Source organism: Phasianus colchicus, chromosome 37 (genome assembly GCF_987193195.1).
Source record: "Phasianus colchicus chromosome 37, bPhaCol1.hap1.1, whole genome shotgun sequence".
NCBI classification, from domain to species: domain Eukaryota; kingdom Metazoa; phylum Chordata; class Aves; order Galliformes; family Phasianidae; genus Phasianus; species Phasianus colchicus.
This window is the reverse complement of record NC_143472.1, coordinates 401,154-471,872: the sequence shown is the minus strand read 5'-3', so window position 1 is coordinate 471,872 and position 70,719 is coordinate 401,154. Positions and strand designations below refer to the sequence as shown.

General features: G+C 44.7%; 2 protein-coding genes, 1 long non-coding RNA gene and 1 pseudogene across 9 annotated transcripts in view; 2 read left to right on the top strand and 2 right to left on the bottom strand.

Annotated features, from left to right (window-relative positions):
• Nucleotides 1–3,056, bottom strand: part of LOC149913422 (E3 SUMO-protein ligase RanBP2-like) — a 16,732-nt gene extending 13,676 nt beyond the window's left edge. Inside the window, 4 exon segments of the mRNA XM_090129635.1 lie at nucleotides 239–391; nucleotides 1,158–1,269; nucleotides 1,753–1,820; nucleotides 2,890–3,056. Coding sequence (XP_089985761.1) covers nucleotides 239–391; nucleotides 1,158–1,269; nucleotides 1,753–1,820; nucleotides 2,890–2,964 — 408 coding nt within the window. The 5' untranslated portion in view covers nucleotides 2,965–3,056.
• A 23,929-nt stretch (nucleotides 3,057–26,985) lies between these two features.
• LOC149913421 (uncharacterized) lies at nucleotides 26,986–30,647 on the top strand. Of its 4 annotated transcripts, none has more exons than XM_090129647.1 (2): nucleotides 26,986–27,160; nucleotides 27,728–30,647. In XM_090129647.1, the coding sequence occupies exon 2, from the start codon at nucleotides 28,915–28,917 to the stop codon at nucleotides 29,758–29,760; it is 846 nt and encodes a 281-aa protein (XP_089985773.1). In that variant the 5' UTR covers nucleotides 26,986–27,160; nucleotides 27,728–28,914; the 3' UTR covers nucleotides 29,761–30,647. The 4 variants fall into 4 exon arrangements, with proteins under 4 accessions (XP_089985773.1, XP_089985771.1, XP_089985772.1 ...); XM_090129645.1 differs by having other exon boundaries at nucleotides 26,986–27,165; XM_090129646.1 differs by having other exon boundaries at nucleotides 26,986–27,194.
• A 3,859-nt stretch (nucleotides 30,648–34,506) lies between these two features.
• Nucleotides 34,507–51,289, top strand: LOC149913420 (RANBP2-like and GRIP domain-containing protein 8; annotated as a pseudogene).
• A 14,178-nt stretch (nucleotides 51,290–65,467) lies between these two features.
• On the bottom strand, nucleotides 65,468–70,258 carry LOC149913419 (uncharacterized). 4 transcript variants are annotated; one of them, XR_016461219.1, is made up of 4 exons: nucleotides 69,226–70,258; nucleotides 68,287–68,669; nucleotides 67,833–67,990; nucleotides 65,468–65,687 (listed from the first exon to the last, which is right to left on the bottom strand). It is a non-coding gene; the product is annotated as an uncharacterized LOC149913419 (long non-coding RNA). The 4 variants fall into 4 exon arrangements; XR_016461220.1 differs by lacking the exon at nucleotides 65,468–65,687 and adding an exon at nucleotides 66,577–67,522; XR_016461217.1 differs by lacking the exon at nucleotides 65,468–65,687 and having other exon boundaries at nucleotides 66,577–67,990.
• Nucleotides 70,259–70,719: the final 461 nt, after the last annotated feature.

The following is a 70,719-nucleotide window of genomic DNA, read 5'->3' as shown; positions in this document are numbered from 1 at the left end:
GAGATTGTATGACTGAAAGCATTTACACAGTATTAGGGAATAACAGCATCTCATACACTTGACAGTTTTCAACTCAAATTAAAAAAAACTAGAAAGCAGTGTAGTCATGTAATAGAGACAATACATAACCTATCTAATCTTGACCTCTTGGATAATATTACTACCATGGTTTTCCCATCGCTTGACGCAACTAAAGTTTCTTCTAGGCACAGAACAGAGATCAGAAGCAGGAATTTACCTTCAATCTGTAAGCAGCAGGATTCCCAGGGAAGAGCCTGGCAGCTTTCTCAACCCAGTACTCTGCTCTTCCATCAGTGATGTCGTTACTGCATAGTAACTCTGCAATCTTCAGTACAAGATCTTTCTGCATTGGATTCAGCTCCACAGAACGCTGGTTTTCCCCATGCATGCACATAAGAAAAAAGGTTACTAGTAACTTGATCTTGCAGTCCACGTAGAACAAGAAAGAAAACATGTCAAACATGTCCCCCATTAAACAGACCCAGCAAGTCAAATTAGAACTATCAATAAATACTTTCTCACTACTTTAAGAAAAGCCTTTTTCCCTTTCAAGAAGGCCACCATTGGTTTGTAACACCCAGACAACTGCTGGAATTCAGAACACCATAAGAGAAACAATGTCAAAACCAGCTCCTCTACCACCCGCTGCTGCTCTACTCAGACAGACAGACCAGGGGTATCTCTAGCCTAACCTAATACGGAGGCTTCCGGAAAACAGAATTAAGTCACAAAGACTGATGGCACTCAGTCACTGTGCTGGCAACAAGACTTTTGTGTGTATCCTCTCCCTCCCCGGTGCCCGAATAATGAAACACAGACTGTGAAGTTCACATTTATATGCTTACCTAATCGGAACTGTATTTGCCCCATTCCCTCTACTTCTGAGGAAACAAACAAACAAACAGCCCACCGCTAACAAGAAAACAAACAATGCAACTGAAAAACACTCTCAGTCCAGTCTTTCAGTAGCAGCCAGATTACTGCTGTCACCATAATCCCTACTGCAGAATTCTACAGGGCTCACATATTCTTAGTCCAAAGGGCAGCGGGAAGAAGACTATCAGAGCAGGAAGCACAAAGATCAAGTCCATTTACAAAGGAATAAAGCAGGACAGGGAGGTGAGTGAGGTGCTTACCTTGTAACACCCAAAAGCTTCTTCCGTGTTATCCTGAGCCTCGTAGATCTGTCCCAGAAACCTGTGCGCTTTGGGATCTCTCTCTCGGACACTGAGATAAATAGATGTATATCTACAGAGTAAATAAAGAAAGAAAGAAAAACCAGAAGGATCAGTATTCCTCAGTATTACAAGTCCCCCCACACCTTGCAGCTAACGTGGGACTTTAATCTGTCATACAGGACAGTTAGCTGTATTTAGTTCAAGGGGCTTGATCTAGATCTTCAAGTAAGGCACAACATTATTGCTACACGTACAGATGTTGCATATTTGCCTGCAAGCACTGGCCTTCATTAAATAAAGCAGTAGCTCACAGGAACTGTAAGAAGGACGTAACACGATGGCATAAAAGACATTTCTACCGGATGGGTTTTTACAGCACCATGTAACTACCCATGCTTTAAGTTGCCGTTTTAGGAAGATTTAAATGGCACCACATTTCCCATTTGCTGCTACCTTAAAACAGCATGACAACGGTCTTCATTTCTCCACTCTACTTCATTTAGCTTTCCCATCACACTTTAAAGAACAGAACAACATACGTAACGTTTATTACCTCTTAGCAAGTTCGTATTCTTTTATCTCAAAGTACAGCTTAGCAAAAAAGAATCCTTTTAACGATCTCTGAAGAAAAAAAAACAAAGGGTACATTTTAAATATACAGTACTTTTGAAGTAATTGAGTAGGGAGACCCTTCTTTCCAGGGGTGCATAATACTTCTGAAAGTGTCTTCACAGTTATCAGCTCCAGTTCACTCCTTGTACTCTGGGCTTTGTTTTTGAAAGACACAGGAGTAAGAACATAACATTTCTTCCCAGTAACTGGCAAAGGCTACCAAAGCGAAACTGAGGTTAGTAGCAAAGCAAGTCCTCACACTTGTTACTTTTCACAAGCACACTTCCGACTAAAGAGAGGAGAATGGGGTCAGCTACATACAAGCTGTTTCTCTTGCAACCTATCTACGTTGCAGAAGAAAACAAATGCCACAAATCAAGCTCCTCCTGTCCATGCTTCTGTCACCTTCCTCTCTCGCCTGCCCCACCTCCTCGTAAACGGGGCTGGAAAGGAATTTCAAAAGAAACGCCGGCAGCCTCGCACAACCCTCCTCTCCAAAATCAACGCAACAGGAAGACCAGCAGCTACTTCCATCACCGACCGCGCTCCACAGCCAGTCGTTCCAGAGAGCAGGGGATCACCCGGCTGCCCAGCCACCAACGCAGGCAGCAGAGCTATTTCCCCCCGCCTCTCCCTCTCTTCCTGCCGGCGTTTCACAACGCCGTCGCACCCACGGCAACAGCAGCCGCACAGCGGCCAAACGAGCCCAAAGCCGAACGGCACGCGTTCCCTATTCCGGCTCCTCGAGAGAGGGAAGGCCGGAAGCCCGGGGACCGTGCCCACGGAACGGGAGGGAGCCGAACTCCGCCCCGCCGCCGGGCTCCTTCCGAAGCCGCCGAGGGCTCAGCGGCTTTCCGAGGCGCGCAGCTGCGGCGAACCGCGTTTCCGAGGAGGCGACTCCGCGCCCGCCCGCCGGCAGCCTCCCTCGGCTTCGACTCCCCGCCGGAGGAGCCCGCCCTCGGGCCCGGCACCCGCGGGAGGGGCGGAGGGACGGGGCGGGCGGGGAGCGGCCCCCACCGCGGCCCGGGGAAGGCCGAGGGAGCGCCGCCGGCGGCGCCGGCCGGGCCGCAGCACTCACCGCTCTGGGAGAGGAGGCGGCGGCCTGCACGGAGGCGACGTACCGCTCCACCTCGGGCTTCGTGCGCCGTGCCATGGCCGGGAGAGGGAGCGAGCGAGAGGGAGCGGCGGAAGGCCGGCACTCGCGCGCCGCTAAGGGAGCTCCCTGCCGCACGCGGCGGAACGCCCTCCCTGCCGACCGCGGCGACGCGCGACGTCACAGCGCGGGGCGGGGCGGCGCATGCGCGGCGCCGAGCGGCCGGTTCGCGCTTGGGGCGGCGCATGCGCGGCGCCGAGCGGCCGGTTCGCGCTTCGCGCGGCGGCGCTTTGAGCCGCGGGACGTCGGGCCGCTCGGCGCGGGCTGCCGGGCGCCGCGAGGGGCTGCGCGCGCCGCCGGTCCCGTCCTCGGCCGGCCTGCCCTCGCGCGTCTTACGGAGCTCGGCGCGGTGAGGCGTACCGAGCCGCTCTCCTCACCCGTAGCGACGCGCCGCGGAGAGCGGAAGCGTCGTTTCTGCGTCGGGTATTGGAAAGGGTGGTTGATCTGAAGAAGCGCGCTGTGGCGCATCCTTAGAAACAGCTGATGTGAAAAGTAGAAGTTCCGTGCGCACCTTAGTAACGTGCTTTAGAAACGCAGTTACCGAGTTACGTGAGAAATCCTTTCTCACAAAGCTGCGGTAGGCTCTAGATGTCCTAAGCGATGTGGGTGTAGTGTTCTGAGCTGGGAAACCCGCTGTGAGGTGGTTCGTTAGGCCAGCAGAAGTGAAACACATTGAACACGCTTTCAAGGAGCCAGGGCCTTTGCACGAAGCAGAGCTGTCCCACTCTGTGGGAACCTCAGGGTGCCGCAGGCGGGCTCCAAGACACTCCCCTCTGTCCTCCTTCCCAGCTTATCTCTGTGCGAGGACAGAGGGATGACCAGAACAGTGACCAGTGTAAAGGGCACAAATGCTAGGGGTAATTAAACAACTAAGAGCTTATGTTTCTGTGCTATCTTGGCGCCTGCCTGTCACATCCCAACTTCTCACAGAGTGAGACAGTCCGGCCTTGTGTAGAGGCCCTGGCTTCTCTGATGTTTGCTACATCTGTTTTTCTCTTGCTGGCAGTTTCTTATCTAACAGAACAACTCTACAGTATGTTTTCTAATCCCTAACACACTATACTCGCATTGTTTGGACCATTTAACAACTATTCAGTTTTGCAAGAAAGAATTAATCACATAATTCAGTAATAATGTTTTAAAACATACCGCTAACATATACGGTATTTTACTTCTTAGATCAACTATTTCTAAGGATAAGTTCCAAGGGACCTGTTGTCAACTGGAAGGGTCTGGAGATGACTGCTGTCACCGTCATTGGGTGTCATTGGGTGTGGGCATCACTTGGGTGTCACCGTTATCACCATCTTTGAATGTCACCGTCATTGGGTGCCTCCAGGTGTCATTGGGTCTCACCGTCAACAGCTGTCACCATCACTGGGTGTCACCATTGTGACTGTCTTCAGGTGTCGCTATCATTGGGTGTCACTGCTTTTGGGTGTCTCTGTTGTCACCATCGCTGGGTACCACTGAGTGTCACTGTCCTTGGGGTGTCACCATCATTGGGTGTCACTGTTGTCTCTGTCATTGGGTGTTACCATCACTCTGGTGACACTGTTAAAAAGGTGACTGCATGTGACCTCAGTGTGGAACAGCTGTGGCACAGTGTCCCCATCACTGGCTGTCACTTTTGTCACCATCACTTTTGTATCACCATCACTTGTGTGTCACCATCTCTCGGGTGACAGCATTCCCTGTGCTCTGACCACCACATGGGGGCAGGCACAGGCGGCCCCACACAGTCACCGTGCTGTCACTGAGCCTCACACTGTCCTTTGTCACCCCTCCAGGCCTGCCTACAGCCAGACCCAGTGACACCGGCGCCCTCTGGTGCTGTCACCATCGTCTGTCATGGGGACATTCTGTCAAAGTTGGGGACACCGTGAGCAGCTTGAAGACTTTCCAGGGGAAGTGGGGACACCGCATCATGGTGTCACATCCCCAAAGTTGGGGATGCCTCCAGAGTGTGATGCCCTGAAGTTGGGGACTCCCCTATGTCATCCCCACAGTGTCACACCCCAAAGCTGCGAACAAATCTGTGTCACCCCAATGGTGTCACACCCCAAAGTTGAGGACACCCCCACAGTGTCACACCATGTAGTTGGGGACACCTCTCCGTCACTCCAATGGTGTCATACCCCAGCATTGGGGACACTGCCACAGTGTTGAACCCCAAAGTTGGGCACACTTTTATGTCACCTTGACAGTGTCACACCCCAAAGTTGGGGACAGTCCCACAGCTGGGGGCGCCCCCACATCCCCCCATGGTGTCACATTCCAAAGCTGGGAGGCCCCTTCTGTGTGTCCCCCACCACAGACCACACTGTTCCCATGGGGTGGGGGCAATATATATATATATATGTTTTATACATATACATATGTATAACACATATACAGACCCTCATCTCCATCCCATACCCATATCCCAAATCCATCCCATATCTACAGCCCATCCCATAACCATCTCCCCTTTTCCCATCCCGTATCTCGTCCTCTATCCATATCCCAGACCATATTCATTCCATGTGCACATCTAATCCCAAGTCGATACCCCCGTATCCTATCCCAAATTGATCCCATATCCATATCCCAAAATATAAAGAAACACAACCAACAGAACACCAAAGAAACAGGATTTAATGTCATGGCAAAGCAGAGATGACAACTGACAAAAAAAAAAAAAGAATAAGAAAAAACAAAAAGCAAACAGAAAATAACACACAAGAAACACTAAGACACCATGAAACTACAAGCTGGAGGCATTGGGTCCAGGCCAGGCAGAGCACCAGCACAGAGCACGTCACAGCACAGATGACATCAGCCGGGCCCCTGGAGCCTTTATGCTGTCACAGTGCGTTTCCATGAGGACGGAGGGCCCTGCCCAAGGCAGCTGGGTGCAGGCACCTCCTCTGTGAGCTGCGCTGCCCGCAGCCGCTCGCCGTGCCCTGTGCCTCAGAGCAGCCCCGGCAGCAGAGAAGCTCAGCCTCATCCCGCTCTGGGTTGTGGCGAAGTGTTACCGTTTGTGTGATTGGTGAGTGCTGAGTTACCCTCTTGGGTTCGGCTTTCGGCTTAGGGCTTCCCAGATGGGGTTCTGCTTCAGGGTTACGTGTCAAGCGTTCTGCATTTGGGTCAGGTTTAAAGGTCACCCTTTTGGCTGAGGGCGAAGCGTTAAGGCAAACGGTTTGGGGTTTGTGTTACCGGTTTCTCTCTGGGGTTAGGCTTGTTATCAGTTTGGGTTAGGGGTTGTGCCGTTACGGAAGGGTAAAGGGTTACCGTGTTGGAGAAGCGGTAAGAGTGATGGGTACCCATTTTTGGTTTGGTTTAATGGTTGCCCTTCGAGGTTTGGATTGGGGTTTAGGATTCAGGGATACCCTTTTGCATTAGGCGCAAGATCTACCTTTTTTGGATATGGCTAGTGCTTGCCATTTTGTGTTAGTGATAAGTGTTAAGGGTGACACATTTCTGGCATGTGTAAGAGTTACCAGATCCACAGAAATTCGTAGGAATATTCATAGGAAAAAAACCGATGGAAAGAAAGAAACTGCAAGGAAGAAATCAACAAAAGTAGAGAAAACATTGGAAAGCAGTAGGAAAAACTGAGGGAAAAAAAAAGCAAACAAAACCTATGACATCCAAGGGAACAAAATACCCAACAGAAAATAAATAATAACTAATAAAACGAAAGAAAAACAGGCAGGAGAAAAAAAGACTAAGAAAAATCAAAGCAAAATTACGAAAGGGAACGGAAAGAAAAGGCAAAGACATACAGTGCTGTATCATGGCAAAGCAAAGGATTCAAACAAAAAAAAAAATAAGCAAACTAATGCAAGAGGAAGTAAACGGAAAAAGAAACAGAAAAGAAAAAGAAAGGGAATAAAAGAGAACTAAGTAAAGCAAGCAGAATGAAAGGCCATGCAAAGGAAAGGTAGGAAGGAAAACCAAGAGCAAAGGAGAGCAAAGCAATGGAAAAAAAGAATAAAATGAAAAGGAATATTCAGGAAAAAGAGAAAAGAAATGGAAAGAAAGAAACTGCCATGAAAATCCAACCCAAGTGAAGAGAACAGTGGAAAGCAAAGGAAAAAAAACAACAGGTAAGAAAACTAAGCAACAACAAAAGAAAGCAAACCAAAACAGAAAAGTAAAAACTAAATAAAAAGGCAAAGAAAAAAGAAAAAGGGAAGAAAACAGAAAACCTAAAAAAAAAAGAACAAACAACGGTTCAAAAAAAAACCCCAGAATACAAAAAGAGACAAAACAGGCAAAACATGTAAAAGAACAAAAAGACAAAAAATGAAAACACACACACACACACACAATGAAATATTAAAAAAAAAAAAAACAAAAAAAAAGCACAAAAAGAAAAACACACACAAAAACAAAAAAACCCAAGAAAATAAAAAGCAAAACCAACATAAATTAAAAAACCCCCAAACTAAACACCAAACATACAAAAATTGCAACAAAAACACACAAGCATAAAACAAAAACCGCAAATAAACAGAAAAAAGTTAAAAAGAAAAGCAAAAATTAATCATAAAAAACAGAAAAGCAAAAAACAAAAGCAGAAAAAACACACAAGCACAAAAAACCAAAAAGATGTAAAAACAAAAAAAGAAAAAAGCAAAAAATAAACAAGCATAAAATAGAAACAAAAAAGCAAAAAGGAACGAAACAAAAACCACAAATACAGAAAATAAGAAACCAGAATGAGCACAAATCACAAATCAAAAACCAAAAACAAACAAAAAAAAAACAGAATACAAATACCAACAATGCACACCACAAATACAAAAGTTACAATAAAACACACAATACAAAAATTACCATAGAACACACACACAAAATGAAGAAAAAAAAATAAATAAATAAAAAAGAAAAAACAAACAGGAAAAAAAAGAACTACGCATAAAAAAAAGAAAAGCAAAAAGAAATGGGCAAAAATGACACAGTAAAGAGAAAAAAAGATAAAAAGGAAAAACAATAATAAAAAAGAAAAATCCAACAACTAAAAAAGAAACAAAAATATTCAAAGCAAACCCAAAAAGGGAAAAACAAAAAAAAAGCAAAGACAACAATATACAATGGCGAATGAAAGGATTTATACAGACAAAGACGGGGGAAAAAAAATGCCAGCAAACAACAGCTAAATGAGAACGCAAAAAAAAAAAAAAAAAAAAAAAAGCCAAATACATTAAAAAGGGGAGCAAAGAGAACAAAAGGGAAGAAGCAAAGTAGAAAGTAGGAAAAGCAAAGCAAAACAAGAAAACCAAAAAGCCAAGGAAAAGAAAGAGCAACAAAACGGAAAGCATACCAAAGGAAAAAATAAAAATAATAATAAAAATAAAAATAAAAACAATAAAAATGAAAATGAAAATAAAAATAAAAATAAAAATAAAAATAAAAATAAAAATAAAAATAAAAATAAAAATAAAAATGAAAAAAACTTTGGAAACCTAAGCAAAGAAGCAGTAAAGAAAACGAAATCAAGTGAACAAACGAGAGCAAACCAATGCGACCCAGCGGAAAAAGAGACAAGAAACGGAAACAAAAAGAACCCACACCAACCAACAGAAGAGCAAAGAAATCTGCTCCTCAATTGGATGGCTCAGCAAAGATGACAAGAGACTGTGGTGCAGCCAGAAGCAAACCATCCGTGCCTGGGAGGAGGAAAGGGTAGCTACTGGGCATGCTGCGACCTCCACCAGAGATGCACTTTCTCAGCTAGCGCCCGTGCAGGAGTCCGCGGCTGCTAATGAGGACAAACCATCTCTCTGGAGGAAGGGAAAGCGCTCGTGGTCATGCCGAGGAGGAGGTAAGGGTAGCTACCGGGCACGGATGTGCCGGCCATCTGATGAAAGCCTCCAGTCCATGTCGAGGCATGAGGCAAGGACACCCAGGAGGCGGGAAGGCAGCTGAGCCATTGAGGAAGCACCAAGCAGAGGAGGAAAGCAGAGGGAGCTGGCTTGAGTTAAACAAGTCAGCAAAGGAAAGATAAAAATGAAGAATCCAGAGGACTAATGTCAGGTAAGTAAAGGCAATGTAAGAGGAAGCAGGCAGGCATGGGGACAAGGAAGGAGGAAGAATGTAATGAGAAAAAAAAAAAAAAAAAAGAGGAGCTCATGGAATGCAAAAAAAACTACATTGAAAAGGAGAAAAGAAAAGCAATACTTCTAGAACAGAAAAAAATAATGCAAAGGCATGGTCTGGAAAGAAAAAGAACCAACAACAAAGGAAAAGAAACAGCAGAAAGCAAAGCCAAAGGAGCAGTAAACAAATGTGAAAATGAAAAGAAAAGTAGCAAAGTAAACCAAGGGAAAAAAGGACAAACAAAAAGCTAAGGCATAGACTGCAAGAATATGGCAAAGCAAAGAATTCAAGGAAACACCTGAGACAATAAAAAAGCTAACAAATTTAAGGAGAGTACATGGAAAAAAAAAGGAAAAAGAAAAAAGAAAACAAACAGGAATAAAAGAGAAGCAGCAAAGTAGAAAGCAGTAGGAAAACTAAGTGGAAAAAAAAGCAAACAAAGCCTATGACATCCAAGGGAACAAAATACCCAACAGAAAATAAATAATAACTAACAAAACGAAAGAAAAACAGGCAGGAGAAAAAAAAGACTAAGAAAAATCAAAGCAAAACTACGAAAGGGAATGGAAAGAAAAGGCAAAGACATACAATGCTGTATCATGGCAAAGCAAAGGATTCAAACAAAAAAAAATAAGCAAACTAATGCAAGAGGAAGTAAACGGAAAAAGAAACAGAAAAGAAAAAGAAAGGGAATAAAAGAGAACTAAGTAAAGCAAGCAGAATGAAAGGCCATGCAAAGGAAAGGTAGAAAGGAAAACCAAGAGCAAAGGAGAGCAAAGCAATGGAAAAAAAGAATAAAATGAAAAGGAATATTCAGGAAAAAGAGAAAAGAAATGGAAAGAAAGAAACTGCCATGAAAATCCAACCCAAGTGAAGAGAACAGTGGAAAGCAAAGGAAAAAAAACAACAGGTAAGAAAACTAAGCAACAACAAAAGAAAGCAAACCAAAACAGAAAAGTAAAAACTAAATAAAAAGGCAAAGAAAAAAGAAAAAGGGAAGAAAACAGAAAACCTAAAAAAAAAAGAACAAACAACGGTTCAAAAAAAAAACCCAGAATACAAAAAGAGACAAAACAGGCAAAACATGTAAAAGAACAAAAGGACAAAAAATGAAAACACACACACACACAATGATATATTAAAAAAAACCCAACAACAACAAAAAAGCACAAAAAGAAAAACACACACAAAAACAAAACCCAAGAAAATAAAAAGCAAAACCAACATAAATTAAAAAACCCCCAAACTAAACACCAAACATACAAAAATTGCAACAAAAACACACAAGCATAAAACAAAAACCACAAATAAACAGAAAAAAATTAAAAAGAAAAGCAAAAATTAATCATAAAAAACAGAAAAGCAAAAAACAAAAGCAGAAAAAACACACAAGCACAAAAAAAACAAACATGTAAAAACGAAAAAAGAAAAAAGCAAAAAATAAACAAGCATAAAATAGAAACAAAAAAGCAAAAAGGAACGAAACAAAAACCACAAATACAGAAAATAAGAAACCAAACGAGCACAAATCACAAATCAAAAACCAAAAACAAACAAAAAAAACAGAATACAAATACCAACAATGCACACCACAAATACAAAAGTTACAATAAAACACACAATACAAAAATTACCATAGAACACACACACAAAATGAAGAAAAAAAAAAAAAAAAAAAAAAGAAAAAACAAACAGGAAAAAAAAGAACTACGCATAAAAAAAAGAAAAGCAAAAAGAAATGGGCAAAAATGACACAGTAAAGAGAAAAAAAGATAAAAAGGAAAAACAATAATAAAAAAGAAAAATCCAACAACTAAAAAAGAAACAAAAATATTCAAAGCAAACCCAAAAAGGGAAAATCAAAAAAAAAGCAAAGACAACAATATACAATGGCGAATGAAAGGATTTATACAGACAAAGACGGGGGAAAAAAAATGCCAGCAAACAACAGCTAAATGAGAACGCAAAAAAAAAAAAAAAAAAAAAAAGCCAAATACATTAAAAAGGGGAGCAAAGAGAACAAAAGGGAAGAAGCAAAGTAGAAAGTAGGAAAAGCAAAGCAAAACAAGAAAACCAAAAAGCCAAGGAAAAGAAAGAACAACAAAACGGAAAGCAAACCAAAGGAAAAAATAAAAATAAAAATAAAAATAAAAATAAAAATAAAAATAAAAATAAAAATAAAAATAAAAATAAAAATAAAAATAAAAATAAAAATAAAAATAAAAATAAAAATAAAAATGAAATAAACTTTGGAAACCTAAGCAAAGAAGCAGTAAAGAAAACGAAATCAAGTGAACAAACGAGAGCAAACCAATGCGACCCAGCGGAAAAAGAGACAAGAAACGGAAACAAAAAGAACCCACACCAACCAACAGAAGAGCAAAGAAATCTGCTCCTCAATTGGATGGCTCAGCAAAGATGACAAGAGACTGTGGTGCAGCCAGAAGCAAACCATCCGTGCCTGGGAGGAGGAAAGGGTAGCTACTGGGCATGCTGCGACCTCCACCAGAGATGCACTTTCTCAGCTAGCGCCCGTGCAGGAGTCCGCGGCTGCTAATGAGGACAAACCATCTCTCTGGAGGAAGGGAAAGCGCTCGTGGTCATGCCGAGGAGGAGGTAAGGGTAGCTACCGGGCACGGATGTGCCGGCCATCTGATGAAAGCCTCCAGTCCATGTCGAGGCATGAGGCAAGGACACCCAGGAGGCGGGAAGGCAGCTGAGCCATTGAGGAAGCACCAAGCAGAGGAGGAAAGCAGAGGGAGCTGGCTTGAGTTAAACAAGTCAGCAAAGGAAAGATAAAAATGAAGAATCCAGAGGACTAATGTCAGGTAAGTAAAGGCAATGTAAGAGGAAGCAGGCAGGCATGGGGACAAGGAAGGAGGAAGAATGTAATGAGAAAAAAAAAAAAAAAAAAAAGAGGAGCTCATGGAATGCAAAAAAAACTACATTGAAAAGGAGAAAAGAAAAGCAATACTTCTAGAACAGAAAAAAATAATGCAAAGGCATGGTCTGGAAAGAAAAAGAACCAACAACAAAGGAAAAGAAACAGCAGAAAGCAAAGCCAAAGGAGCAGTAAACAAATGTGAAAAGGAAAAGAAAAGTAGCAAAGTAAACCAAGGGAAAAAAGGACAAACAAAAAGCTAAGGCATAGACTGCAAGAATATGGCAAAGCAAAGAATTCAAGGAAACACCTGAGACAATAAAAAAGCTAACAAATTTAAGGAGAGTACATGGAAAAAAAAAGGAAAAAGAAAAAAGAAAACAAACAGGAATAAAAGAGAAGCAGCAAAGTAGAAAGCAGTAGGAAAACTAAGTGGAAAAAAAAGCAAACAAAGCCTATGACATCCAAGGGAACAAAATACCCAACAGAAAATAAATAATAACTAACAAAACGAAAGAAAAACAGGCAGGAGAAAAAAAAGACTAAGAAAAATCAAAGCAAAACTACGAAAGGGAATGGAAAGAAAAGGCAAAGACATACAATGCTGTATCATGGCAAAGCAAAGGATTCAAACAAAAAAAAATAAGCAAACTAATGCAAGAGGAAGTAAACGGAAAAAGAAACAGAAAAGAAAAAGAAAGGGAATAAAAGAGAACTAAGTAAAGCAAGCAGAATGAAAGGCCATGCAAAGGAAAGGTAGAAAGGAAAACCAAGAGCAAAGGAGAGCAAAGCAATGGAAAAAAAGAATAAAATGAAAAGGAATATTCAGGAAAAAGAGAAAAGAAATGGAAAGAAAGAAACTGCCATGAAAATCCAACCCAAGTGAAGAGAACAGTGGAAAGCAAAGGAAAAAAAACAACAGGTAAGAAAACTAAGCAACAACAAAAGAAAGCAAACCAAAACAGAAAAGTAAAAACTAAATAAAAAGGCAAAGAAAAAAGAAAAAGGGAAGAAAACAGAAAACCTAAAAAAAAAAGAACAAACAACGGTTCAAAAAAAAAACCCAGAATACAAAAAGAGACAAAACAGGCAAAACATGTAAAAGAACAAAAGGACAAAAAATGAAAACACACACACACACAATGATATATTAAAAAAAACCCAACAACAACAAAAAAGCACAAAAAGAAAAACACACACAAAAACAAAACCCAAGAAAATAAAAAGCAAAACCAACATAAATTTAAAAACCCCCAAACTAAACACCAAACATACAAAAATTGCAACAAAAACACACAAGCATAAAACAAAAACCACAAATAAACAGAAAAAAATTAAAAAGAAAAGCAAAAATTAATCATAAAAAACAGAAAAGCAAAAAACAAAAGCAGAAAAAACACACAAGCACAAAAAAAACAAACATGTAAAAACGAAAAAAGAAAAAAGCAAAAAATAAACAAGCATAAAATAGAAACAAAAAAGCAAAAAGGAACGAAACAAAAACCACAAATACAGAAAATAAGAAACCAAACGAGCACAAATCACAAATCAAAAACCAAAAACAAACAAAAAAAACAGAATACAAATACCAACAATGCACACCACAAATACAAAAGTTACAATAAAACACACAATACAAAAATTACCATAGAACACACACACAAAATGAAGAAAAAAAAAAAAAAAAAAAAAGAAAAAACAAACAGGAAAAAAAAGAACTACGCATAAAAAAAAGAAAAGCAAAAAGAAATGGGCAAAAATGACACAGTAAAGAGAAAAAAAGATAAAAAGGAAAAACAATAATAAAAAAGAAAAATCCAACAACTAAAAAAGAAACAAAAATATTCAAAGCAAACCCAAAAAGGGAAAAACAAAAAAAAAGCAAAGACAACAATATACAATGGCGAATGAAAGGATTTATACAGACAAAGACGGGGGAAAAAAAATGCCAGCAAACAACAGCTAAATGAGAACGCAAAAAAAAAAAAAAAAAAAAAAAGCCAAATACATTAAAAAGGGGAGCAAAGAGAACAAAAGGGAAGAAGCAAAGTAGAAAGTAGGAAAAGCAAAGCAAAACAAGAAAACCAAAAAGCCAAGGAAAAGAAAGAACAACAAAACGGAAAGCAAACCAAAGGAAAAAATAAAAATAAAAATAAAAATAAAAATAAAAATAAAAATAAAAATAAAAATAAAAATAAAAATAAAAATAAAAATAAAAATAAAAATGAAATAAACTTTGGAAACCTAAGCAAAGAAGCAGTAAAGAAAACGAAATCAAGTGAACAAACGAGAGCAAACCAATGCGACCCAGCGGAAAAAGAGACAAGAAACGGAAACAAAAAGAACCCACACCAACCAACAGAAGAGCAAAGAAATCTGCTCCTCAATTGGATGGCTCAGCAAAGATGACAGGAGACTGTGGTGCAGCCAGAAGCAAACCATCCGTGCCTGGGAGGAGGAAAGGGTAGCTACTGGGCATGCTGCGACCTCCACCAGAGATGCACTTTCTCAGCTAGCGCCCGTGCAGGAGTCCGCGGCTGCTAATGAGGACAAACCATCTCTCTGGAGGAAGGGAAAGCGCTCGTGGTCATGCCGAGGAGGAGGTAAGGGTAGCTACCGGGCACGGATGTGCCGGCCATCTGATGAAAGCCTCCAGTCCATGTCGAGGCATGAGGCAAGGACACCCAGGAGGCGGGAAGGCAGCTGAGCCATTGAGGAAGCACCAAGCAGAGGAGGAAAGCAGAGGGAGCTGGCTTGAGTTAAACAAGTCAGCAAAGGAAAGATAAAAATGAAGAATCCAGAGGACTAATGTCAGGTAAGTAAAGGCAATGTAAGAGGAAGCAGGCAGGCATGGGGACAAGGAAGGAGGAAGAATGTAATGAGAAAAAAAAAAAAAAAAAAGAGGAGCTCATGGAATGCAAAAAAAACTACATTGAAAAGGAGAAAAGAAAAGCAATACTTCTAGAACAGAAAAAAATAATGCAAAGGCATGGTCTGGAAAGAAAAAGAACCAACAACAAAGGAAAAGAAACAGCAGAAAGCAAAGCCAAAGGAGCAGTAAACAAATGTGAAAAGGAAAAGAAAAGTAGCAAAGTAAACCAAGGGAAAAAAGGACAAACAAAAAGCTAAGGCATAGACTGCAAGAATATGGCAAAGCAAAGAATTCAAGGAAACACCTGAGACAATAAAAAAGCTAACAAATTTAAGGAGAGTACATGGAAAAAAAAAGGAAAAAGAAAAAAGAAAACAAACAGGAATAAAAGAGAAGCAGCAAAGTAGAAAGCAGTAGGAAAACTAAGTGGAAAAAAAAGCAAACAAAGCCTATGACATCCAAGGGAACAAAATACCCAACAGAAAATAAATAATAACTAACAAAACGAAAGAAAAACAGGCAGGAGAAAAAAAAGACTAAGAAAAATCAAAGCAAAACTACGAAAGGGAATGGAAAGAAAAGGCAAAGACATACAATGCTGTATCATGGCAAAGCAAAGGATTCAAACAAAAAAAAATAAGCAAACTAATGCAAGAGGAAGTAAACGGAAAAAGAAACAGAAAAGAAAAAGAAAGGGAATAAAAGAGAACTAAGTAAAGCAAGCAGAATGAAAGGCCATGCAAAGGAAAGGTAGAAAGGAAAACCAAGAGCAAAGGAGAGCAAAGCAATGGAAAAAAAGAATAAAATGAAAAGGAATATTCAGGAAAAAGAGAAAAGAAATGGAAAGAAAGAAACTGCCATGAAAATCCAACCCAAGTGAAGAGAACAGTGGAAAGCAAAGGAAAAAAAACAACAGGTAAGAAAACTAAGCAACAACAAAAGAAAGCAAACCAAAACAGAAAAGTAAAAACTAAATAAAAAGGCAAAGAAAAAAGAAAAAGGGAAGAAAACAGAAAACCTAAAAAAAAAAGAACAAACAACGGTTCAAAAAAAAAACCCAGAATACAAAAAGAGACAAAACAGGCAAAACATGTAAAAGAACAAAAGGACAAAAAATGAAAACACACACACACACAATGATATATTAAAAAAAAACCAACAACAACAAAAAAGCACAAAAAGAAAAACACACACAAAAACAAAACCCAAGAAAATAAAAAGCAAAACCAACATAAATTAAAAAACCCCCAAACTAAACACCAAACATACAAAAATTGCAACAAAAACACACAAGCATAAAACAAAAACCACAAATAAACAGAAAAAAATTAAAAAGAAAAGCAAAAATTAATCATAAAAAACAGAAAAGCAAAAAACAAAAGCAGAAAAAACACACAAGCACAAAAAAAACAAACATGTAAAAACGAAAAAAGAAAAAAGCAAAAAATAAACAAGCATAAAATAGAAACAAAAAAGCAAAAAGGAACGAAACAAAAACCACAAATACAGAAAATAAGAAACCAAACGAGCACAAATCACAAATCAAAAACCAAAAACAAACAAAAAAAACAGAATACAAATACCAACAATGCACACCACAAATACAAAAGTTACAATAAAACACACAATACAAAAATTACCATAGAACACACACACAAAATGAAGAAAAAAAAAAAAAAAAAAAAGAAAAAACAAACAGGAAAAAAAAGAACTACGCATAAAAAAAAGAAAAGCAAAAAGAAATGGGCAAAAATGACACAGTAAAGAGAAAAAAAGATAAAAAGGAAAAACAATAATAAAAAAGAAAAATCCAACAACTAAAAAAGAAACAAAAATATTCAAAGCAAACCCAAAAAGGGAAAAACAAAAAAAAAGCAAAGACAACAATATACAATGGCGAATGAAAGGATTTATACAGACAAAGACGGGGGAAAAAAAATGCCAGCAAACAGCTAAATGAGAACGCAAAAAAAAAAAAAAAAAAAAAAGCCAAATACATTAAAAAGGGGAGCAAAGAGAACAAAAGGGAAGAAGCAAAGTAGAAAGTAGGAAAAGCAAAGCAAAACAAGAAAACCAAAAAGCCAAGGAAAAGAAAGAACAACAAAACGGAAAGCAAACCAAAGGAAAAAATAAAAATAAAAATAAAAATAAAAATAAAAATAAAAATAAAAATAAAAATAAAAATAAAAATAAAAATAAAAATAAAAATGAAAAAAACTTTGGAAACCTAAGCAAAGAAGCAGTAAAGAAAACGAAATCAAGTGAACAAACGAGAGCAAACCAATGCGACCCAGCGGAAAAAGAGACAAGAAACGGAAACAAAAAGAACCCACACCAACCAACAGAAGAGCAAAGAAATCTGCTCCTCAATTGGATGGCTCAGCAAAGATGACAAGAGACTGTGGTGCAGCCAGAAGCAAACCATCCGTGCCTGGGAGGAGGAAAGGGTAGCTACTGGGCATGCTGCGACCTCCACCAGAGATGCACTTTCTCAGCTAGCGCCCGTGCAGGAGTCCGCGGCTGCTAATGAGGACAAACCATCTCTCTGGAGGAAGGGAAAGCGCTCGTGGTCATGCCGAGGAGGAGGTAAGGGTAGCTACCGGGCACGGATGTGCCGGCCATCTGATGAAAGCCTCCAGTCCATGTCGAGGCATGAGGCAAGGACACCCAGGAGGCGGGAAGGCAGCTGAGCCATTGAGGAAGCACCAAGCAGAGGAGGAAAGCAGAGGGAGCTGGCTTGAGTTAAACAAGTCAGCAAAGGAAAGATAAAAATGAAGAATCCAGAGGACTAATGTCAGGTAAGTAAAGGCAATGTAAGAGGAAGCAGGCAGGCATGGGGACAAGGAAGGAGGAAGAATGTAATGAGAAAAAAAAAAAAAAAAGAGGAGCTCATGGAATGCAAAAAAAACTACATTGAAAAGGAGAAAAGAAAAGCAATACTTCTAGAACAGAAAAAAATAATGCAAAGGCATGGTCTGGAAAGAAAAAGAACCAACAACAAAGGAAAAGAAACAGCAGAAAGCAAAGCCAAAGGAGCAGTAAACAAATGTGAAAAGGAAAAGTAGCAAAGTAAACCAAGGGAAAAAAGGACAAACAAAAAGCTAAGGCATAGACTGCAAGAATATGGCAAAGCAAAGAATTCAAGGAAACACCTGAGACAATAAAAAAGCTAACAAATTTAAGGAGAGTACATGGAAAAAAAAAGGAAAAAGAAAAAAGAAAACAAACAGGAATAAAAGAGAAGCAGCAAAGTAGAAAGCAGTAGGAAAACTAAGTGGAAAAAAAAGCAAACAAAGCCTATGACATCCAAGGGAACAAAATACCCAACAGAAAATAAATAATAACTAACAAAACGAAAGAAAAACAGGCAGGAGAAAAAAAAGACTAAGAAAAATCAAAGCAAAACTACGAAAGGGAATGGAAAGAAAAGGCAAAGACATACAATGCTGTATCATGGCAAAGCAAAGGATTCAAACAAAAAAAAATAAGCAAACTAATGCAAGAGGAAGTAAACGGAAAAAGAAACAGAAAAGAAAAAGAAAGGGAATAAAAGAGAACTAAGTAAAGCAAGCAGAATGAAAGGCCATGCAAAGGAAAGGTAGAAAGGAAAACCAAGAGCAAAGGAGAGCAAAGCAATGGAAAAAAAGAATAAAATGAAAAGGAATATTCAGGAAAAAGAGAAAAGAAATGGAAAGAAAGAAACTGCCATGAAAATCCAACCCAAGTGAAGAGAACAGTGGAAAGCAAAGGAAAAAAAACAACAGGTAAGAAAACTAAGCAACAACAAAAGAAAGCAAACCAAAACAGAAAAGTAAAAACTAAATAAAAAGGCAAAGAAAAAAGAAAAAGGGAAGAAAACAGAAAACCTAAAAAAAAAAGAACAAACAACGGTTCAAAAAAAAAACCCAGAATACAAAAAGAGACAAAACAGGCAAAACATGTAAAAGAACAAAAGGACAAAAAATGAAAACACACACACACACAATGATATATTAAAAAAAAACCAACAACAACAAAAAAGCACAAAAAGAAAAACACACACAAAAACAAAACCCAAGAAAATAAAAAGCAAAACCAACATAAATTAAAAAACCCCCAAACTAAACACCAAACATACAAAAATTGCAACAAAAACACACAAGCATAAAACAAAAACCACAAATAAACAGAAAAAAATTAAAAAGAAAAGCAAAAATTAATCATAAAAAACAGAAAAGCAAAAAACAAAAGCAGAAAAAACACACAAGCACAAAAAAAACAAACATGTAAAAACGAAAAAAGAAAAAAGCAAAAAATAAACAAGCATAAAATAGAAACAAAAAAGCAAAAAGGAACGAAACAAAAACCACAAATACAGAAAATAAGAAACCAAACGAGCACAAATCACAAATCAAAAACCAAAAACAAACAAAAAAAACAGAATACAAATACCAACAATGCACACCACAAATACAAAAGTTACAATAAAACACACAATACAAAAATTACCATAGAACACACACACAAAATGAAGAAAAAAAAAAAAAAAAAAAAGAAAAAACAAACAGGAAAAAAAAGAACTACGCATAAAAAAAAGAAAAGCAAAAAGAAATGGGCAAAAATGACACAGTAAAGAGAAAAAAAGATAAAAAGGAAAAACAATAATAAAAAAGAAAAATCCAACAACTAAAAAAGAAACAAAAATATTCAAAGCAAACCCAAAAAGGGAAAAACAAAAAAAAAGCAAAGACAACAATATACAATGGCGAATGAAAGGATTTATACAGACAAAGACGGGGGAAAAAAAATGCCAGCAAACAACAGCTAAATGAGAACGCAAAAAAAAAAAAAAAAAAAAAAGCCAAATACATTAAAAAGGGGAGCAAAGAGAACAAAAGGGAAGAAGCAAAGTAGAAAGTAGGAAAAGCAAAGCAAAACAAGAAAACCAAAAAGCCAAGGAAAAGAAAGAACAACAAAACGGAAAGCAAACCAAAGGAAAAAATAAAAATAAAAATAAAAATAAAAATAAAAATAAAAATAAAAATAAAAATAAAAATAAAAATAAAAATGAAAAAAACTTTGGAAACCTAAGCAAAGAAGCAGTAAAGAAAACGAAATCAAGTGAACAAACGAGAGCAAACCAATGCGACCCAGCGGAAAAAGAGACAAGAAACGGAAACAAAAAGAACCCACACCAACCAACAGAAGAGCAAAGAAATCTGCTCCTCAATTGGATGGCTCAGCAAAGATGACAAGAGACTGTGGTGCAGCCAGAAGCAAACCATCCGTGCCTGGGAGGAGGAAAGGGTAGCTACTGGGCATGCTGCGACCTCCACCAGAGATGCACTTTCTCAGCTAGCGCCCGTGCAGGAGTCCGCGGCTGCTAATGAGGACAAACCATCTCTCTGGAGGAAGGGAAAGCGCTCGTGGTCATGCCGAGGAGGAGGTAAGGGTAGCTACCGGGCACGGATGTGCCGGCCATCTGATGAAAGCCTCCAGTCCATGTCGAGGCATGAGGCAAGGACACCCAGGAGGCGGGAAGGCAGCTGAGCCATTGAGGAAGCACCAAGCAGAGGAGGAAAGCAGAGGGAGCTGGCTTGAGTTAAACAAGTCAGCAAAGGAAAGATAAAAATGAAGAATCCAGAGGACTAATGTCAGGTAAGTAAAGGCAATGTAAGAGGAAGCAGGCAGGCATGGGGACAAGGAAGGAGGAAGAATGTAATGAGAAAAAAAAAAAAAAAAAAGAGGAGCTCATGGAATGCAAAAAAAACTACATTGAAAAGGAGAAAAGAAAAGCAATACTTCTAAAACAGAAAAAAATAATGCAAAGGCATGGTCTGGAAAGAAAAAGAACCAACAACAAAGGAAAAGAAACAGCAGAAAGCAAAGCCAAAGGAGCAGTAAACAAATGTGAAAAGGAAAAGTAGCAAAGTAAACCAAGGGAAAAAAGGACAAACAAAAAGCTAAGGCATAGACTGCAAGAATATGGCAAAGCAAAGAATTCAAGGAAACACCTGAGACAATAAAAAAGCTAACAAATTTAAGGAGAGTACATGGAAAAAAAAAGGAAAAAGAAAAAAGAAAACAAACAGGAATAAAAGAGAAGCAGCAAAGTAGAAAGCAGTAGGAAAACTAAGTGGAAAAAAAAGCAAACAAAGCCTATGACATCCAAGGGAACAAAATACCCAACAGAAAATAAATAATAACTAACAAAACGAAAGAAAAACAGGCAGGAGAAAAAAAAGACTAAGAAAAATCAAAGCAAAACTACGAAAGGGAATGGAAAGAAAAGGCAAAGACATACAATGCTGTATCATGGCAAAGCAAAGGATTCAAACAAAAAAAAATAAGCAAACTAATGCAAGAGGAAGTAAACGGAAAAAGAAACAGAAAAGAAAAAGAAAGGGAATAAAAGAGAACTAAGTAAAGCAAGCAGAATGAAAGGCCATGCAAAGGAAAGGGTGGAAGGAAAACCAAGAGCAAAGGAGAGCAAAGCAATGGAAAAAGGAATAAAATGAAAAGGAATATTCAGGAAAAAGAGAAAAGAAATGGAAAGAAAGAAACTGCCATGAAAATCCAACCCAAGTGAAGAGAACAGTGGAAAGCAAAGGAAAAAAAACAACAGGTAAGAAAACTAAGCAACAACAAAAGAAAGCAAACCAAAACAGAAAAGTAAAAACTAAATAAAAAGGCAAAGAAAAAAGAAAAAGGGAAGAAAACAGAAAACCTAAAAAAAAAAGAACAAACAACGGTTCAAAAAAAAAAACCCAGAATACAAAAAGAGACAAAACAGGCAAAACATGTAAAAGAACAAAAGGACAAAAAATGAAAACACACACACACACAATGATATATTAAAAAAAACCCAACAACAACAAAAAAGCACAAAAAGAAAAACACACACAAAAACAAAAAAACCCAAGAAAATAAAAAGCAAAACCAACATAAATTAAAAAACCCCCAAACTAAACACCAAACATACAAAAATTGCAACAAAAACACACAAGCATCAAACAAAAACCACAAATAAACAGAAAAAAGTTAAAAAGAAAAGCAAAATATAATCATAAAAAACAGAAAAGCAAAAAACAAAAGCACAAAAAACACACAAGCACAAAAAACCAAAAAGATGTAAAAACGAAAAAAGAAAAAGCAAAAAAATAAACAAGCATAAAATAGAAACAAAAAAGCAAAAAGGAACGAAACAAAAACCACAAATACATAAAATAAGAAACCAGAATGAGCACAAATCACAAATCAAAAACCAAAAACAAACAAAAAAAAACAGAATACAAATACCAACAATGCACACCACAAATACAAAAGTTACAATAAAACACACAATACAAAAATTACCATAGAACACACACACAAAATGAAGGAAAAAAAAAAAAAAAAGAAAAAACAAACAGGAAAAAAAAGAACTACGCATAAAAAAAAGAAAAGCAAAAAGAAATGGGCAAAAATGACACAGTAAAGAGAAAAAAAGATAAAAAGGAAAAACAATAATAAAAAAGAAAAATCCAACAACTAAAAAAGAAACAAAAATATTCAAAGCAAACCCAAAAAGGGAAAAACAAAAAAAAAGCAAAGACAACAATATACAATGGCGAATGAAAGGATTTATACAGACAAAGACGGGGGAAAAAAAATGCCAGCAAACAACAGCTAAATGAGAACGCAAAAAAAAAAAAAAAAAAAAAAAAAAAAAGCCAAATACATTAAAAAGGGGAGCAAAGAGAATAAAAGGGAAGAAGCAAAGTAGAAAGTAGGAAAAGCAAAGCAAAACAAGAAAACCAAAAAGCCAAGGAAAAGAAAGAACAACAAAATGGAAAGCAAACCAATAAAAATAAAAATGAAAAAAACTTTGGAAACCTAAGCAAAGAAGCAGTAAAGAAAACGAAATCAAGTGAACAAACGAGAGCAAACCAATGCGACCCAGCGGAAAAAGAGACAAGAAACGGAAACAAAAAGAACCCACACCAACCAACAGAAGAAAGAAAGATAAAAATGAAGAATCCAGAGGACTAATGTCAGGTAAGTAAAGGCAATGTAAGAGGAAGCAGGCAGGCATGGGGACAAGGAAGGGGAGAAAGAAGGAAAGGATGAAATCTAAAAAATTTAATCAAGGTTAAAAATATATATATAAAAAAAAAAAAATCAGAGCAAAGGAAAAAAAAAGAGAAGGAGCAAACAAGAAAGCCAATGAAAGCAAAGCAAAGAAAGAAAACTAAAAAACAATGAGCAAATTTGGAATCAAAAACAAAAGAGGAAACCAAGGGAATGGAAAAACAAAAAAAAGGAACAGAAAGAAAAAAGCAATCAAAGTGAAAGATAGCACAGAAAAATCTGTTGAAAAGAAGGAAGATGAAAAGGAATTCTCATAGAAAAAGAACAATAATGGGAAGAAAGAAATGCAAAGAAAAAAAAATGACAAAATGAAGAAAACAGTGGAAAGCAAAGAGAAAAACGCAGTAAGGAAAAATAACGGGAAAAGAAAGCAAAGAAAACCAACAACATCCAAATCAACATAAAAGAAATGTTAAAATGTTTTAGTAAAAATACAAGAGAAAAAAAAGCAAAGCAAAGCAACAACATCCAAAGCAAAACAATACAAAAGAAACAAACAAAACAAATGTTTGGTTAAAAAACAAAGAAAAATAAAGCAATAAAAAAAGAGCAGAAGAAAAGCACAGAAAAAAAAAAAAAAGACATGCAAAGAAAAATCAAAACCATAGAATGCAATATCATGGCAAAGTAAAGCATTCAAACAGAGAAAGGGAAAGAAAAAAAAAAAAAACCTAACTAAAGCTAAAAAGAGTAAATGAAAAAACAGTGAGAAAAAATAAAAAAGCAAAGGAAAGAGAACCAGCAAAGCTGAAAGGAAAACAAAGCAAAGAAAGAAAACTAAAAAGCAGTGCAAAGGAATGCAAAGGTACTCGTGACATTGAGACAGAACTGCAACAGCGCCAAGCACAGAAGGAAAGCACGGGAACAGGCTTGAGTTAAACGAGTCAGAAAAGGAAAAAGGACTCAACAGAACATAAAGTAAATTTAAAAAACTAAAAAAAAAGATAAAACAAAAGCAAAGGGAAGAAGCGGGAACAAGCAGAGTAGAAAGTAAAGCAAAGCAAAGAAAGAAAACTAGAAAGCAATGCAAAGCAATGTGAAGCAGAGGTGAAAAGGAAGAACAAAAGAGCAAACCAAAGCAAAGCAAGGGAAAATAAACGAAGCCTCAATTTTGGCAGCTTGATCTTCCTGACGGTTGTTTTGTTGTCCTTCATTGGCCCGACTGCTGAGCACATGAGCATCGCCATGGCACACCTTTACACCCGTATTCTTTGTTTGGGCAGCAATGTCTTTCCACAGCTCAGCAACCCAAATAGATTTAGCCCTATTTGGGCCGCCAGTTGTTTTCTTCCCACTGCTGGAACCACCCCCATAAGGCGCTTGCCACCATCCATGAGTCGTGTAAAGATAGAGCACTGGCCACCTCTCCCATTCAGCAGCATCTGAGGCCAGCTGGACAGCCTTTACCTCTGCACATTGCCTTGATTCTCCTTTTCCTTCAGCGCCTCTGCAGCTCGTCGTGTGGGGCTCCACACAGCTTTCCGTCTGCAACGCTTCCCCACAACAGGACACAATCCATCTGTGAACAGAGCACATTTCTTTACATCCCACATCGTAATCTCAATCTCCAATCCCAATCCCGTATCACTAATCCTATATCCCACATCCCAATCCCACATCTTAATCTCAACCCCGAGCCACATCCCAATCCCGATCCCATATCCCAGTCCCACCTCCCAATCCCACGTCTGTAACCCAGTGCCATTCTTAATCTCAATCCCAATCCCACATCCAAATCCCACATCAAGTGCTGCTTGCTCCTGCAGCTCGGAAAGCGACTGGGATCCTGGGCTCCATCAGAAGAGGGGTGGCCAGCAGGGACAGGGAGGTGATTGTCCCTCTCTACTCTGCTCTTGTGAGGCCCCATCTGCAGTACTGTGTGCAGGCCTGGAGCCCCCAGGACAAGAAAGACACAGAGCTGTTGGAGAGGGTCCAGAGGAGAGCCACAAAGATGATCAGGGGGCTGCAAAGACAGGCTGAGGGAGCTGGGCTTGTTCAGCCTGGAGAAAAGAAGGCTGCGAGGTGAGCTCATTGCAGCCTTTCAGTACCTAAAGGGAGCCTACAAACAGGAGGAGTCCACTCTTTGAAAGGGGAGATAACAGCAGGACAAGGGGAAATGGTTTGAAGTTGAGGTAGGGAAGATTTAGGTTGGATGTCCGGGGGAAGTTCTTTCCTATGAGAGTAGTGAGGTGCTGGAACAGCTGCCCAGAGAGCTTGCGGATGCCCCGTGCATCCCTGGAGGTGCTCAAGGTTAGATTGGATGGGGCCCTGGGGTTTGACTCTGTGGGGGTGCCCCAACGCTGGGGTGTGACACCATTCGAGTGACAGAGAGGTGTCCCCAGCTTCATGGCGTGACACTGTAGGGGTGTCCTCAACTTTGGGGTGGGACACCATTGGGATGACACAGGTTTGTTCGCAGCTTTCGGGTGTGCCACTGTGGGGATGACATAGGGCTGTCCCCAACTTCACGCTCTGGGAGTGTCCCCAAGTTTGGGGATGTGACACCACGATGCGGTGTCCTCACTTCCCCTGGGAAGTCCTCGAGCTGCTTCTGAATGCCTCCGAGGATGTCCTGGGCACACATGGGACCCCCTGGACCCTACAGGATCCTTCTGGGACATCTCCAGACCCTTCTGGATGAACCCACGGACCCCATGGATCAACATGAGGACCCCCCAGACCCGCCAAGTCCTCTCTGGGACATCCCCAGACCTTCTGGATGACTCCAGGATCACTCAGACCCTTATGAGGACTCTCTGGACCGTACCAGACTCAACTGGGACCATCTTCAGATCAGCCCAGGGACTTCTCAGTGCTCCTGGACACATAGTGGGAGCTCACAGATCCTTCCAGGGGCCCACGGGATCAACCTGGGGATGCCCTGGACACCCAAAACCCACCTGGGACATCTCCAGACTCTTCTGGTTGAGTCCTGAACCCCCTGGATGCACCCAAACCTCTCTAGGACTTCTCCTGCAGATCCTTCTGCATGATTCCAAGGGAGGATAAGGAGGGTTCAGCGGGGGGTGGGAGGGGGAGAAATGAGCTAGTGAGGCTGGGGATGGAGGGAGAGGTGGAAGAGGGAAACTGGAGAGTTGTGTGGAGCTTCTGTGGGGTGGAAAGGGAGTCTGGGGGAAGAGAGTGAGGGGAATGAAAAGAGGAGAACAAGGCTGACCACGTGAGTGGAAAGGGGGTCTGGGGTGGAGGGAGGGGTGGGAGGGGAGAATTGGAGGTTGTGGGGGGGGCTTCTTTGGGACATGAAGGGGGTCCAGTTGGGGGAAATTGGGGGCCAACATAGGGGAAAGGGACTCCAGAGGGCAGGGAGGAGGGCATGGGGGTACAGGGGACTGTAGGGGTCAGAAATGGGGTGAGGAGCGGGGGGAGGAAGGGAAGACAGGGGACCCTGTGGGTGCAAATAGAGGGGACTGGGGAATGGTAGGAGACTCTATGGATCAGAATGGGGGAATTGGAGCAGGGGAACTTGAGGGGACAGGGAATTCTGGGGGTCAGATAGAAGGGACGGGGAGCAGACAAAATCTAGGGGAGAAAACGGGAAGACTCGTGGGGGGGCGAGATTGGGGACACAAGGGATCAGAGTGGGAGACAGACAGACACGGAACCCTGGGGGTCAGAATGGGGAACAGGGGCAGACAGTGACGGAGGAACTGAGGGGACGGGTAGAAGAAGACTCCAGCGATGAGAATGGGGGAAGTGGAGGCGGGGTACGGGGGGGGAGAGCGTAAGCCCAGCGGTCAGACTGAGGGACTCGGGAGGTTGTGGGCGACCCGCGGCGGGGGGGATGGGTGTGGGGGGAAGGCAGTGAAACACCGTGGGTGGGGGGGAAGGGCGGGGGGCACAGGGCACCTCCCGCCGCCGAGCAGAGGCCCTGAGCAGCAGAGGACCCATGCGGCCAAGACAGGACGGCCCCAGCCCCGATGCCCCCGCCGCCCCCGAACACCCACTCGTAGAAGCTGAGGCGGCGCTCGGAGTCCGGGGCTGCGCCGCGGCGCTGGAGCAGCGCGGGGCCCCGCTCCGCTTCCGCATGGCCGCGTCCTCGGGTCGCCGCGTGATGACGTCACTCCGCGGGGACGGCGCGTCGCTCGAGCAACGGCCGCGCCGGGGCGCTGTCGCTATGGAGACGCCGCCGCGCATGCGCTGTCGCCGCGGGGACGGCTTCCCGCGCCGCAAGGAGGGAGGGCGCGCTGTCGCCGTGGCAGCGCGGCCTGCACGCACGGCCTGAAGCCCGAGTGGGGTTCGAGGGGCAGCGGGGGGCGAAGAAAGGTGGGGGGGGAACGGAGAGCCCTCAGGGATCTCCTGGGGAGGTGGGGGAGCGACTGGGGGCGGGCAGAGCTCCGGGGATGGCGGCTGTGAGTGGGGCTGTGGGGTGGGACATCCGCAGGGAGATGCAGCCAAACAGGGGGATGTGGGCAGAGCATGGAGGTGTGGGAAAAGGAAGACGGGCATCTGGACAACAGCGTGAGAGCCAGGCTGATAGGGAGGGAGGGAGCGAGGGAGGAATGGGAAGAAAGGGAGGGAGGGGGGGAGGGAGAGGGGGGAGGGAAATGGAAAAACAGGAAAAAAAGGGAAGAAGGGAAAAAAAGGGGAGAAGGGAAGGGAAAGGAAGGGAAGGGAATGTTGGTTCTGCATTTGATATTAAAAAGTAGCAATTGGTTTGAAGAAGTAGAACATAATGCATTTGTATTCTGTAACTTATCCTTGTTGATCTAAGAAGTAAAATACTGTATATGTTAGCGGCATGTTTTAGAAACATAATTACTGAATTACCTAACAAATTCTTTCTCACAAAACTGCAGTAGATTTTCAATGTTCTGAACAATGTGGGTGTGGAGAGCGTGATTGAGACCTGGCTGGCTGAGAAAGGCCACACAGACAGTATTCGGCTAGTGAGACGAGAGTCCTTGAGCAATGTAACAGGATGTAAACAAGGCTAACGAGGAGAGAGTCCTTGAGCAAACTAACAGGATGTGTAGGAAGGTAGGAGAATGTAGAAATAAGAAAGATGAATGGCATGGTCTAATCACAAAAAGTACAAAGAAGGGCTGGGGCAACAAGTAGCTGAAGAGCCTATCAGGAGCTCGGGCTTTGCAATGTGTATGAGCTTCATTAGCGCCAACATAAATGCACGCAACCTTCTGATTAAAGTTGAGACTTTCTGATCAATTCTGTGGTCGTGTGTTTGTCTCCCGCCGAGCTTCGACTAATGGTGACCCCGACGTGATACCCGTTGGATAGAACCAGACGAGCGGCGTAGGAAGTTCGGGTCCCTAAGCAGCGGGGACGGCGAAAGCACTCCGAGAAAGAAGAGGTGCCGCGCCTCAGGACACTCTGTGAGACCTGACCGATACGGGCTGCCGGACTTTGCAAGGCTGCAACAGCGCTGAAACTTAGGTATGGAAAGGGAAGCAGCTTATCAATTATTTACTCGCTTTTTAGAAGAGCGTGGGATAAAAGGAATAGATCTTAAAAAAGGGCTCCCTGGATTATTGGCCTATGGTCAGAGCCGGGGTTTGCTTGTTAACCCTCATTCAGTCCATGAGCTGAGTGAGTGGCGGAAGTTTGGAGATGTGTTGTGGGAGGCTACGATAGAGGACAATAAAGTGGCAAGGAAACTGGGGAAGTTATGGAAGGCAGTTCATAATGAATTGCTTCAGAGTCAGGGTGAGAAAAGGGCAGCTCAACAAGTTGTGGGGGCACACCAGCGAAATGAGGGTTACGGGAATTGGCCGCCAGCAGTTCCTCCTGCCGTAAGCACAATCGTTATCCCAGCCGAACGGGCTGTGGGCTCAGAGCCAGTAAATGCTCCAGCCGCCGGCTCGGAGCCAATGACTGTTCCAACCGCGCCTTGTGGAACCATTAAACCCCTTCAGCAACTGCCCTAGAAAAGCAAGGCGATGAGCCGGTCCCTGGGGCAGAAAGTGCCCTGGCGGAGGCAATCGCAAGAGAGCGCAGAGAGGCATGGGCGAGCATAGCGAAAGCATGCATGGAGCAGCGGGATGGTGAAGGGGCGGTGGCGGTGCAGGAATTGGCGTGCCCTGTGACCTATACTCCTTTGGCTGCAGGAGGAATGCAGGCAACCATATCAGCATTAGACTGGAAATTATTGTCACAGCTGAGGGCTCCAGTTAGCCAGTGTGGAGTCACGGGTGAGCCAGTGAAGCAAATGTTGGATTTTATCTGGGGTTCACAAATATTGCTACAAGCAGACATAAGGGGAGTAGCAAAGTTGATATTTACTCAGCATCAGTTATTGCTGTTTATTGCTCACTGGCAAGATCTGTGCCAGCAGAGTGTGATGATTCAGAGGCAGCCAGGAGATCCGCTGCATGGGGTAACACTTGATGAACTACTAGGGCTGGGACCATACGTGAGGACGGAGACTCAAGCCCTCTTAGGTCCGGACAAATTGAGAGAATCTATGCAATTGGCTAGGCAGGCCATGTCCAGAATTAGGGCACCAGGTGGACTCCCCTCATGCATGGGAATCCAGCAAGGAAGGAGTGAGGATATCGGGAGCTTTATTGATAGGATAGCGACAGCTATAGAGGCTGCAGGGGTACCTGAATACATGAAGGGAGCTATGTTAAAACAATGTGCATTACAAAATTGCAATTCTACAACTCGGGGAGTTTTAAACACATTGAGTAGTGGATGGACAATAGAAGAAGCACTAGAGCGAATATCAAATATACCTAGTGGTCCACAAGCATTATTAGTGAAGGCAATCGCAGATCTGGGTGAGGGATTAAAAGCCCAGGCACAAGCTAGTCAGTCGCAGGTAATGGCAGCTCTTGCACCTTTGCGAGCGTCAGAGGTCCACACACGCTGAGCAACAGATGACACTCCTGCATGAAACACTGGCAGCAAAGGACTAGTGATAGCACCAGAAAAGATCCAGCATACGTCCCCCTGGAAATATCTCGGACTGATATTAAATGATAAAATCGTCATGCCGCAAAAGCTTCAATTGAAGACAGACATAAGGACTTAAAACGACACCCAAAAATTACTAGGAGCCCTGCAGTGGCTACAGCCCATAGTCAGCATTCCAAATGAACTTATAGAATCATTGCGGTCTATATTGCGGGGAATGGTTGTGCATACTCCCATTGCAGCTCACGGAACCCACAAAAAGAACGGTGTCAGGATGCGAAACGATGAGAAAGACTGAAACCAGGCTTGAAACGACCATGAACTCATAGTGATTGGGATTGTGTGCTTCTTCTTATTTGGTTTTGCTTTGTAACTTGTTGTATTTCAAACAGCAGAGTAGTAACCGTTGTTGTGTGGTTTTTATTTATTTTTAATTTTTTTTTAGTAATAGATTGAATGTGAATTAACAGGATTTAATGTTACTAATGCTGAAATCTATGGAGATAGCTATTTTAATGTATTGGTAGTGCTAAGACAAAACCTGGAAAGGAATCCCAAGCAAAGGGATGACCTTATATTATAGAATGATTAACTCTCTTTCATCCCACTATTCAGGAATTTAAAATATGATCATGCAGCACCTGAGACAAAGGCACACGCTAAGAGAGTTAACCTTGATAGTTTATTCTGCAAGCAGATGTTCCATTTGGCCTCTGTATCACGCACTGGCCATGCGGATGCAGTGTACAAATGGAAAATACTCTTTGGACCCTGAGAAGAACAAAAGAAAGAGAGAATCTGTGGTGGGTGAGAGAGGAAAAGTGCACCTTGAAGCAGGGGACGCCCTGCTGGCACTGCCTATCGCATTCACCACCCTTTTTCTGCAGGTTGTTGTTTCTCGAGGCTCAGTAAGTAATAATGCCCCTAGTTCTATCTGGCATGCAAAGTTCCTCAACTATTAATTTTCTATTAGCCCAAAGGCACAATCATGAGCACTCTAAAAGCATCTGTTGAAAAATCACTAAGATTTGTACAAAATCAATATATCAGAATATATAAAAGTTGAAGACTTCTTTCAAAGCAGTTAGAGATTAGCACAGAATGGGGCCCTTGGGGATTTATTTCCAGGTTGCAGAAAGTTGGGCTGCAGACCAAACACGTTTGTTCTTTTTAGTAGGTTAACAGTATTTCTTGTCATGATGTTATGTTTGCCTTGTTTCCTTTCTCACACTTATAGTATTGTCAATTGAGGCCTTGATTGAGTTATAATGATTGTATTATTAATATAATTAGTGTTATTATTTTATAGTATGGTAGAAGTTTGCTAATAAACAAAAAAGGGGGAAATGTGGGAACGTAAGAAAAAACTGCATGGAGCAGCAGCTGCGGAGCAAGATAAGTGGCGTGAGAACCAAGGACACCTTCAGAAGAAGAAAGAACATCTCACGGCTCTGATTGGCTAAGCAGACAAATGCCACATCAAGGGTGTTAGAGGAATTGTTGGTAGATACAGATTCAGTCAGACATGCCACGCTGCAAAATCACGCCGCTATAGACTTTTTACTGCTGGCTCATGGGCACGGATGTGAGGACTTTGATAGAATGTGCTGCATGAACCTCACGGAACACTCGTCATCAATACACCAACAAATAGCTAAGCTACAGCCCCTCACCAGCCATTTGCAGGAAGAAGAGGGTTTGGGGTTAGAGGACTGGCTCCGTGGGCTAGGAATTGGTCCCTGGTTTCGAGACATCATACAATTCATGCTTATGATACTGGGGGTGTTAATTGTGTTACTGTTGGTGGTGCCATGTGTGTTCTCTTGTCTACAGCGCTTAATACACCGAGCAATTGATAAGCTAGTAGGAGCTAGCCTAGGTGACCAAAAAGAAAACAGGGGAAGTGTGGAGAGCGTGATTGAGACCTGGCTGGCTGAGAAAGGCCACACAGACAGTATTCGGCTAATGAGACGAGAGTCCTTGAGCAATGTAACAGGATGTAAACAAGGCTAACGAGGAGAGAGTCCTTGAGCAAACTAACAGGATGTGTAGGAAGGTAGGAGAATGTAGAAATAAGAAAGATGAATGGCATGGTCTAATCACAAAAAGTACAAAGAAGGGCTGGGGCAACAAGTAGCTGAAGAGCCTATCAGGAGCTCGGGCTTTGCAATGTGTATGAGCTTCATTAGCGCCAACATAAATGCACGCAACCTTCTGATTAAAGTTGAGACTTTCTGATCAATTCTGTGGTCGTGTGTTTGTCTCCCGCCGAGCTCCGACAATGCTTGTGCATTGGGATGGCATGTAGCTCAGGTAGTACCCCTTCCTCCGGGGTGGACCAAGGATTCCCAAGGGATGCAATGTATGGTTGCCCTGTACCAGGAGAAAACAGCCTGGGAAAATGAAGCCTGAAAATCACTCTCCCTGTTGTTTCCCCGGATATCAGAGATAGAAGCCAAAATCCCTCCTGCATTCTCCATGGCCATCGGTAACCGTACAGCTTGTCTCTCAAGGCAGGGTGTGAGGGCTATCAGGCCTATAGGGAATTTCTCACTGTGCAGTGGAACCTTGGATGTTACGAAGGATTTGGCGGGGAACTATTCAAGGCTGGGAATCCCCAGAGCGGATCTCTGGTGGCATTGCGGTGGGAAGATCTTACGGTCCACTCTCCCATCTCATTGGGGAGGTACCTGTGCACTTGTTCAACTGGCTATACCGTTCACTCTGGCATTTGAGAAGGATCTATCACACATTCGCAAAAGGAACAGAAGAGGTTTAGGAATCCCATTTGATGATGATACAATATATAAAGACTCAATTGGGGTGCCCAGAGGTGTCCCTGATGAATTTAAGGCTAGAAATCAATTGCTGCAGGATTTGAATCTCTATTCTGGTGGGTGACAATTAACAAAAATGTAGATTGTATAAACTACATCTATTACAATCAGCAGAGATTTATAAACTATACAAAGGAGGCAATAAAGGGAATTGCAGAACAATTGGATGCTACAAGCAGGATGGCCTGGGAGAATAGGATCGCCCTAGACATGATATTAGCTGAAAAAGGGTGTGTGTGTGTGATGTTGGGCACCCAATGCTGTACCTTTATCGCAAATAACACAGCCCCAGCTAGCACAATAACTAGAGCATTACGGGGGCTTACTACTCTTGCCAGTGAATTAGCAGAAAACTCAGGAATAGGTAATTCCCTCACTGGGTGTTTGGAGTCCTGGTTTGGCAAATGGAAAGGGATGATTGTGTCCTTATTTACTTCTTTGACTGTGGCAGCAGGAGTCCTGACGGCCGTCGGTTGCTGTATTATCCCCTGCGTGGGGGGATTGGTGCAGCAATTAATAGAAACTGCGCTGCCTAAGCAAACAGCAGTGGAACCACCACCGCACTCGGATAAAATGATGATATTAGATGAAATGGAGAATGAAGAAAATGAAGAAGTTTTTAGAATCGTACCTTTAAAAAAAGAAAAAAAGAAAAAAGAAAAAAAGGGAATTGCAGAAATCAACGCTTTGAAAGAAAAAGAGGGGGGAATTGTGGGAATGGAATGTTGTTTCTGCATTTGACATTAACAAGAGCAGCTGGTTTGAAGAAGTAGAACATCATGCATTTGTATTCTGTAACTTATCCTTAGAAATAGTTGATCTAAGAAGTAAAATACCGTATATGTTAGCGGTATGTTTTAAAACATTATTACTGAATTATGTGATTAATTCTTTCTTGCAAAACTGAATAGTTGTTAAATGGTCCAAACAATGCGAGTATAGTGTGTTAGGGATTAGAAAACATACTGTAGAGTTGTTCTGTTAGATAAGAAACTGCCAGCAAGAGAAAAACAGATGTAGCAAACATCAGAGAAGCCAGGGCCTCTACGCAAGGCCGGACTGTCTCACTCTGTGAGAAGTTGGGATGTGACAGGCAGGCGCCAAGATAGCACAGAAACATAAGCTCTTAGTTGTTTAATTACCCCTAGCATTTGTGCCCTTTACACTGGTCACTGCTCTGGTCATCCCTCTGTCCTCGCACAGAGATAAGCTGGGAAGGAGGACAGAGGGGAGTGTCTTGGAGCCCGCCTGCGGCACCCTGAGGTTCCCACAGAGTGGGACAGCTCTGCTTCGTGCAAAGGCCCTGGCTCCTTGAAAGCGTGTTCAATGTGTTTCACTTCTGCTGGCCTAACGAACCACCTCACAGCGGGTTTCCCAGCTCAGAACACTACACCCACATCGCTTAGGACATCTAGAGCCTACCGCAGCTTTGTGAGAAAGGATTTCTCACGTAACTCGGTAACTGCGTTTCTAAAGCACGTTACTAAGGTGCGCACGGAACTTCTACTTTTCACATCAGCTGTTTCTAAGGATGCGCCACAGCGCGCTTCTTCAGATCAACCGCCCTTTCCAATACCCGACGCAGAAACGACGCTTCCGCTCGCCGCGGCGCGTCGCTACGGGTGAGGAGAGCGGCTCGGTACGCCTCACCGCGCCGAGCTCCGTAAGACGCGCGAGGGCAGGCCGGCCGAGGACGGGACCGGCGGCGCGCGCAGCCCCTCGCGGCGCCCGGCAGCCCGCGCCGAGCGGCCCGACGTCCCGCGGCTCAAAGCGCCGCCGCGCGAAGCGCGAACCGGCCGCTCGGCGCCGCGCATGCGCCGCCCCAAGCGCTAACCGGCCGCTCGGCGCCGCGCATGCGCCGCCCCGCCCCGCGCTGTGACGTCGCGCGTCGCCGCGGTCGGCAGGGAGGGCGTTCCGCCGCGTGCGGCGGGGAGCTCCCTTAGCGGCGCGCGAGTGCCGGCCTTCCGCCGCTCCCTCTCGCTCGCTCCCTCTCCCGGCCATGGCACGGCGCACGAAGCCCGAGGTGGAGCGGTACGTCGCCTCCGTGCAGGCCGCCGCCTCCTCTCCCAGAGCGGTGAGTGCTGCGGCCCGGCCGGCGCCGCCGGCGGCGCTCCCTCGGCCTTCCCCGGGCCGCGGTGGGGGCCGCTCCCCGCCCGCCCCGTCCCTCCGCCCCTCCCGCGGGTGCCGGGCCCGAGGGCGGGCTCCTCCGGCGGGGAGTCGAAGCCGAGGGAGGCTGCCGGCGGGCGGGCGCGGAGTCGCCTCCTCGGAAACGCGGTTCGCCGCAGCTGCGCGCCTCGGAAAGCCGCTGAGCCCTCGGCGGCTTCGGAAGGAGCCCGGCGGCGGGGCGGAGTTCGGCTCCCTCCCGTTCCGTGGGCACGGTCCCCGGGCTTCCGGCCTTCCCTCTCTCGAGGAGCCGGAATAGGGAACGCGTGCCGTTCGGCTTTGGGCTCGTTTGGCCGCTGTGCGGCTGCTGTTGCCGTGGGTGCGACGGCGTTGTGAAACGCCGGCAGGAAGAGAGGGAGAGGCGGGGGGAAATAGCTCTGCTGCCTGCGTTGGTGGCTGGGCAGCCGGGTGATCCCCTGCTCTCTGGAACGACTGGCTGTGGAGCGCGGTCGGTGATGGAAGTAGCTGCTGGTCTTCCTGTTGCGTTGATTTTGGAGAGGAGGGTTGTGCGAGGCTGCCGGCGTTTCTTTTGAAATTCCTTTCCAGCCCCGTTTACGAGGAGGCGGGGCAGGCGAGAGAGGAAGGTGACAGAAGCATGGACAGGAGGAGCTTGATTTGTGGCATTTGTTTTCTTCTGCAACGTAGATAGGTTGCAAGAGAAACAGCTTGTATGTAGCTGACCCCATTCTCCTCTCTTTAGTCGGAAGTGTGCTTGTGAAAAGTAACAAGTGTGAGGACTTGCTTTGCTACTAACCTCAGTTTCGCTTTGGTAGCCTTTGCCAGTTACTGGGAAGAAATGTTATTTTCTTACTCCTGTGTCTTTCAAAAACAAAGCCCAGAGTACAAGGAGTGAACTGGAGCTGATAGCTGTGAAGACACTTTCGGAAGTGTTATGCACCCCTGGAAAGAAGGGTCTCCCTACTCAATTACTTCAAAAGTACTGTATATTTAAAATGTACCTTTTGGTTTTTTTTTCTTCAGAGGTCGTTAAAAGGATTCTTTTTTGCTAAGCTGTACTTTGAGATAAAAGAATACGAACTTGCTAAGAGGTAATAAACGTTACGTATGTTGTTCTGTTCTTTAAAGTGTGATGGGAAAGCTAAATGAAGTAGAGTGGAGAAATGAAGACCGTTGTCATGCTGTTTTAAGGTAGCAGCAAATGGGAAATGTGGTGCCATTTAAATCTTCCTAAAACGGCAACTTAAAGCATGGGTAGTTACATGGTGCTGTAAAAACCCATCCGGTAGAAATGTCTTTTATGCCATCGTGTTACGTCCTTCTTACAGTTCCTGTGAGCTACTGCTTTATTTAATGAAGGCCAGTGCTTGCAGGCAAATATGCAACATCTGTACGTGTAGCAATAATGTTGTGCCTTACTTGAAGATCTAGATCAAGCCCCTTGAACTAAATACAGCTAACTGTCCTGTATGACAGATTAAAGTCCCACGTTAGCTGCAAGGTGTGGGGGGACTTGTAATACTGAGGAATACTGATCCTTCTGGTTTTTCTTTCTTTCTTTATTTACTCTGTAGATATACATCTATTTATCTCAGTGTCCGAGAGAGAGATCCCAAAGCGCACAGGTTTCTGGGACAGATCTACGAGGCTCAGGATAACACGGAAGAAGCTTTTGGGTGTTACAAGGTAAGCACCTCACTCACCTCCCTGTCCTGCTTTATTCCTTTGTAAATGGACTTGATCTTTGTGCTTCCTGCTCTGATAGTCTTCTTCCCGCTGCCCTTTGGACTAAGAATATGTGAGCCCTGTAGAATTCTGCAGTAGGGATTATGGTGACAGCAGTAATCTGGCTGCTACTGAAAGACTGGACTGAGAGTGTTTTTCAGTTGCATTGTTTGTTTTCTTGTTAGCGGTGGGCTGTTTGTTTGTTTGTTTCCTCAGAAGTAGAGGGAATGGGGCAAATACAGTTCCGATTAGGTAAGCATATAAATGTGAACTTCACAGTCTGTGTTTCATTATTCGGGCACCGGGGAGGGAGAGGATACACACAAAAGTCTTGTTGCCAGCACAGTGACTGAGTGCCATCAGTCTTTGTGACTTAATTCTGTTTTCCGGAAGCCTCCGTATTAGGTTAGGCTGGAGATACCCCTGGTCTGTCTGTCTGAGTAGAGCAGCAGCGGGTGGTAGAGGAGCTGGTTTTGACATTGTTTCTCTTATGGTGTTCTGAATTCCAGCAGTTGTCTGGGTGTTACAAACCAATGGTGGCCTTCTTGAAAGGGAAAAAGGCTTTTCTTAAAGTAGTGAGAAAGTATTTATTGATAGTTCTAATTTGACTTGCTGGGTCTGTTTAATGGGGGACATGTTTGACATGTTTTCTTTCTTGTTCTACGTGGACTGCAAGATCAAGTTACTAGTAACCTTTTTTCTTATGTGCATGCATGGGGAAAACCAGCGTTCTGTGGAGCTGAATCCAATGCAGAAAGATCTTGTACTGAAGATTGCAGAGTTACTATGCAGTAACGACATCACTGATGGAAGAGCAGAGTACTGGGTTGAGAAAGCTGCCAGGCTCTTCCCTGGGAATCCTGCTGCTTACAGATTGAAGGTAAATTCCTGCTTCTGATCTCTGTTCTGTGCCTAGAAGAAACTTTAGTTGCGTCAAGCGATGGGAAAACCATGGTAGTAATATTATCCAAGAGGTCAAGATTAGATAGGTTATGTATTGTCTCTATTACATGACTACACTGCTTTCTAGTTTTTTTTAATTTGAGTTGAAAACTGTCAAGTGTATGAGATGCTGTTATTCCCTAATACTGTGTAAATGCTTTCAGTCATACAATCTCACTTTTGTACAGGTGTTAGTTTTCTGGAGCACAACTGCAATGAAATCAAAGTCTTGAGAGGCTTGTGCTTTGGGATTTTTTGTGTGGTTATGTTATTTTATTTTTTTAGACAAGCTGTTCTGTATTGACGTGTGTCATCTTTGAACCAGGTGGTTTGACAGTCTTAACTTAGCATCTAACTTAGCATCTACAGGATGCAAACTCTAAAGCTTTGGGTTTTGTGTTTGTTTTTTTTTTTTTTCCCTCACTTCTAAAATGTTTGTCAAACTCTCAGTAGCACCTACCAGCTTTCCAGAGCAGTTTGAGTAATGTAGCCTGTAATGGCGATGAGAAAACAGTCAGGTAACATAGTTGCTGAAGAGGCTCTCGTAGAGAATGAAATTTTTACGTGTTGCCTTCGTATGTGATAGGAGCAGTTACTGGAGCGTAAAGGCGAAGATGGCTGGAATCAGCTCTTTGATATGACTCAAACCGAGCTCTATGCGAGACCAGACGATCCCTACCTTAACATCAGACTGGTTGCTCTCTACCGTTCAAATAATAGATTAAGAGATGCTGTGCTTCATTGTCAGGAGGCGGAGAAGAAAATACCTGTAGACTCCAGCTTGGAGTGGTGTTTGTGCGTCATAAAGACATTTGAGGTATTTAATCATGTTTTGATCCTGTCATAATCTCCCATGTCCTTGAAACCGGTGTTATTCTCTTAGTATCGTTACAATGGCAGCTAATTCTCAAGTGGCTTAACTCCTTTAAATGTAATGTCTGTGGAAACAGTGATTTATTTAGGATTTTCTTAAGCCTTAAAGCGTTGTTTAGTTTCTAGCTGAGGTATTAAGTTAGATACAGCAGCTCCATCAGGGAGGGAATTGCTGAGGCAAATAGTTCCTGGAACATTGCTGCTGAAGAATACGTTAACATCTCACCTGGGAAACTGGATTATGTAGCAAGAAGTTCTGGAGAAACTCTTGCCTTCATAGAAGGATGGCGGTTCCTCATTCTGTGATGAACTTTATTCTTTAGGAATATCTTGAATCAGTACGAGGCTTGGAGGCTGATAAAAATAATTGGAGAGCTGTCAAGAAGGATCATCTGCTGGCCTATTCTAGCTTGGCTAAAATGACGCTTGCTTCTAGAGATGTTTGACAAAGCAGAGGGGCCCTTGAAAGGTACTCTTTTAACTGTTCTGCTTATTTAAAAAAAGAAAAAAAAAAAGAAAAAAATTGAATATTTTTTCTGGGTCACCGAACTTCTAGCAGGCATCATTTTCAGTGAGTAGCTGTTTTATGGATGGAAGAGGAGTTCCTCTGTACTAACTGCAAAGAGCAAATGTTGCTAGGCTTGATCCGCAAGCTGTGTCTGAGCTAAAGGCCTCAGAGAAGACTCAGTGATAGGGGTCTAGTATAAATCCTGGGAGACCAGGACTTGGTTGAAAATGAATCTTTTCTATGTTCCAGTTTTGATTGTGTGCTTCACTCAGTGAAGCCGTGTGCGGATGGACCTGATGAGCTGTCTCGTACCTTCCTTGAAATGAAAGGACACTTCTACATGCACGCTGGAACTTTCCTGCTGAAAACGGCCCAGAACAACGAGACACAATGGAGAGATGCATGTGAACTCGCAGCATTGTGTTACCTGAAAAGTTTCCACGTAAGTCACTCTTCAGTTTGTGCCTGTAATTGTTGCAGTTCTTGAATGCTCTCACTGTATGCGCACTGAACGCCTGCATTCCAAAAACTAACTACTGTTTTTAAGGCTGTCTCCTGGCCAAATCTTACCCTTCCATACTTGTTTAAAAGATTTCAAGTAGTGTGAAGAAAATCTCATCTGTTTCACTTGTCAGAAGTAAAGTGACTAAGGGCTAATGAGTGTGTTTCCTATAGGCTATTCCCTTCTCTGTAATGCAGCTAAAATAACTAGTATTAAGGTTAGTGGTATGGGGGGGAGGGGAATGACCTGAGTAGCTCTCATATACTAATTCCATAAGCAGCAGAGCTTGATCAAGCTTAATTCTTTGCTTTATGGAATAAAATCAGCAGATGATGCTTTACTAGCGTTTGAAGCTATTAAGAAAGTGGTTTCGTACTGGAATCTTGCCATTGTAAGTTTGTAAATTGCATTACCTCAAAATGCTTTTCTATTACTTACGTTCCGACCGATTATTCCTAATCCATATGCTGTTACTTAGCTTTATCAAAGAAAGGCAGAAGAGGTTGAGAGTGGTGATACGTTACCAGAAGAACGCAAAGCCTATCTTGTTAAAAGAAAGCATTACCTGATGAAGATCATTGACGAAAGCTCCTCTGACCCGTCAGTAGCTGACTAAGTAAAAGAATTAATGCTTGTGTGAGTTGTCGTCTTACGTTAATGTTAACAGATATAGGGCTTTCCTGGGGGAACAAAAACAACAAAAAACACCCAGAATTTCTGTGCAGAAAGCCTTGCAAACTGTGCAGCCGTAGATCAGAGCACAGCCTCTTGCTCTGAGGAAGAATTGCGATCATGACTTGCGTTTCAAATACATTTCTAGCTGCCGGTATCTGTTAAAGCTGTAACGGAAATGCTGAATGCAGTGATCCAGGAGCTTGGAGAGAATGGTGAAGAGGGAAGTCTTGCCTCCGGAAATATCTCACCAGCTGCACACGTGGAAGTAAAATATTCAATTCCATCACCTAAGAAGTTCTCTTTCTCGCCAACAAATACCTACCAGGTATATTAGCTGGTTACTCTTCTAGGGAAGTGTTACGTTTGTATAAAAAAATCCAAGTTCAATTAGTTTTTTTCTTTTCTTTCCAGTTTTCTCCTAAGACTCTCTCTCAGTGGGCAGAAGATCACAAGTCCTTACTTCAAAAGCTGTGTCAGCACGTGGAAGCTTTAACGGTAAGCAACTTGAGTCACTATATTCGATGCAGAATGGTTGATCTTTTTGTTCTGGTAAGTACTTTGTGACCCAAGCATTGAACTTCCCTTACCAGGCTACCTCTTAAAACTCAGTGAAGAGAACTGCTATAAACATCTGCTTAAAGTGAGTTCAAGAGTAAAACTTTGTTGCCTACAAACTCTGATTTGGTACTCAGATATGGGAAGTAATCCTGAGGATTGTGCGTGCAGAAAGTTGTGCTTTCTTCAGCTTAGCTTCTGTCATCTTTGTTCTGGGTTTATTTCTAGCTTCAGGGAACAGTCTCGGTTTCGTAAAGCATGGGAAGATCATAGGTTATTGCAGCACTTAACTCATCTTTTTTGTGTGTGTGTCTCAGACCTTGAACATGCTTTTAAATAGCAGAGGAGCGTAGGGATCGTTCCTTAGGTTTCCTCCAAATACCGATGTAATACGTTTACATGCTCTCAATTGAAACACTGTCTTTAATAGAATGAAATACGGGAAATGAAACGTAATAGTTCCAGTGTAAATGTATCATCTCACTGCTGGCCTGCTGGAAGCCATGAAACAGATACAGTGTCAGATGGTTATCGGAGAGCACAAAATCTTCATGAAGCTTAAGGGGGAAGCTTAAGGGGTAAGTTGATGCTGAATTTTTAATTGAACACTTAGCTAAACGGAGTAAGACTTCTTAAAATGTTTCTGCAGTGTTCTGAGATGAATGAGTAAAACTGGTCCCCTGGGAAAGTTCACTCAAGTCAGTAATCACAAAAACTGGATATAAGCTCCTTTCTTGGTGTTCCTTTTCAGTTGCTACCTCTGGCCCATCTGTTCACTGTAGCCAGTCACCTGCTTGTAACTCGCAGTATCTTCAAAGAACTGCTGCAACCAGTGTAACACCAACAAAGGTGAGGACGTACGAATCCGCTCAAGCCATTTCTACTGATGTGGTGAACTGGTTTTGTTTCTGTGTGTAGCAGGATATAACTGCGGTTCCCTAGAGAGCGTTTACTAAACTTGAGGTCTGCTGGAGACAGGCAGAAAGTTCCGTAATCAGCTAAGCTTTGGGATATTGGGTTTGGGAGAAACAGCCAGCAAAGCATGTTTTTAACCTGCTAACATATGTCCTCTGCTCGTTGTCTGCATTGTTCTTTTCCCCAAAATAGTATGGGGGCTTGATTTTTTTTTTTTTTTAAATACTAAAGAAAAATGAGTCTATTCAGCTTACGCTTCTCCCCAGTCTGTGTTTTCAGATACCACTCAAGTTTTGAACGTATGATTTTAGTTAAAACTGATTAGAGTTGAAATCTCATTTTATGGTACGCCTTGCTATTAAGAGTACATGTTGCATGGGCTTTAGCACCCTAATCCCTTTTCCTCCTTTTCCACAAGGAAGTAACGGTGCTTTTTCTTTAGGCACCTGTCTGTGGCATGGATGGACTTGCACCTCAGCAGCGTAGATATGCTCATCAACAAGCAATCCGCACGCCACCTCTGCGAAACACTTGCGCTGCCGTGTTTCCTCAAGACACGTATGGCGCACCTTGGCATTTTGATGCTCCATCTGCTGGAATCATTTTGCCTTGTGGTGATCGCTACAACTACAGCCTTCCACAGGCAAGCACAAATCCACCACTGCCTGAACCAGGCTATTTCACAAAACGTGTGGTTTTAAAACCTCTAGAATCCAGTGTTAGTGCCGCACAGGACAAATTGGGATCTGCCTTTGCTAAAAAGGAAGGCCAGTGGAACTGTGACATCTGTTTAGTAAGAAATGAACCCACTGCCCCAAAATGTGTTACTTGCCAGAATACAAGCAAAACTAATTCAGAAGTATCTCTTCAAGAATTTTCCTTGAAACTTGAAGGGAAAACACCAGCATGTACCTCTCAGAATCTTGCAGATGGTGAAGCAAAGCCTGCAGAGGAAGGATGTAATTTTTCAATGTGGATGCCTCTCGGTGGATTTAAATTTGGTATACAGGAGTCCAGTAAAAATACCGCTAAGAAAGATGATCCATCCAAAGAGTGTACAACTGACTTGACAAACGTGGATGAAAAAGACAAAAACGAACTGCCTTCGAGTAGTGGAGTTGCACTCCAGTCTGAAGAAACAGCAGACAGGGACAAGAGTGAGCACACCCGTGAGAAAGGCACGTTGGTAACATCTCATGTTTCTCGTACGAATGCAGCCAAAGCATCTCCTTGTGGTAACAACGCTGTAGCTGTGCTGGAGGAAGCTACCAGGGAGAGAAGCGACCTCGGCCATGGTGGTGATGCTTCTGATGCCACCGTAGAAGCTTTAGAGGTATCAAGCACCTCTGAAACGCCAGCAAAAACGGAGGTTTCTGCTCCAAAGTTTGTATTTAGATCTGAATTGTCAGGAGCGTTTTCAGTAACAAAGAGACATTCCCGTTTGGGAATACTTCAGCCCCCGGCTCCCTCTTTGGATTCAGCTTGAATCGTCCAAGAAAGAGCGATGAAGGAACTTCAGCATCTCGGAAAGCAGAGCAGGAAAAAGCGGGAGTAGCTGAACCACCCAAAAGCTGTAGTGCTGCTCAGAAACCGTGGGAGAGCGAGGCATCCCAGCCGGCTCCTTTGGCACAGGGTGGGCCCTCCAACTTCTCGTTTAAAATCCTGGAGAAAGGTGAGTGTTAATTGAACCAGTAATTTATTCAAGTGTGCAGCTCATTAGTCAGTCACTTGTTAACGCTGGTCATTGTGTATTACTTCTTCTGTCTTAATAGTATGTCATTTCTTTCAGTTCTAATGCACGTCTGTGAATCTTCAAATCCTAGACTTTCAACTTGAGTAAATATGAAGTTGTAGTTCTTTGCACGTAAGAACAGAAGCGTGCCTTATGCGGGACTCAGTGCAACTCTGTAGTGAGAAAGGGAGTTGCGGGTAGGATTTTGGAATCTGTCCGAGGCGTCAGAGTTGATCTTAGTGTTGCTTTTTTTGTAGGGAAGGAGTTTGGTACTGCTAGAACCAGGAGATGCTAATATTGTTTAAACAACGAGGCGTTGTTTAAAATGTCAGGGTGAAGTGCTGACAGTGCATTTTTTGTGTTGAACTGGCAGTGTTTGTGCTCAGGCCTCGCTCTGACTGGTAAACTCCGAAAACAGCAGTTGTGCTTAAGCTTCAACTCGAATTATCCCTTCAACTAGGAGGCATCCTTCTTGTCTGCTTCCATTCCTTTCCAGTAACTTCACATTTTTAGCTGGAGCCTTTGTTTGTCGTGGTTTTTCTTCTTGTACTTCCCAGAAGTATTGTGAAATAAGCTCTATTCAGTCTCTGGTTAATATCATCTGGAGTTCCAAATGCTCAAAGTTCATCGGTAGCACACGCTGCTGCTGACTGCTTTCTGTTTCTTACTTTCTTTTTCAGTCCTTGGTTTTGCTTTTCCTCTGTAGATGATACCCATATGGCTCTTCTGTGTAGTTGTATTTTGTTTGGCATATGGCCATCAATAATTCTTGTAACAATATGAAAATGTTGACCTGTTCTTGGTCTGAGACGTGAATTTCAAAAGGAAAGTGTATAGTGCTACTAGAACCAACAGACAACATTTACAATAAGTTTACAATATTTAAATTGAGAAAAACTGTCATCTTCCATTTGGCCAGTCACTCTTTCTGAGGCTGTGAGTGTCTGTGTACTAATAAAAGGTGGCACGTATTGAGCTACCAGAAATATAAGTAAATGTCAAAGGAAGCTAGTATCTGTAGTGGCAGTTGCAAGATTGAAGTCTTCATTATTGCATGGAGGTTCTTTGATAGCAGCAGAAAACCCAAGTATGACGGATTTACAGTTCCTTGGTTATCCTGAATGAGTGTCTTTTTACATAATGATGTTATTTCAAAAGCTCTACATTTAAGATGTTCTGAATATCGTTAGGTTACTTTATAATGTATGTGCCAAAAATGATCACGGAATTTAGCTGTCTTATCAGCTGTTTTCCACTAATTTTTGTGCTTTGCAGCAGACCCCCCAGTCAAACGTGAATGTGTTACTGCTTGGGAAACTAAATCTTCTGAGCAGAAGGCTAAAGGAGAAACTCCACAGGTCCCTTCTACGTCTGTCTGTGGCTTTAGTAGCAGTGCGGAGGATGCCAGTCCAGAAGGCTCTCAGAAAGAAGTAAAAACTCAAAGAAAAAGTACGAGTCAAGTCTTTACGAAAGTTTAGGCAATAAATTTGCAGTATTATTCTTAGACTATTTTCACTCAGTGAGAAATAAAGCGTCTGGCAGATTAGAAACTACTTGACTTCTTTGACTGTGTCTCAAGTCTGTTCTGGCACTGGAACTATGGTACTACTAAGAACTTAAGTTTCTCTGGGAGAGAAAGGAAACAGCTTTGCCTCCTAAAGTAGAAACAGCTTTGGCTAGTAGAATTCCTCCTAGCAGGTAGGTAAGAGTTAAGTGATTTCAGAGCAGTTTCCAAGGGAAATGGTGCTTGTTTTGGAATCGTACTGCTTCAAAGGTACTTCAGTCTCTTGTTGAGTCAAAGCTGTGTGTGTTTTAAGAGTGATGAAGAATGTCTGAAACCTTCCAACAACAATTCTTGTTTGTTTTTTTGTTTTTCCCCAGTTGTTCACTTCCCTTAATCCCTGGTAGTTAGCTGTTCTGAAACATTAGTAGCACTATCGGAAAGTTGGAGACTGAGAACTTACTATCTTGTTTTTACTGTACTGCTGTTGATAAATTTCTTCATTTAATTACAATTTCTGGAAGGGAGGGGGAGGGGAGAGAGAAAATGTGGCTTTTTTGGAGGGAGTCGTTATTCTTAGTGTCCAGACTTAATGGAGTTTGAAGTTTGTATCTTAGGCTCTTATAGCTTATTTGCTTACTGTTTTATTAATCGTACTGACTCAGTCTCTACAAGTAAGGAAGAATTACATACTCCATCAACCAGTGAAGCAACAGCAACAGTATTTGTGCAGTCAGCTGCCAGCAGCGGAGAAGCAGAATCCACAGAAACTGCTCGCGTGTCAGAGAATTTACCAGGAGGTGGTGATACAGCTTTTTAGGAAGTAGAACAACGTGCTTGAAGAAGCCTGATGTAGCTTTGTAAGGCTTAACTCAGTTGTTCATGTCTGGATTTCGTGTTTAACCTTAGTATGCCTAATAAGAGGAGAAGCTTGCAATGACTGTAGTCTTCTAGTTTGGCTTCCTGTAAAGAATAGAACTTAATTGCAGGTTAGTATAATGACTAAGCAAGACTGATAGAGCACCAAAAAACAGTATGTAGTGTCCTTTAATTGGAACAGTTAATCTGATGAAGTCTGCAAAATGTTGTCTTCCTCTTTCTGCAATATCTTGTCTGCCTTTCCTCATCCGTTAATCATATTATGACGTCTGTTGTTTTCTTTCTTGCCTTGCCTGCTCTTTTTCTCCTTCAGAAATGCCTGTCTGTCACATGTTTCTCCAGTTCTTTCAAGCTTTTCTTTAACTGTGGAAGATGTGTTAATTGAAGGATGTTAAAAGGCAGTAATGTGCACATATAAAGTGAGGAGGATACGCAGCTGTGAGGCCTCCATTTATTATTTTCAGTTGATTCTTATTCTGATCAAATGCCAGTATTAAGTTACTTAGCAGCCTTCATAAGGGGAACACCTGGAATGCTAACAGTGCTGGGTTATCACTCAGCACATCATTCAGCAGACCTGAAATTTCACTGGGAAATATGCCGGCACACTTGATAGCTTAAAAATGAATTTCAAAGGCTGAAATCTGTTGGGCTCTCTCCTTTTGAGAAGGCAGGGCTGTTCGGTCACTTCAGTGCATGATGAGTATAGAGCTGTGGGTACAAAGCCACTGAAGAAAGGAAAACATCGAATAATTTTGGATTATGATGTCAGAATTGTAACAGTGTTGTTGGTGACAATTTCTGGGGGAAATCACGCATTACTGTGCTGTGTTTTAGGTGGAGGTAGTCTGGAGAAGAAGGTGAAGGAATTCCCTTCAAAGAGAGGGCGAAATTTTACAGTTGGGCCAGAGATGCTGCTCAGTGGAAGGAGCGCGGTGTTGGAGAGCTCAGGGTCCTCTTCCATACACAGAAGAAGTGTTACAGGATCCTTATGAGAAGGGACCAAGTTCTTGAGGTGTGTGCAAAGCATGTCATCGCTAAAGAAATGAACTTAGTGCCCTCTGAAACATCAAACAGTGTTTTAATTTGGACAGCTACAGGTGATGCTGGTTAGTCGGTTGAGTGGTTTTTACAGTTCTTTTCAGTATCTTCTGTAGTTTGTTTGGCTTTGTTTTACCCTGGAGATTATACAGAACAAAAGCTGCTGATCTCTGGCTGCAGTGACTAGAGCTAAGGAAATCTCGGATTTGTTTTCAGATGGTGAAGTGAAAGTAGAGCAATTTGGGGTCAGAGCTAAAGTTCAAGAACTGGCTAATTCTTTTGAGAGGAGATTTGGAGAATGCCAGCAAAGCTTGTCAGAGCTGCAGAAGGGCCACCTCTCTCTGGCAGCGGAGCTGTCAAAGGACACCAACCCTGTTGTTGTGTGTTTTGTTTCTGCCAGTGACGAACCTGTAGGACACACAACCACGGAGCTGCTTTCAAATATTGTCCCTCAAACAGCTGAAAATTTCAGGGCCCTGTGCACAGGGGAGAAAGGCTTGTGGGTTCAAGAATACCACATTTCACAGAATAGTTAGTGACTTCGATGTCAGGTAAGCTTAATGTGAAGGCTTTTCATTGAGAGAAAAAACCCATCTGGGCTGCAGCACTCCATGAATCCTGCCTGAAAGTGAGCTTTTCCAGTTCTTGAATGTGGTGAGAGTAGCCGAAATCAGCAGGGCTGCAGTCAGCAGCGATGCCTCAAGCTTTCCCGACACTTCTAGAGACCATCGCATTTTATTCTTGGAAAGCTATGACTTCATGGGAATGCCACAGACTTGCATGTTAGACTTCGTTTCGTTCATACCTGTTATCTGCCTGATCACTTCTCTTTGGCAGCTGTTTGATCTGTAGGCTCTTCAGAGCCGGGTGTCAGCCTTTGGCAGCAGCAGGAGGCGGAGCTCCCGACGTATTGCAGGCAGCGTTTGCGCTGCTCAGGGCCTTGGCTGCAGCGTGCGTGCAGAGAACAGCGTGAGTGTTTGGCATGGCTGTGCAGCAGAGAATATGAAATGGTAGTTTTCTCACTTCCTCAGTGCCTCCCAGCACAGGACTCTGTGGTAGATCAGAAATTGGTGTGCGTGTTGGATTTGCTGTTTAGCAAGTGCATTCTCCTGCTGTATCTCTGTGTGTCTTTGTATTCTGCTGTACTTTGACTGCAGGAGTTTTCTCGCAGGAGGGTCAGGGCCATCCAAACTCAGTTCTGTTGTGCTTTGAGTATGGAGCTCTTTCAAGCCTTGATTCTAGGCCTAGTGGAGTAGAAGCCAACACTGTGTGAACAACAGTTGAAAAGTGTCCTTTTCTAGAAGAGGAGCAAGGCAAAAATGGTGATGTAATTCTAGCAATTCAGTTGCAGGCTTCTTTTAACTTTGTGTAGCATGGCGTTTTACATCCTGTTACTATGTTTCCTACAGGTGAGTTTGTTATTGGTTGTGTTACTAAAGCTGTGAACAACCACTGGAAGTGCTTCTGCTGTGATATCTGCCAACAAGTATTGGCAGGAGTTGGATTTGTCAAGAATGACGGCAGGTGGGTCTTCACCCTTCCTTCTATCACTGATAATGATGAAAATGGAATGACAGTTGGGAGGGATGTAGAGGTTATGGTTCCTAAGGCTTTCCTGCTGAGATGGAGTAACCAAAGTGTCTTTTATGAGAAAAAGGTCTAAGAATGCATCACAAAACTGAGAGTGGATATCTTAAAATGTGTGCATAAAATATTAACTACTTGTCTACTTCGACACCAGATTTCCTGTCAAGTGTGTTTTGTACCTGGTGATGTTTCAGGATGAGTAGGATACACTGTGGTAGACACTTAAAAACAAATCAGATGCAGAAGTTTTGTCATTTTTAAATAGATTTTTATTTTCCCAACAGGGGTTCCCCAATTTGAGTCCAGTTTATCACCTTTTTCACTAATAAATGCGCTCATTTCAGTGGGATCCTTCACGGTTTTGGTTTTTTTTTTTTTTTTTTAAGTAAACTGTGTAGCCATTGATTTCATGCTTTTAATGCAGTACATGTGGTTATGTAGAGAGTTAGGGCCCGTTTTGCCATCCAGCTTCCAATCTAAATTTCTGAAGAGTCTGAGGATAAAGCATGGGAGTGGGGCGGGATGAAAGACTGCAGTTTGCAGCACAGGGTGGTACCATAGGAAATAGGAAATCTGGGTGCAAACTTGCTTATAGCAGCAAAATGACATTATTTTTCTAATACAAAGGGCAGAAAATTGGTTGTCTTCGGCTGCTTCAGTCATTATCTTGCCTATGTTCTTTGCTTTTAGTTGAGTTGCACAAAGTGTGTTTTTCTTTTCAGACTTCCTTCATCTCGTTTCATCAGCTTCTGCAGCTGCAGAATACATAGCTGCATGTTTTTACATCCCCCAGTGATGCATGGATGAGGGGGCATTGTAGGATATAACACACGTTACTAGTTGTTTGCTTTTTAGTACAAAGGAAGCTATCATTTCATTATCATGGCAGAGGCTGATTTGAAGAACAACCTGTAGTGTTGTCAGCGGTATTGTCAGCTTATATTTTTCTTTCTCTGATGTTTGATATCACGGGGAAAATGCAGAGGAGTGCATTTTTCTTTCCTTCAATTACATTTAAGTAAATCTAAAAGAAACCTGTGCTAAGAGAGCCAGAATGTAAGCCAGGCATGACTACAGCTTTCTAACCTGTTTGAGACAAGCTCCGTAGCTATTTTCATAGAGATTTGATGCATCCTACTTAGCAGGCTTTTCTCAGAATCAATCAAGCTTGTTTAAAAAAAAATAATCATATTGAACTGTCATATTTGATGCTGCTAAAGACATTATTATAGTATAAATCCTGTTACTGAAACAGGTGCTAAAAATTAAATGATCTCTACGGAAGCTCTGAAGTTGAAATTGTTCTATTCATGCTCTCAATTAATGAATTTTTGAACAGGAAGGAATTCACTGCTGATGCTCATGAACCGAAAGGAGAATAATTATATGGTTTACCTGCCGTGACAAAATGGGCGTCCCCATCTGTGGAGCACATAGAAGACCAGCTGAAGGACGTGTGGTGAACGCTATGGGCAAACAGTGGCACGTGGAGGTAAGCATCAGCTGACACGTTGTCTTTCACAAGTGTAAAGGTTAACGTACTTACCTGGAATATCGCTGATCAGCTTCCATGAAAGGGTTAGAAAAGTGTGCAGCAGTGATCAGCAAATGCATCTCCTAATCCCATTTTCAACCTTGATGTGCCTGATCTTCCACTGAGAAAAGACCTCTGCCTGCGGAGCTAAAATCAGGAGATGTCCCAGGAAGCATTGCGAGGTCCTTGCAGAAGAAAATGTCACCAAGTGAGAAGCAGGATATATGGAAAGGCAGTAAAGTTCTGTGACAAACGTAGTGCTAGTGGGCATTATAACGTTTCTATGGCTTCCAGTTACTTGCCACGTAAGTATCTCTAAAGCAGTTTAGGTGACAGTTCATATTTCAAGTCTCTGTACAAGATTTACTTCTTTATCTTCCATTTAAGTTAGAAAGATAAGCAGTCTAGGCCTTTTGTTGTGAAAATATCCTGTAGCATGTACTTTCTTCACAAGATGCAGTGGTGCTGAAAATGTAATCTTTGTCATTAATAACGTATCAGAATCACTTCAGTGCATTTTTTTTGTAACTTTTGGGTTGAAATGTTAAAGACAGTAAAAGGAATGTTATTTTAGTGATCTAAAAGTACAAAACAATAGTTGTAATTCTTATTTTCAGGATAGCTGGGCTAATCAGAATCTAGTTGCTCTTCAAGCTTAGTGTTGCTTATGTTGAGCTGTTTCAAGCTTTTACAGATGTTTAAATGAGAGCAGCTAATGACACCCAGTTTTCCCGAAGAACATAAAGACGACTTGCCACTCAGGAGTAGTGGTTTAACACAAAGCTTTTGAATGGCGTGGTCTTCCTTACAGCTGCAATTCTAAGATGACCGTGTGTTAAGATGAGCTGCATCAAGCAGCTCTTTCATCCGGTTGCTGAAGACTAACAAAGACTAAATTTGTCAGAGGACAGCACCTAGCATTTAAAGAAGAGGTATATGTAGTTGTACCGTTTCCCTCCAGACTCCCTTGACTGTGCAGTCGAGCACCATAATGGATAGACCTTTATTCTTTGGAAGCCAGGTGCAAGGTGTTGTGTACACATCTCTGCTTGGATAAATAAAGGAGGATTACATTTGGGAGTTCTGCAAATTTGCAGGTGGATCCTAAATTTGTCAGCGATGAAGGGCAGGTGATTGAAGTATGCTGGCATCCCTGCAGACAATAAATGCCATGACATGATTAGCAACAGTATTGCAGTCAGGATAGAGCAAGAACATACACCAGGCAAGAGTTGTGTGTTGAGTGGATGTACAGATGTTCAGCTGGATGTTTACTAAAAATGTGTATGTGACTCTTCATTGCTGGATTTCAAATGCTCAGATGTTCAGGATTAGGGAAGCAGCAAAACAAAACCATATTTGTAGAGGGTGGAGCAGATGTAAAGAAATATTTTCATTTTTAATATCATGAAGACATTTGTAATTAGATGACGCAAGATTCAATTGGAAACCCAAATCAGACTTGCCATCCTTCTCCTTTTATTTCAGTTTAAATAAAACAGGAAAGCTATTGAGATACATTTGAGAAATTACCGTCAATAAAATCATTGCTTGAAAACTTTGTTGTTTCTCCTTCCTCTTCAGCTGTTTCCCCTGCAGTCATGTGATTGAAGGAGATGGTAAGCAGTTCTCAGCTGTTTTCTTAGCTTAGTTACGTTTTGATGAAAGTTCTTTCTAAAAGTGGAAGGAAGGTCCTTTGTTGAATCCCTCACTGCTCCCATTAGACCGCAAAGAGGCATTCTCTCTATCAGACATCAGGATAGATGTGATTAGTCAGAGGCCAAATGGGAAGAAGACCTTACAGCAGCTGTTTTGTGATGATGGAAGATGAAACAGGAGCTAAAGAGAAACCTTTTAGTAGTAACCAAAGGCCAGGGATGCTGGGAGATGCAGAGGAGGCTTCCTGCCCCACCGGCTTTAAAAAGGGACTCATACCGCTGTGAGGATGACCACATAGGCATCTCCCCAAATGAACTTAGGGATCCATGACCCAGATTTGTAAAATATTTAGATACTGAACAATTTAGGTGGGCTTTGTGAGGGATTATTTTTTATTAAGTGCCTAGCTTCTATTGTTTCAGTTTGGTTCCTGGAGATATTCACCTATCTGTCACAGGCACCTGTCTTTTGAAAACAGAGGCTGGTGATAATTGCACAAAACCAGGAAGGGATTGTACCTGGAAAGATCTGTCCTGCAAAGGCATAAGTGCAAGTGTCTTAATTTTGAGGAGGAGAGATTGTTGGGTGGGCTTTTTGGACTGTCATCAATGATGAAATGCCCTAAAGCAAATCATTTCACGTGCGTCATGCCACGTTATTTTGTCCCTAGCTCTACAGCTCCCTCACCTAACACTGTAATACACATCTTAGCCTCACCTAAGCCAAATCCATTCACAAAGCGGGAGGAAGCCTCTGGTATACAAAAGGAGCTATAAAGTAGCTCATAGTCATGTGGGTCATGTAGTCATATAGGGTGAGACCTACGTTCCAGAAATGCGCTTTCCCCACACTTGGGGACTGGGCTGGACCTCGGCGGCTGCATTTCCCTCGTCCCCCACCAGGGGGCGCTGCTCCCCATCCAGCTCAGCACGCACCCGGCGCTCACTTCCAGGGGGCGTTCTCAGCAGCGTGCGCCCTTTGCACCGGGCAGCCCGGGCTGCGCTTTACTGACGTGCTGCTCGGCCGCGTTCACAACGTGTGCTCCAGTCAGCCCGCAGGCTGTCGGCTTTTCAGCGTCTATTACACAGCCCAGTGCCGGAGCTGGTGTGCGCTAAAGGCACCTGCAGCTGCCGGGACAGCCTGAAGAAAAGCCTCGGGAGGGGTTTGCACGACCCCAGGTGAGCCGTCAGCCCGGCGCTAAGCGCACAGAAGGGAACGCTGGAAGGGCCGCTAGAGGCAGATGTTGCCTGCTGGGTCCCCGAAGGGAAACTGCGGGCTGCCGGGGAGAGAGAGGGGAGTGGAAATTCCCCCGCTGGAGGCTTCCCATTCAGACACTCCAAAGGAGGAGTTGAAAGCTGCCATCAATCCATGCGTGCAGAGCTGTGGAGCGGGATCATCTCGTGTCTGCCGTGGCCCAGAGGGAGAAACGCACTCCCGGCTGGGCTGCGTTACACAGAGCCAACCGGGCAGCAGAGCACGCTGAGCTCCTCTGCTCACTTCCTCACTGTCCCAGCTCCAACCCCTTCCTGTGCCTCTCGGAGCCCAAGCCGGGCTGCAACACGCCTGGGAACCGCTGCTCCCCTCGTTGCAGCCCGTCTGGCCCAGCAAACCTGCCGTGCTGGGCAGGAGCTGGAGCCGGGACCGGGCTCCCGCCTGGGCTACAGCAGCGCCGGTTCCGCCCCGCCCGGTGCCGCTCCCCGCTGCCCTCCCGCCGCTGCTGGCAGGGGGCAGGAAGCGTGCGCTCCTCTGCACGAGGCACGAAGGGCTCCTACCTTGGGTGCGGAGCAGGCTGCTCCCACCTCTGGTGCAGGCAACCGGGCTCCTGGGAGTCGCTCCTGGGAGAGCAGAGGATGCCGAGTGCCCGCAGCCCGGAGCTGGCCGCAGGACGGCCTTGCTGCACCTCCTGCCGCCGCGGTGCTGCCCGGATGGCTTCCAGCCAGGCTCTGGCCGCTTCGGCACAGCCTCCGGGCAGCGATTCCCACAGCGAGCACGCCCCGAGCCGGCTGCCAGGCCGTGGGCAGTTTCACAGCTCGTTCTCGTGGCACATCTGCAGCCGTGGGAGAGAGGGGAGGATGGGGGCTGTGTGTTGTCACGCTAATGAAGCGTCGCTCTCTGCTCCGTCCCTTTGCTGCCTTTGCTGGGGACATTCGCACATCCTTGCGGTCGCACATCCCCACGTTGCTGTCCTGGCACTCCTTTAACTCCTCTCACCCGTGAGCAGGTCCCAGCTGGAGGCAATCTCCGGCTGCCCTGCTCTCGAGGGCAGCATCTCCCTGCAGCTGGCTCACTTCCTCACTGAGCGCTGCCCATGGCACTCATGGCACGTTTCTCCTCACTGAGCGAGTGACTTCTCCTGCTAACAACTTCCTATCCTGCTTTCTCAATTCGGTCTTCTCTGCAAGGCATGAGCATGGTTAAGCTCTCTGTTGTACGAGGGCTGGCTATGCTATAACTCTCGAGGCCCACACATCCACTGTGGGGCAGAGAAAGAGCCCTGGTATGGACCAGGTACGTTACAGGTACAGGGACCCGTATGTCTTAAGGAGATGTCCTCCATTTGGGTGAAGGAGCGAGGGTGCTCCCCCAGAGGGTGGATCCACAGCTATAGGCTGTGTGATGCAGATCGGTGTGGGAGCACAACCCTTGAGAGCAGGGTCCCACTTGGGGAGGTATCTCAAGAATTCCGAGGTGAAATCTTGCAAGGCACCCTGAGATTGAGGCTATAATGCGCTCGGGAATGTAAGCTTTGTAATACTTTGGAGAAATCATCGCAACAAAAATGCGCTGGGGGGCATTTGCAGTTAGCTGCCAGGAAGGGGCCTGGTAGGATCATGTAACGAGTAAATGTCCAAACTGGTTTTTCATTGTTGTTATCTTTGTGATTGATAAGTGTTTCTGTTATAAAATTATTGCTTGTGGAATTCCATTTACAACACAAGTGCTCTTGTTGCTGGGAGACATTGGTTATAGCTCGTGCCCAGGGAATTTGGTGTTCCTGTGCCCTGGGGAAGTAGGCAGACTCCATTACCCAGCAACGAGACTTTATAAGCGGCTGCTATCTAGTGTGAATGCTAACCTTTGGATCCAAGGTGTGAGGGGTGTGAACGTGGGAATCGAGTTTAGTTGGATATTTGTTTAACCCTGTATTTGTTATCAGAGCCTTGACCTGTAGTACTGCCCAGGAATTACAGTGGAATAGAGGAAACTGGCATTTTGGTTGGCGTTGTGGACTGGGGTTTAAAGAGGAGTATGTATTTGGTCACAGTAACTTACTAGCTATAAGGTGTGGACTTTGGGGAACAATAAAGAATCAATGAAATTAAGTATGGAGGAACACAGGGAAAGGAAGTTCCCAGGCAAATTCCACCTGAGATATTGCTGGAGAGCCTGGGGGCCCCGTGAGCAAGAAAACTTTAATTAAAAATTGTAATCAGTGGTGGTTGGAAGGCGATGACCATTTAGCAGTGAATATTGTTTTTGCGAAGTCAGGAGATGAGATGCTGGGAACAAATAGCCTTCATCTGCAGAGACCTGGGAAACTTGATATCCCAGTGTTAGCACGGGAAGCCTTAGGAAGGGAGGAGCTGAGAGCAGGGCTCTAGGACCCCGAGATCTCCTCAGGAAGAGCTGAAGGGGGAGAGCTGGAAGGGCCCAAGAGGGTTCTGCCCCTGTTGAATGGGAAAGCAGTTAGTGCAAAAAGAGGCGCTGGATTTGGTAACAGATGCAGTAACAGTCAAGGGTAGAGAAGATTAAGCTGAGGAAGGAATTGCAGCAAAGTGTGGAATTTGTAGTAACTGGAGCATCTAATTGGGTGTTAAATACTCCAGTGAGTGGTGAATTTGTAACCGTAAGGGAAGACACTGGCAAAAGTGAGGAAGTTTACTTTCTTAACCCTTAACTTAGTGTAGGTGAACAGGTAGGGATACACAAATGTTTGTAGGTGCCAAATTCACCAAAGCCTTTAGTAGGGCGAGATTTATTAGAACAACTGGAATCTTGAAATCAAGTTGAAAGGAAAATTGGAATGTAAGGTACAAGAAGAACAGTTAATGGAGGTGCTTAGTTTTAGCATTGATCACTACCCCTGCTGGGACCAGGATCCCAGACAAAGGAAGTGATCAAGTCTATCCTGGGGTGTGGGTAGTAGAGACCCCAGGAAGAGCTAAGAATGCAGCACCACTAGCAATCAGAATAAAGCAGGGAGCTCGGCCGGTTTGGATTAAACTGTACCCCCTCAAATTCGGAGATGGGAAAGGAATCCAGCCAATAATTGACAGTTTTCAGAAATTCGGGTTGTTACTGGAGTGTGAGCACAAGATTTAAGGGCCATCAATAGAATAGTGTAGGATTTATACCCATTGGTAGCATACCCATACACGCTGCTTTCAAAATTATCAGGTGAATTGGCATGGTTTGCCGTTCTGGACCTAGAAGATGCCATTTTTTGTCCACCATTGAGTCCAGAGAATCAGCTCATGTTTACCTTTGAGTGGGAGAATCCTGATTCAGGAAGAGCAACACAACTTACATGCACAGCACTTTTCCAGAGGTTAAAACAAACAAACAAACAAACAAAAGTCCCACTCTTTTCAGGAACCAACTTGCCAAAGAGTGGAGCAATGGGTACGGCCCCAGGACAAGGAACCCTGTCACAGCACATGGATGGCCTTCTGATAGCTACCACAACAAAGGAGGTATGCATAGCAAGGACAATTAGTCTGCTAAACTTTCTCGGACTTGATGGCTATTGAGTTTCTCCACAGAAAGCCCAGATGGCGTGGCCACAAGTAACCTTGGGTTACGAAATTGCTGCTGGATTCCAAACCCTAGAGAACAACAAGGAAGGAAGCGATTTGCCAGACTGTGGAACCTCAAGCAGCAAAGGCGCTCCGGACTTTCCTAGGGATGACAAGGTGGTGTTGCATATGGATATACAACTATGGAATACTGGTAAAAACTCTCTATGCCCTTTTTAAATCCTATCCAGAGGTCCTCATTCAGGTTGAGGAGGGCAAAGCAGACTAAGGTTTACCTGTGGCAATTAGACACAGACTCTGTTGTTCGTGCAGAACAAAAACTTTTATTGTGTACAGTGAACTTGAACAATATGCTCTTGGTCAAGTGTCTTATGAATTGTGACCCTCCTGCTGCATGCGGCAGTGCTGGATCTTCCATCCTGCCCTGAAGGAGGTGGCACTAGAGCTGGGCTCGTCCCTCTTGTGCCATCCCGTGGCACACAGGCCACTCACCTCTGTCAGCCACCTCAGGTTTGCCACTGGTCAGCTTGACCTTGATAGCATCTGCTCACTCCCGTGCCAGGTGCACAAGCTGGACGCCTCGTGATCACGTCGAGAGGCTCGGTCTGGCACAGATAGTTACAATCTTTCGGCTTTCTCCCTTCATTCTGCTGAACTTGTTTACATCTCCCAAGGTCTTTTGCTAATCAGAGCAAGAATGTCCTTCTTTTCTCCCGGCGATGCACAGAGTAAAGGAAGCAAAATACAGGACCTGGATAAACTAATCGAGGGGGCTTGGAGAGCATTCAGAAACAGAGGACACAGAGGTGCAGGCTTCAAAACAAGATAATAGTTCCCACCTCCCTGTTATGGGCCATAATCATGGCTGAGCACAGGAAAACTCACTGGGGAACCGAGACCCTGTATAAATACTTGAGCCAACGGGTTGTGGCTTGGAATTTATACACCACCACTAAGCAGGTAACACAGCAATGTGAGATCTGTTTACAGAGTAATCCTAGAACAGGCCCCAGGGTGCCCTGGGACAAACAGGGAAGGGAATTTATCCTGGGCAACAATGGTGAATTGATTTCTCTGAACTCCCAAGAAAAGGGGGGTATTGGTATATGCTGGTATTAACAGACACCTTTTCAGGTTGGCCAGAGGTTTTTCCCTTGCAGGACCAACAAGGTGCAGGGAGTAACTAAAGTACTGTTACAAGAGATAATTCCAGGATTTGGGGTTCCAGAACATATCATATCATATTATATACAGCAATCAAGGTGAAAGAGCAAGCTTGTGGAGCTACACGTGAGTTAAGAAGACATCTCAACCCCAGTGGAATATTAAGAAGACTGGACCATTGGAGCTAAGGATTAAGAGACAATAAGTTTAGAATGTGTTTATAGATTGCACTTGCTTTAGCCTGGTGTGAAATCACCTATTCAAATATCACTAGCGGTTAGCCTAAAGCTCACTGATTGTTGGATATGTACAGCCTTACCAAGAGATGGACGAATGGAAATCCCTCAGTGTGGGATTCCCTCCACCAATTGGACACTATGGGTGGAGCAGGAAGTAGGCGTAGGTGTGCAAATAAAATCACGACAATAGGAAAAAGGACCTAAATTCAGTATACAACTATAGACATGCCTCAATGTGAGACCCTTCCTGAGAACTAGAAAGGACATTATGAGGAGGATACTTAGTGCTTCAATGGAACAGCGCCTCCTCCAGGGATACTGAGAACCTCTTGGAAAAGGGTGAAGCAGGTAATAACCCCCATATAGACAGGCCCTCTGGGTTCCGTAGTTTTATTGGATGGTTTATTCCTAGACTAGGAGTAAGTGAATCAGAAAAGGCAATTATCAGTATAGCAGCTACATTAGGGAAATCAAGAACTCAACTATGGATGCTATACTTGGATTGCAGACAGAGGTATCCTCTCTTAGTCAAGTAGTATTGCAGAAAGGAATGGCTCTTGATCTCCTGACGGCCAAAGAAGGAGGGGTGTACGCTATAATCAATCAAAACTGATGAAACTCAAAGAAAAGAAACAGATGTGCACACTAAACTATGGGAATAAATTCAGGTGATCCACCAAGTTATTTTGGATAACACCTCATTTGGATTTACAGAACTGTGGAGCAGATTAACCAGTTGGTTACGGAGCTTTGCCTGGCTAAAGCAACTCTTCAAGGCTTGTGTAGTCTTACTCTTTCTTGGAATATTCGTATGTGTTGTTACATTGTTTCTTGAGTATGTTTAATGGAAACAGCATAAGATACACTAAAAGATGGAAAGCGGGGCGTTTTTCATAAATCCTGAGGTGAGAATGGTGTCATCTAGCAACATGACAATTGCTAGATTGTAGAAAAGGGGGGAATTGATGTGGGACTATTTCTTTAGAATTGTTTCGGAATTATGTACTAGGTAAGGAGGTGTAGAGCAGAAAAAGTGACGCAGATGTGGGGAAGTCTCTGGACTCTCAGGACGCGCTAGAGACATAACAGCACACCAATGTGGTTAAAGGCTATTAGTCTGCTTTATTGTTAAGCACTACTCTATTTATACATGTTAACAAAGCGTTCTGCAAAACACTCCTCAACCGTTCACACAGGTGCTTAGCCAGTCAGAGCCGTGAGCTGTTCTTTCTTCTTCTGAAGGTGTCCTTGGTTCTCACGCCGCTTATCTTGCTCCGCAGCTGCTGCTCCATGCAGTTTTTTCTTACGTTCCCACATTTCCCCCTTTTTTGTTTATTAGCAAACTTCTACCATACTATAAAATAATAACACTAATTATATTAATAATACAATCATTATAACTCAATCAAGGCCTCAATTGACAATACTATAAGTGTGAGAAAGGAAACAAGGCAAACATAACATCATGACAAGAAATACTGTTAACCTACTAAAAAGAACAAACACGTGTTTGGTCTGCAGCCCAACTTTCTGCAACCTGGAAATAAATCCCCAAGGGCCCCATTCTGTGCTAATCTCTAACTGCTTTGAAAGAAGTCTTCAACTTTTATATATTCTGATATATTGATTTTGTACAAATCTTAGTGATTTTTCAACAGATGCTTTTAGAGTGCTCATGATTGTGCCTTTGGGCTAATAGAAAATTAATAGTTGAGGAACTTTGCATGCCAGATAGAACTAGGGGCATTATTACTTACTGAGCCTCGAGAAACAACAACCTGCAGAAAAAGGGTGGTGAATGCGATAGGCAGTGCCAGCAGGGCGTCCCCTGCTTCAAGGTGCACTTTTCCTCTCTCACCCACCACAGATTCTCTCTTTCTTTTGTTCTTCTCAGGGTCCAAAGAGTATTTTCCATTTGTACACTGCATCCGCATGGCCAGTGCGTGATACAGAGGCCAAATGGAACATCTGCTTGCAGAATAAACTATCAAGGTTAACTCTCTTAGCGTGTGCCTTTGTCTCAGGTGCTTCATGATCATATTTTAAATTCCTGAATAGTGGGATGAAAGAGAGTTAATCATTCTATAATATAAGGTCATCCCTTTGCTTGGGATTCCTTTCCAGGTTTTGTCTTAGCGCTACTAATACATTAAAATAGCTATCTCCATAGATTTCAGCATTAGTAACATTAAATCCTGTTAATTCACATTCAATCTATTGCAATACAACAAGTTACAAAGCAAAACCAAATAAGAAGAAGCACACAATCCCAATCACTATGAGTTCATGGTCGTTTCAAGCCTGGTTTCAGTCTTTCTCATCATTTCGCATCCTGACACCGTTCTTTTTGTGGGTTCCGTGAGCTGCAATGGCAGTACGCACAACCATTCCCCCTTCTTCCTTTTGCGCAAGCAAGACAGTAGTGGACAGTTTGTTAAGTAAGCATTTTACAATACGGATAACTATACTAATGGTTATAATGCCTATTCCTAGCAACAGCTCCTGGTATAAGGACAGCTAATGCTACCCGTGCGCTATGTTTAGAGTGGATATCACGCATGTCCTGGAAAGTGAGAGAAAATATAGTGAATTTACCAATGTAACATGGACCCCCAAAAACATTTCCTGGTATTTCCAAACATAAAACATGTTTTCTTTCATCCCTTAGATGTGTTACCGACCTTTTGAGTTCCAAGAAGATTTAACTCCTGTGAGTCCCAGGGTATTGTGGTATTGAGACTCCTAAGAAGTTTAAAAAAGAACAATCATCTGGAGTATCCAGTACATTGCAACTACCTGTGGAGTAAGCAGAAAAGTCAGAATCATTGAGAAACAACATCCCTATAAAACAAGTTTGGAAGGGATCTGTGGCAGAAGCAAGTATTAAACAGAAGTTGGTCCAGCCTGTTGATTTAGTCCAGGTGACCCACATATTTTGCCACGAGTTGATTTGGTGCGGTTCAGGTAGTGCTTCTGCACCAAGGGCAAACACTGCGAGCAGGAATCCAAATAGGGCCATCATCTGTGAAAAGGCAAAAATAACCTCTTTCTACAAGTATGGTAGTACTTGGGCCCTTCCAATCTCCAGTCAGTGGATCTTTGTAAGATACTTTTGCAGTCTCAGATAGCATTCTCATACTAGTGCCTGAATGATGCACGGTTATAGCATGTATGAGCTATATGAGCCTCCTCCTACAAAAGGGAAGTTAAGGGAGAAAAGAACGCTCATGAGGCGATCTGGCACATCACGTGTATCGCTCATTCGGTTTAGTTGTGTTTTTAGTGTAGCATGTGTGCGCTCTATAATAGCCTGACCTGGAGGAGCATGTGGGATCCCGAACTTATGTTGAACTCCCCACTTTTGCAAAAAGGACTGTACTGACTGCAACTTTTAGGTTGGCCCATTATCCATTTTAATTTGTTTTGGAACTCCCAAGATAGCAAGACATGCAATCCAATGTTTAATGACGTATCTAGCAGATTCACCCGCTAAGGGGGAAACCCATATAAATCCAGTAAGTGTCGATAGCAACATGAACACATCGCAATCAACCAAAACTCTGCAATATGGGTGACATCCGTTTGCCACAGTTCCAATGCTTTCAATCCTCGGGGATTAGTCCCCAGCCCAAGGCCACTGTTATGGTAACTGCACTGTGGACATGTTTGAACTATCAACCTTGCATCATTCACACCAATATTAAACTGTCTATGTAAACCACGGGCATTTTGATGAAACATCTCATGAGAGATACGAGCAGCATCGAACAGATTAACAGGAGTTACAACAACCAATTTATCAGCAAACAGCATTACCCTGCCCTAAACCAACAGTGTTTAGGTGACTGCGAATGTGGATGACACAATATGGTTCCTTTCTTCACCGTAATGTGTGTTTAAGACGTAAAAACAGAGAGATAAGGCACACATTCTTGTTGTCTCTAATGTGGGCATCCTCAATTCTTTGACATATGCCAGCCGCGTAGAGGGAATCAGTTACAACATTTAGAGGTTCATTTGGCCACGCAGTAAAGGCCCATAAAACTGCTTTTAGTTCCATAGTTTGTAAACTGTCTTGCAGCTCCATTGGCACAAACTGATGCTTCCAGCTATTGTCCCACCACACACAGACAGCTTTGTGGCTCCAGCATCCAGTGTCAGTATATACTGTGCGACCATCCACCGATCATTTCGAATACCGAGGTATTCCAATCCAGTCAGTTTTTTTCCAGAAACAACGCTACTCGCTGATCAGGGCGTTCTAAATGAAAATGACCAGGGTACCCTTCTGAAGCAAACTGTAAGGAGAGGGAGTGACAGTACGCCCACTCTGCCCACAGCAAGGTAAAAGGTAAACTAATATCGTCAGGTTCTTGCCCCGCTATGCAGAGAACTCTCTCTCTGCCTCAGTTCAGCTACTATATTGATACGAGTCATCAAGGACGACCGAGGCTGAGCAGGGGGAAACAGCCATTTCAGCAAAAAAAAACAAAAACACAGAAGGAGAAGTAGAAGATTGTTTAGTAGGCCTGTTTTGAGGAGAAGTGTGGGTTGGTTTGTTTGTTTGTTTGTTTGTTTTTGTTTTCATTGACAAATGACTGCGACAGCATGCTTCTCCTGGACATACAAGACAAGGGAGATGTTGTGATGTAAGGACTGACAATAGCTAGCTGCTGATTGAATTTGGGGGGTAATCTGAATTAGAGCCTGCTTAGCCTCAGGCGTCAATAGGATAGCATCATTAGCACATCTCCCTCTTGACAACAACAGTTCTAATTGAACATTGGAAATGCCAACCGTTGGCCGTAGCCATTGTAAGCGACCTAAAAGAGTTTGTAAGTCAGTGAGTGTGGAAATGTCAATTTTCAATTCTACAGTCTGAGGGCATATCATAGCATCTGATAATTTCCAACCCAAATTTAACATAGGAAAGGTGCGTTTCACTTTCTCCGGTGCCACTGTAAGGCCAAATTGAGAGAGATGGGAGATTAATTGCATTTCCCAGCTATTATCAAAAGGCTGTTCCTGAACAGCACAGTATGCCATCCATGTAATAATAAATAATCATATGAGGGTTTGCTTTACAAATAGGTTGCAAGGTGTGGCTACGAATATCTGACACACAATTGGAGAATTCTTCATGCCTTGAGGCAGTACAACCCATTGATACCGAGAGGCTGGCTCCACTTTATTGACAGATGGCACAGAGAAAGCAAAACACTTACAGTCTTTCTTGTGGTGTGTCTCCCATATTCCCCTTTTTTGTTTATTAAGAATGGATTTCAATGTTAGATGAGTATGATGAATGATAGCTTGTCCAGTGGGAGAATGAGGAATGCCTGTAATATATCTAACACCCTATTCTTGGAGGGAAGTTCGAATGCCTTTAGAAATATAAGCAGGTCCGTTATTGGCTCTAAGTTACACGCAGGCTGCAGAGACGCAGCGTGAGGGAACGTAGGCGGGGTAGAGGAAAGCAGCGTCACCCCGAGCAACGGGGGTGGGGCGGAGGGTGGGAGCGAGATGAGCGCCAGGGACGGAGCCGAGGGCAGCAGCGATGGGGGGTGGGGGGGTGAGGGAAGGGAGGGAGTCGCGATTTCTTTTCCCCGCGGTCAGGGGTGGGGTCGGAGCTGCGGACCGAATGCGGAATGCGGACCAGGGCTGCTTTCTGCACCGAGGGGTAGCGACGGGGGTGGGAGGGAGGGCGATGGGGAATAATCGGAAGAAATTCTTCCTTGTCGAATTTGTTTAAGCCCTTCCATTATTTGGTTCCAAACAGATAAAAGTTTAGCAGCCGTGCTGTCATAGTAACAAAAACCTCCCGGAGCTTTGCGCCAACCCTGCCCCAAAACTCTCCATAGAAAGAGAATCCAGTTTTTGGAAATTCAGGAACATTTTTGCTTTACCATTTGAGAAAAGTAACCAATGCTAAGGTAACTACAGGCTGATTCTGAAACGTCAACTAACTGTAACGCTGCAAGATTTACCGGCTGCTCCCTCACCAGTGATGAACTCCGCACAGATCCCGACCGCTCAGCCCCTGTCCCGCAGAACGGTGCGGGCGCGCGCGAAACGAGCTCTCCGTAGTTCAGTCGGGCGGCGCTGCCGGATGAGTCGGTGGAGCAAAAGGCACTGTCGGTAGGTCAGGACCCGTAGAAGGCACTAGTTGAGAGCCTCGGTCAGGCCCCGTATCTTTTTTTTGCCACATACAGATTTCCAGATTACATAATCGCTCTGTTAATATTTTAACCTTGCAATCCAGTTTTTCTAATCCCTCACCCTCACCGACGCTCTCTGATTCTGCAGGAGGCTGCTCCTGGCAGTGTCCATCAGGGGTGATGTCAGATACAGTCCTTTTTTCCTGCTGCACTACTGCAGATGACTCAGTAGCAGTGTCATTTGAAAGATCAGGAGCTGCAGCCCCTACCAATGCTTTTACTTGACCCGCCGAGGAACACACAGGGTGTGTGATACCCCGAACAGGCACGTCAAACTCTGAAGCCAAATTAGTTGTTGTACCGGCCAGTGCCTGCATAGCTGCAGCGGCTGCCTGTTGCGCGGCTCGCATAGCTTTCAAAGAGTTAATAACAGACCTCCACAAGGGGTCAAGGGGCCGCAATAGTTTTTCTTCCTTTCCACCATTAATGACTGATTCCCACATGCAGTCCCCAATATCACACCATTTGTCGACGCTGAATATCAGTGCCACTTCTGACAAATGTCCCTTCTTCCGAGCCCAGTGCACCAGGGTCTCGGCCATGCCTTTAGGAGATGACTGCTCCCCTCTCTTAGAGAGAATATTTAACGGCAGTTTCTCCGCAGCTTCCCACTCCATCGTGGATACAGAGGGCGGGTCGCGACCCCGCTTCCAGCTAACCGCAGCACTTACGTCGGCGCCTAACCCAGCTACCGCAACACGGTGCCAACCTCTGTCGCGACCGTCCTGCCGTTGTCCACTTCCCCGAATCGTCCCACGAAGGGTCCCTGTTCGGGCGCCAAATGTGGGGAAGTCTCAGGACTCTCAGGACGCGCTAAAGACATAACAGCACACCAATGTGGTTAAAGGCTATTAGTCTGCTTTATTGTTAAGCACTACTCTATTTATACATGTTAACAGAGCATTCTGCAAAACACTCCTCAACCGTTCACACAGGTGCTTAGCCAATCAGAGCTGTGAGATGTTCTTTCTTCTGGTGTCCTTGGTTCTCATGCCGCTTATCTTGCTCCGCAGCTGCTGCTCCGTGCAGTTTTTTCTTACATTCCCACACGCAGACGCTTCGGGGGGGATGTCAGAGGGGGGTTGACTCACCCTTCCTAGCAGCAGGCTGGAGAAGGGGGAGGTGAGCCGAGGAACGCATCTCTCGCACCGCTCCAGGCACTCGTGCTCACTTACTGGTTCCTTGCTGTGCCACTACAGCAAGGAATAAGAGCTGCAAGCCACAGTAACTCAGCAGTTGGGGTGGAGAATATTATAACTTCTTGGAACCAGTGAATATCTCCTCCTATACTAAGGGTAATATCAGAATAATCTACGCCTCCTTCCTTAGAATCAATCGTAATATCCTCTCCTATTCTTGCATATGTGTAACTTGTCTCTATAGATATCCTTAAACTGTCCTTTTACGGTGTGCATGTTAGGAGAGGCTACTCCCTCAGTACCCAGCGTGTGTGTGCAGTGCTGTAACTCAAAATATACCTGCTTTATAACCACTTTGTGGTTATGGAGTTTGATTTTCCACAAGTCATCCTGTTCAGGCCATGATCTGTGTTCTTCCACACATATGGAAGTTCTGTTTAGCCTTGAGTGAGACAGAAGTGAGAACACTTGGAAGAATCTGGTGAACCATGTCCCATACTAGACTAGGGTGGGCTTCTTTGTTAGCTTCCTTATTTTTATTTTTTTTTTTGTTTGTTTGTTTTTTATTATTTTTGTTTTTCTTCTCAAGAGCAGAGTCAGAAGAGGATGTGTTAACCTCCTCTGCCATAGGGATACTGGCCCTTTTGTTACAAAACCATTGCTTTCTAGAAGACTTTGATGTGAGCGGAGGAAATAATTTTGCTCATGCGTGCAGCTGGGTTACCAGCACAAAGGAAAGAGATGCGGCTGTGATCACGGCAAAGTTCAGAGGAACATCCCCTGCAGAAAGATGTGTAGAGTTTAAACATTGCCAAGTGAAACTTGGAGCCCACTTTTGCCCCACAGAAAATGCAATAGAAAAGGAAGCAGTCTTCTCCGGACACAAACCCCCGGTTACCCCGAGGGCGGTTCCTTCTGGGTGACCTTAAAGTCAGTAGATCTACATAAGTGAACAGCAGAGCTGGCCCTCGTACACAGAGAGCTTAACCATGCTCATGCCTTGCAGAGAAGACCGAATTGAGAAAGCAGGATAGGAAGTTGTTAGCAATAGAAGTCACTCGCTCAGTGAGGAGAAACGTGCCATGAGTGCCATGGGCAGCGCTCAGTGAGGAAGTGAGCCAGCTGCAGGGAGATGCTGCCCTCGAGAGCAGGGCAGCCGGAGATTGCCTCCAGCTGGGACCTGCTCACGGGTGAGAGGAGTTAAAGGAGTGCCAGGACAGCAACGTGGGGATGTGCGACCGCAAGGATGTGCGAATGTCCCCAGCAAAGGCAGCAAAGGGACGGAGCAGAGAGCGACGCTTCATTAGCGTGACAACACACAGCCCCCATCCTCCCCTCTCTCCCACGGCTGCAGATGTGCCACGAGAACGAGCTGTGAAACTGCCCACGGCCTGGCAGCCGGCTCGGGGCGTGCTCGCTGTGGGAATCGCTGCCCGGAGGCTGTGCCGAAGCGGCCAGAGCCTGGCTGGAAGCCATCCGGGCAGCACCGCGGCGGCAGGAGGTGCAGCAAGGCCGTCCTGCGGCCAGCTCCGGGCTGCGGGCACTCGGCATCCTCTGCTCTCCCAGGAGCGACTCCCAGGAGCCCGGTTGCCTGCACCAGAGGTGGGAGCAGCCTGCTCCGCACCCAAGGTAGGAGCCCTTCGTGCCTCGTGCAGAGGAGCGCACGCTTCCTGCCCTCTGCCAGCAGCGGCGGGAGGGCAGCGGGGAGCGGCACCGGGCGGGGCGGAACCGGCGCTGCTGTAGCCCAGGCGGGAGCCCGGTCCCGGCTCCAGCTCCTGCCCAGCACGGCAGGTTTGCTGGGCCAGACGGGCTGCAACGAGGGGAGCAGCGGTTCCCAGGCGTGTTGCAGCCCGGCTTGGGCTCCGAGAGGCACAGGAAGGGGTTGGAGCTGGGACAGTGAGGAAGTGAGCAGAGGAGCTCAGCGTGCTCTGCTGCCCGGTTGGCTCTGTGTAACGCAGCCCAGCCGGGAGTGCGTTTCTCCCTCTGGGCCACGGCAGACACGAGATGATCCCGCTCCACAGCTCTGCACGCATGGATTGATGGCAGCTTTCAAATCCTCCTTTGGAGTGTCTGAATGGGAAGCCTCCAGCGGGGGAATTTCCACTCCCCTCTCTCTCCCCGGCAGCCCGCAGTTTCCCTTCGGGGACCCAGCAGGCAACATCTGCCTCTAGCGGCCCTTCCAGCGTTCCCTTCTGTGCGCTTAGCGCCGGGCTGACGGCTCACCTGGGGTCGTGCAAACCCCTCCCGAGGCTTTTCTTCAGGCTGTCCCGGCAGCTGCAGGTGCCTTTAGCGCACACCAGCTCCGGCACTGGGCTGTGTAATAGACGCTGAAAAGCCGACAGCCTGCGGGCTGACTGGAGCACACGTTGTGAACGCGGCCGAGCAGCACGTCAGTAAAGCGCTGCCCGGTGCAAAGGGCGCACGCTGCTGAGAACGCCCCCTGGAAGTGAGCGCAGGGTGCGTGCTGAGCTGGATGGGGAGCAGCGCCCCCTGGTGGGGGACGAGGGAAATGCAGCCGCCGAGGCATTCTTGGTGCAACGAGGGACCGGGGCTTGTTCAGCTTGGAGAAGAGAAGGCTCCGGGAGACCTCCCAGGCCTTGAAGGAAACGTTTAAACTGGAGGGGGAACAGATGTTTACGAGGGTGGATAATGACAGGATAATGGGGAATGGTTTTAAATTGAGACAGGGGAGATTTAGTTTCGATATCAGGGGGAAGTTTTGCATTCAGACGGTGGTGAGGCATTTTAAAAGGTAGCCCATAGAGGACGTGGATGCCCCATCCTTTGGGGCATTCGAGGCCAGGCTGGATGTGGCTCAGGGCAGCCTGGTCTGGTGGACGGTGTCCCTGCACATAGCAGGGGGTTGAAACTAGATGGTCACTGTGGTCCTTTTCAACCCAGGCTATTCTATGATTCTTTGATTACCTTTAGATCTTCGATGTAACGCATGGCCTTAGAGAAGCTCATGGATTTCCAAACTAACTTTGCGTCTCTTACAGAAGATCTGTGTCAGCAAGGTGTCTTGATATCAAGCTAAGAAGGAAGCTGTGTGCCCAGTGTCATTCAGGCAGTGTGGTTTCTCCCTGGGAAGGGACACAGAGGGGAGCTGTTGAACAGGCACTGTGTCAGAACCTCTGCTTTCCCCCCCATCCCCCACTCTCTGCCCCTAGACTATATAGTAAATATAGAAGCTCCCCACAACTCCCTAGTTTCCCCATTCCACCCCTCTCTCCATCACCAGATCCTCTTTCCACCCCACAGCAGTCCCACTCACTCACACCTTCCCCCCCTAGATTCCACACAACCCCCCTTTCCAGCCCAAAAAAGTCCCACTGACCCCTTTCTCACCCCACCCACACCCTCCTTTATCCCCTCTTACCCCCCCTTGGAATCATGCAGAAGGATCTGCATGAGACATCCTAGAAAGGTTTGGGGGCTCCAGGGGGCTCTTCTGGACTCAACCAGAAGAGTCTGGAGATATCCCAGAGGGACCTTGGGGTGTCCAGGGAGTCCCCAGGTTGGTCCTGTGGCACCATGGAAGGATCTGGAAGTTCCCACTATGGGCCCAAGAGCTCTGAGGAGTCCCTGGGCTGATCTGGAAATGTCCAAGTAGGGTTTTGGTAGGGCCCAGGGAGTTCTCATGTGGGTCTGAGTGGTCCTGGAGTCATCCAGAAGGGTCTGGGGATGTCCCAGAGGAGTCCTGGGGTGTCCAGTGGGTGCTCATGCGAATCTGGGGGGTCTGGCCATCCATCTCATCATCTGCTGTAACATGACCACAGCACTTTCATCAGTGGTTTGGACTCACAGCAACAAGACGCACTTTGTCAACTGTGTCATCAAGGAATCATAAGAATTGGAATCGTTGGGACTGGTTAATATGGACTGCTGTTTGTACTCTACAGAACCCATCCTTGCTCAGTGTATTAATTTTAGTTTAGCTACTTTTACGATTGTTTTAGAACCGTGCTTCTTTTTCTCTTAATAGAGAAGGGGGAGATGTGGGATAAAGTCATTATCTTGATAATTGTTGCTGCTCAACATCGACCTCTGGCGAGGGGACAGTCGGACGGACCGAACGACCAGCGTTCCTATGCCGAAAGCCAATTTATTGCTGCGTAACAAGCACTTATATACCGTGACACGCGACCGCCCAGGAAACCCACGAACCCACCCAGGAAACCCATGAACCAATCCCCACTCTCCTTGTACCACCCCTTGTTCCACCCTCAACCCCACCTATTACCCTACACTAATGAGTAAAAAAGCTTAGCAGTAACTTGAGCCAGATGTAAACACACACGAGGCTCCTGCTTCCTACATGTAAGTTGCTGTTTCACGGGTATAAAAGGTTGTAAGCATCTTCAGTAAAGGTCCTTCATCCTTCCTTCTGCACCAGCAAGGGAGTCTGAGCCTCTCTCTCCGCACCAGCAAGGGAGCTCGAAGCCCTCTTGCCAACAAAGAGGAGAGGAGAGAAGAGAAGGAGAGAAAAAATTGAGCAGAACAAAGGAAAAAGGGAAGAGAGGAGCTTGTAAGGGGGAAGAAGAGTGATGAACGAGTGCCACTCACGCTGCTATTCTGCGTCCCTCCCCAGGACTCCCACAGCTTCCTCTTCCCAGCCCCGCTCAGCTCCTCGCGGGCTGCAGACGCTGCTGAGGCTCTCGCACTCCACGGCCGTCATCTTCTTCTCGTGCTGCCGGACCGCTCTCTGCAGGGCTGCGCTGAGTTCCTGCCGCTGCAGCCAGAACCGCAGCTCCCGTGCTGACGGATGGAGGAGCTTCGTGCCGGCACCCACAGCACGTGGTCCCCGGGCTGCCGGTGGCACGGCAGGATGCTCCCCTCCCTGCCTCCCATCGCCCCTCAGCTACGGCATCCTCCTATAATCTGCCTAAGGATTCCAAGACCCTGCAGAGGGCTCCGGTCAGGCCGATCGACGGCTGATGCCAACGGCACGAGGTTCAACACCACCACACTCCGGGTCCCGCACGTTGGTCACAACGACCCCAGGCATCGCTGCGGGCTTGGGGCAGAGCGGCCGGAAGGCCGCGTGGAGGAAAAGGATCCGGAGCTGCGGGCCGACGCTCGGCTGAACGCGAGCCAGCAGCGCGCCTTGTGCAGGCGGCCGAGAAGCCGGCCGAGCAGCAGCAGCCGCTGATCGCCCCGCGCTCAGCCCCGCCCCGCACAGCGCCGGCCTCGGGCCGGCACCGCGACCGCCGCCTGCAGCGGGACGCCAAGGTGCCCCGGAGCCGCTCGTCTCCAGCGGGTTCCCCACGCCACCGCCGGGCCGCGCCGCCCGCCCGGACGCCCCGCTCCCCCACCTGCCGGCGGCCGCCAGCCCGCGCTCGCCGCTCTCCAGCAAGGCCCGCGCGGAGCGGGGCGGGGCGGGGCGGGGCGGGCCCGGCCTCGCTGAGGCCCCCCACGTCCCCGCCCTCCTCCCGCAGCCGCAGCCGAGGCCCCGGAAGCGGAGCGGGCGCACGACGGCAGGCATCGCCGAGGGCAGCGGGGCCGGGGCCACGGGGACGCGCGCGGTGATGTCGCAATGACGGCGCGCCCGCGGACAGAAAGGACCCCGCGCGGAGCGCCCGCCCCGTTCGGCGCACCGACCAATGGCAGAGCGGAGGAGGCGGGGCCGAACGCGGGCTCTCCGCCAATGGCGGCTGCGGACGCGGGGCCGCCGCCATGGTGATGCCGATGGCGCCGGCGGGATGGAGGAGCCGCGGCGCTCCGCCGCCCCGCCGCCGCCCTCGGGGACGCCGCGCGGTCGGGGGAAGGCGGCGCGGGGGCACCGCCGCCGGCCCCGTCCGTCCCCCGTCAG

Bases quoted from the DNA above. Each gene is read 5' to 3' on its own strand.
- LOC149913421 (XM_090129647.1), top strand. From the start codon at position 28,915: ATGGAGCAGCGGGATGGTGAAGGGGCGGTGGCGGTGCAGGAATTGGCG.